General features: G+C 43.0%; 1 protein-coding gene across 2 annotated transcripts; it reads left to right on the forward strand.

Annotated features, from left to right (window-relative positions):
- The first annotated feature begins 5188 nt into the window (after positions 1-5188).
- Positions 5189-28960, forward strand: C1QTNF3 (C1q and TNF related 3). Of its 2 annotated transcripts, none has more exons than XM_006116512.5 (6): positions 5189-5788; positions 11927-12038; positions 15493-15647; positions 19473-19602; positions 20905-21004; positions 26584-28960. In XM_006116512.5, exons 1-6 carry the CDS (start codon positions 5498-5500, stop codon positions 26741-26743), a joined length of 948 nt encoding a protein of 315 aa, XP_006116574.1. In that variant the 5' UTR covers positions 5189-5497; the 3' UTR covers positions 26744-28960. The 2 variants fall into 2 exon arrangements, with proteins under 2 accessions (XP_006116574.1, XP_006116575.1); XM_006116513.5 differs by having other exon boundaries at positions 5227-5581.
- The last annotated feature ends 21687 nt before the right edge of the window (positions 28961-50647 follow it).

Here is a 50647-nt window from a genome sequence, read left to right on the forward strand (position 1 = left end):
GGACCGCAAGAGGCGGGCACCCGCCTGGGCTAGTGCGGACATCGTGGACCTCGTCCACGATCTCCGCACTAGGCACAAGAAAGTGGCTGGCTTGGGCAGGATAGCTACCAGCCTGGCCACCCAGGAGCAGGTGTGCAAGAGAATCAAGGGGGTCCACTGAGACCCCCGCCCCTGAGCCCTGAGCTTACAATGGCCATCCTGGGTCAGACCAAAGGTCCATCTAGCCCAGTAGCCTGTCTGCAGACAGCGGCCAACCCTAGGGACCCTGGAAGGGATGGACCGAAGACAGTGACCAAGCCATTTGTCTCGTGCCATCCCTCTCCAGCCTTCCACAAACCTTGGGCAGGGACACCACTCCTACCCCCTGGCTAATACCACTCCATAGAACCAAGCTCCATGACTTGATCTCACTTCCCTTTAAACTCTGTTCCAGTTCTAGCCTTCACAGCCTCCTGCACCAAGGAGTTCCACAGGTTGACTCTTTGCTTTGTGAAGAACAACTTTCTGTTACTAGTTTGAAGCCTGCTACCCATTCCTTTCCTTTGGTGTCCTCTAGTCCTTCTTTATGGGAACTAATGAAGAACTTTTCTGTATGCACCGTCTCCACCCAACTCCTGCTTTTAGAGACCTCTATCCTGTCCCCCCTCCGTCTCCTCTTTTCTAAGCTGAAAAGTCCCAGTCTCTTTTGCCTCTCTTCAAATGGGACCTGTTCCCAAACCCTGATCATTTTAGTTGCCCTCCCCTCTCCCAGCCTCTCTCTTCCCCTCTCCCACCTCCTTTTCCCAGTCTCCCCCAGTTTTGTTCAATAAAGACAGATTCCATTTTGGGAGACACGTTATCTTTATTTTGTACATCAAGAAGAGGGGCTAGGGAAGGGTAAGTGGAAGGAGGTGAGGGAGGAATGGGGCACGAGCCCCCGATGGGGAGGACTGGGCTGGCTCTGCGGGCTTCTGGGGGTGGAAGCTCTCCTGCAGCCCCCCAATTGCCCCCTCTCCCCAGATGGCAGCCTGTGGCAAGTGCAGCCGGGCTGATGGCCGAGTGCTGTGATGTGCCCAGTGTGGGCACTCAGGGCACTCCAAGCCAGGACTGCTTTGCAAGCGGGGCACCCCTGAGAACTGTCTGTCCGGGGTGGGGGTCGGGACCCTTTAAGCACAGCCCTCGACTAGCCCGAGACAGCATCTCCACGCTCTAAGTCCTCCTCTGATGCCCTGCCGGCACTGCTTCCGGCCATCCTTAAGCCTGGTTCAGGGTCCACTTAATGTGGACGCGCTAGTTCGAATTAGCAAAACGCTAATTCGAACTAGTTTTTAGTTCTAGACGCGTTAGTTCGAATTAGCTTAGTTCGAATTAACTAATTCGAACTAAGTTAGTTCGAATTAACGTTGTATTGTAGACGTACCCTAGGAGACTATGGGTCTGTCTCCCAGAGCCTCTTGGTGTTTAGTATCCTGTTCCAGTAACACGGCTACATTTCTATCACTATTCTACATTCTGGGAGAAGGCTGAGAAAGTGAAGCCTGGAGCTGAGGTAGATACAGCCAATTAGGGCACAGCTGAGGCTGTATAAATAAAGGCTTCTGGAGGAGACAAACACTCTTGCTCTAGCTGGGGAGCAGGAGGGACCTGTCTGATAGGGAAGCTAGAGGAGTCCCAAGACAGAGCAATGCTGGAGAGCTGAGGTCTGACCTTGCTCCCAGGCTGCAACTCCTGGGGGTACTAGGGCTGTAGGGAAACAGCCAGTGATAGGCAAAGGCAGTGGGTCCACACCCCTTGTTAATGATGAGTGGCCATTTCAGACTGCAGTTTGCCCCTAAGGTAACTAGATGAAGACTGGCAGTGGGTCACTGAGGCAAGGTGGGTATAGGGGAATTGGGAGTTCCCTGGGAGAGGAGGCCCCCAGAGTGCAAGGGCACTGACCCAGGACAGTGTGAGGAGGAAAGGGCACCATGGCCAGGAAGGGACATGGAGCTGAACCAGCAGAAGACCTGCACCCGAGGCTGAGACACTGATCAGTAGAGGGCACTCTGAGGCAGAAGAGCTGATTCCTTGAGTGACAAGCTGGAGGTGTGTGCGGTTGAGTGCTCGCCCCGTGGCACAGCTCTTAATGAATTTTGAAGATTATCAGGTCTTCCCTTCAGTTTTCTATTTTAGAGACTAAATGTGCTCAGTTTTTCCTCTTAAAGATTGCAAATCATAGTGCAAAAAACCTTAAGCTATTTATATGGTACAAAAACATTTGTACTACCAAACAACTGAAATAATGATGGCGAGGGAGTGGGTGGACTTTATTAGAGGCCAAGGAAGGGCAATTTTCTTCTGTCAAAGTGTTGCCAAGAAATATGCTTGTTTCACCTTTTACTTGAAGCAATAGGTGGAAGCTGTGAAGAATAGATTTTTTTTGTTTTGTTCATCCTCTTTAGGCCATGGGTGCTGTAAATGGTCATTACTCACATTGAAAACATTTTTCTCTCTAATGCCACAGGAAACTCCTGGATTAGAGACTTGCAAGCCCAGAAAACACCCATGACAGCTGAAAACATCAGTGCTGCTCCAGCACTTGCTGAATCAAATTGAGTGCCAAGATGGATTAGTGTTTTTCTATGAGTGATTTGCATGTTTAGAGTGCCAGGGTTCCAAGCACCTTTGCTACGAAGAAAATTCGTTCTCATGGAAAAAGCAACTCTTTAGGTGGCAATAGTTTTCAAAATCTAGAGGGCTGTGTCTAGACTGGCCAGTTTTTCCGGAAAATCAGCCGCTTTTCCGGAAAAACTGGCCAGCTGTCTACAGTGGCCACTTGAATTTCCACAAAAGCACTGACTTTCTATTGTAAGAAATCAGTGCTTCTTGCAGAAATACTATTCTCCTCCCGTTCAGGCAAAAGCCCCTTTTGCGCAAAGCTTTTGCACAAAAGGGCCAGTGTAGACAGCTCAGATTTGTTTTCCGCAAAAAAGCCCTGATCGCAAAAATGGCAATTGGGGCTTTTTTGCGGAAAAGCGCGTCTAGATTGGCACGGATGCTTTTCTGCAAAAAGTGCTTTTGCGGAAAAGCGTCCGTGCCAATCTAGATGTTCTTTTCCGCAAATGCTTTTAACGGAAAACTTTTCTGTTAAAAGCATTTGTGGAAAATCTTGCCAGTCTAGATGTAGCCGAGTTGTATTTCCAGAAGAGTGGCTGGTGCTAGTTGTCTTCCCCTTCAATGAAGTCTCTTCTCCATTTCTCTGCAATGAAATAACAAGAATATTGCAGTTTTCCGAAACAATTTAAATAACTATAAAATACTGCCTAGTGCACCTCTTTATGAGGCCTTTTTGTGGCTAGCAAGGGCTTGTGTATCCCAGGTACAAGAAATGATCTGGGCATCATGTATTCAGTGATTTGGAGAACAATGAAGTGGTGCCTTACTGCGGAAAAGTTCTCTTGAATCTAAGATTTCCCTTTAATTAAACGAAGTTCCCGCTCCTTATGGGTTTGAAGACAACTTAAAGATCCCATGAGCTGACTGCAGATCAGTGCAGTTCCATCTTCCTGAGTCTACAGAGAGCTCGGAACCACAATTCTGAGATGTGCAGTGAGGGATGTCACAAGGAAACATTTTAGTGGGAGACAGGGATGTGAGAAGAAAGAGGTGCCCTCTCTGGGCTGCTGTATTTCCTACTGTGCTGTAATGAGAACAACTCCACAGAAGCCTGTGTTCCTTGAGCTTTGCCTCCTCCGTCTGCTCTATTGAAGTCTATGTGCTTTAGGACTGGGAGGCCCCAATGGCAGCAGGTTTACTGCAGTCTTCAGAGGCTGGAGCGGCTCTGGCCATCCCCACTAGGGTCCAACAATGAAAACAGGTGGCATTGCATCTTGCAGTACATCAGCTGTTCTACGCTGCATCTCCTAGGCAGTTAGTAGTTGTGGTACTATTAGTAGGGCTTAGCCTTATTTGCTTGTAATGACCAGAGTCTGCTGCCCATTCATCCAAATGGGTTGTTAAATCTGAAACCTAAGGATGACAGTGGTGCTAACCATCTCACTGCTGATACTTTTAGAAACATCTGGATCCTGTGTTTGTTACCTTCTCTACCTCCAATGATGATGGATCACTTTCCACTCCTCCCAAGGTACCAAACACCCCGCAGTATTGAAAAAAAAGCATAATAACTTGGGCATGCATTTGAATGAATGAATATATATATATATATATATATATATATATATATATATATATATATATATATATATATATATTATATATATATATATATATATATAGATATATATTACTGTTCTGTTTTCAGGGGAGCCAACAGTTGTTTTTCTTTGTCTTCAGCAGCAATGTGATCGGGTTGATAGCTCCACAGATTTTTTTTTTTTTAAGGCCAGTAAGGACCTTTGTGATCATCTAGCCTGATTTATTTCATAACACTGGTATGTGGCCCCCAACACTGAGAACATTTGTGCAAGTTAGTAACTATATTTGAGCTCAGGGATGTTAGTGTAATTTTTTTATGCATAAATATGTGCAGGACTGTCTCCTGCAATTGTACAGATCTAAAGGCTACAAGTAGATGGTTTTAAAAAATGAAAATTAGGTTATTATGCGTATATAATTGTATGTCTCTCTCTTCTTAATATCAAACAAGCTTTGTGGTAATTCTTATTTACTTGGCAGAGAAAATATAAAATTTGGTTTGGCAATTGCATTTAGCAAAACACAGGAAACTTGAAGGGAAATAAAAATATTGTCTTATGGGGAAGTTCAAACTACATGCTGAAAAATTGGAGTTTGGTGTGAAACTGAATTCAACCTAGCATTGCAGACTTGTTTACCCAGTCACCTTCCCATGTTGGTGAACTGACATTGAAAATGTATTTTTTCTTTTATTAGTAAATGAAAAGCATAGTCAAAAATAGTCATTAAGTCAGACTCATGTGCAAAAGGCTCTCTTGTACTTTTGTTTCCTAATTGCTCTTGGATGGTTTTTTCTGACTGAGCTGACGCAGTCATGTGTGTGAGTTTCCTGGCAAATAAAGAAGATGACTGTGTCCAAAAGATATTTCAGAGTGTGAATTCGCAGCCTGTCCATATCTAATCAAGCAACATAAGCCATTAGCCACATGTGCTTCTTTTCATCACATTTTTTCACACTTAAATGAAAAACATGCCCACCTCTACCCCCAAAAGTGTCACATTTTTAAATGCCCCCAAATGGAAACCACAGGAGTCTATTAAATGTGGTGGCTGTTTCCAGCATACAAATCAATTTTCGTTGTGGTGAATAATGCTTGGTTTGTTTAAAGAGGCATGACTGATTTTTGGATGAAGAATCCTGTCACTTTGGCATTTTCATGGTTTTATTTATTGCTCACAAACGTATAAAACTTGGTGCTGGTCTCAGTGCCAAGCTTAACAGTGGAAATAGCTGCAAGGACCACATAACTACTGATGCAGTCAACGGGCTTCTCCTAAAAGACATTTTCTGGACTCTTGAGAAGCTGTTGTTTTGAGTAACATGGCAGTGAAGGATTTCATCATCTGGCATCTGCTGGCTTTGTTTTTAATTCCATTTTGCCTGTGTCAAGATGAATACATGGAGGTGAGCAGAAGATCTAATAAAGTGGTGGCCAAAGTATTGCAAAGTCACCACCAGACTGGCCATAAAGGTTCCAGCAGCAGGGAAATATTGAAACAGCGGAGTCAACTTATAAAGTCGACTTTTGATGATAATAGCACTTCTACAGACCAAAATGCCCAGAGACCAGAGGTAGATGATGTAGCACAGACTACCTCAGACAGAGTCCAGGTACTCTGAATTAATCTTCTAAGGATACCTTTGAAATCAGAGTTTTTCTAAGATTATAAATGATATATTTGAGAGAAGAGGTTTATTAATACTGCTTATTGGTCTGTATGCTACTGGGTTGCTTCTCAGACTCTTATAATGAACTGGTAGAGCCAGTAGTGGGGTACGGGCAATGAGAATGTAACCAGCAGTTCTGGTGAAATTTTGATCCTATGAGATACAGTTTTTCAATTATTGCAGAATATTTTTCTGGAAGACTAAGGTTTATAATCTATTTATGAAATTGTATGCATGCAAAGAAAAATTATGAAATTGGTTAACAGATGCTATTCTAAAGGATACTGCTCAACGGGGAGAGAAAAATCCCAGGTTACATAAAACATACGTATAGAAATCAATATATCCTTTTGAGCTTGAGAAAATCATTTAATGCACTAGCAAATATTTGTAGTGGTTGGTCTCTCTTAGGTTTTGTTTTTAAATCCTGTCAGTAACACCGTATTTAAGACCTAAGTAGGCACAATGTAACATGCTTTATGTCTATTTGCTACCCTTTTTATTTTAGTTTAACCCCTTCCCCCCCAGAATTAATGCTTCTTAAATTGACTGCTAAATGATTTGCTTTTTGCTAGGCATCTTTTATGTAGCATTGTATATATTCTAGTCACTAGGTCCCAGCAAAGGGAAAATTACCTCACCTTGTCATATGTAAAGTACTGCAATTCACATATTTTTAAAAGGAAAAATGTTGAAGGGGATAAGATGAAGTTTTATTAAGCATTAAACAAAATGGAAAGCTTTTCATCAGCTTGGGGCAGGAAGTTTTGTTGTACACTGTTTTATAGTCAGTAACAACATCTTTACTGAGTGCAAATGATTGAGTCTTTACAGTTTTCAGTTGATAGTAGTATATACTTTTTTTCAGTCTCAGCACTGGATCCTGAATTCCCAAAAGCAGGAGACGGCAGATGTGGGATAGATAATAATTGTTTTGTGACAAGCAGAGATGAGTTTTGATTTTAGGTAACTGTAATGGGCTTAAATGAAGCAGATTGAGATATGGTAACACAAGACAATAAGTTAAAATATAGCAACAACATTTCCTACAGTTTAATAGTTATACTGCATAGAGTATACATTTTCTTTGTTACACAACTTCTGTTCTCACAAAATCGGAAAAGTAGATTTAATTTAATTTACATTAAATTGAACTTATTTACATAAACAGTATGATCAGTGAGGGTATATTGTGAGGAGCCAGCTAGTGTTTTTGTGTTCCTTTTCCTGCTACTGGATGGAATGCTTTGTATTTGCATCTCCACAGACCCTATGTGTTAATAATAAAATAAGACTCTCCTTTAATTCAAGATCTAGTGGACTGTACTTTAAGAACTGTCTTTCAATTTATTTTTAGTAATATATAATTTAATGCAAATTTGTTGTTAACAAAAAAGGCCCAAATTCTGCCTCTGACATTAGTATCATTATAGTCATTGGGGGCTACATGTATATCCAAGGATAGAATTTGGTGCCAAGTATTTACATGATCTTTACACTTACAGTAATGGAACTGCTTATTGAGTGAGAGGGACTCAGCCAATTGGCACACAGCATTTACATCCAACATTCCTGTGTCTGGGAAATGATCTCTCAAGGGAAATGATGCAATCCCAGTTCTTGGCTCACTTAAAATTAGATGAAAAACTATGAAATGTGCAGTAGGTGCAATCCAGCATGGAATGGACTGATATAATGGGTCTTTTGCATCACTAGAGCTTATGCATTCTCAGGTGGAGGGGAACAAACTCCTTGTGGGTCTACCCAATTTGGGGCTTCTCTAAAGATCTGTATGATCCTGAATAGAAAGCAGAACAGCCAGCAGCTGCTTTCCCTTGAACTATTTCTGTGTCCCTAGAAAGCCCCCCATGTCTGCAGCTGTTTTATGTTATGACAGTGCCAGGAGAATTCTTCCCCCAGTTGTCTAAGGAGCTTGTGAGGTGGTAAAGAGGGGCTAGAGCAGGGGTCAGCAACCTTTTCAAACCAAAGAGCCAAACTGCATCAAAATTCGGAACAAGTGGTCAACAAGCAGCCAGTATAAGAATGCCCAGTTGCATGACTGAAAATATATAACTTAATATTATTGATAATTGACATGATTAATAGCATAAATGGAACATTATACTCACAGACTTTATTTAATGGGACTGCTGTTGGGGTGCAGTTTGGGGATGTGGGGGTGCAGGAGTCAGGGTTGAGGTGTATGAAGGGCTCAGAGCAGGGGGCTGGTGTGTGGGGGAGGTGCAGGAGGCAGGGCAGAGTGCTGGGGGTAGAAAGTCGAATATGGGGGGCGGGGGTCCTGGGGCCAGATTACTTTACCTGGCTGGGGCTGGGCTGCTGCTCCTGGGCGGTAGTGTCTGGATGAGAGGGCCAGGCCAGGATTGCCGCAGCTGGATCGTGGCCTCCCTTCCTATCTGTGCCGCAGCAGGAGGCGGGCCACCACCAGCCCTTCTTGAGGCCAGATGGGGGCCGGACCACAAGGCCTGCCCCAGGATTGGGGCCAGCGACAGGACACCATGGCCAGATGCGGGCTGGGCTGCTGGGGCCCTCTCACTATCCCAGCTGGCAGTGTGCACATGTCTTCTACAGCGTGCCCTCAACCAGCCCTTTTAACGAGAAGAGTGCCCCAGCTGGCTCCAGCCAGAGTACAGCCAGTTCTTACTAGGATGCACTTCCTTACTTTCACCTCTGGTTAAAGATGAAATAGACAAAAAGACCATCTTGACGTGAGTAATTAAAATTTTGCATTGTTCATTTTAATTTAAAAAGTTGCATGTATTTTGGGAATGACAAAAGAGCCATATTTGGTTTCGTACTGAGCCATATATTTGGCTTGAGAATCATAAGTTGCAGACCCTCTGGGCTAGAGAGAATAAATAAACCTCTCCCTGTGCTGAATTTTCCATACAGCTGATAACATATGAGCTATGTATCATGATTTCCTCAAGCTCTATAGCTTGTATGGAAGAGATGTAGATACAATCTTCTTTCTTGTCCTGCTTGATATACTTGGAGTGCTTCTAAATGTACTGGCTTTCTTCTTGTGTTTTTGGCAGTTTATTTAATTTATTTTGCCTGATGAGGTGACTAGAGGAGGAGGAAGGAGGCCTTTGTTATGGTGTGTGCTGGCTCTTTAAACCTAAGGGGGGGGGGGGGGGTAAATGAAGGTTAGGGCAGTCTCAGGAACTGACCAAAACTGGAGGAGAGAAGGTGGTCCTGGGGATTTAGCAATGGATTGGAGAGATCTCAAGACACTTCCTTTAAGGGCTTGGCATCAGGAGCCCCAACAGCGCAGAGTGGGGTAGGTCTCCCCTCCCTCCTGGCCAATCAGGAGGAGGTCTCAGAAGGAGAGGCATATATATACCTCCTTCCCTCTCAGAACAGAGTATGTGGTGACAGAGGAACGAAGTCAGCCCCATAAGGCTACGTTTCTGCTGAGAAGAATAAAACCTCCATAACTGGAAGGAGCACTGGATTTTGGTTCAAGCTATAAGGTTGCTATGATGGACATTGTGTTGGGGACACTGAGGACTATTTTCAATTGCTTTGGGCTGCTGACCTATTTTCAGGGGAGAGCTGAGGATTACCTTGAGAGAGACTATAGGCACTCCCAAGGAATCCTGAAAAGAAGGGGCGGAGAGAGGGTGTTGTGGAAATATCTCTGGCCACAAGAGGAAGCCAGAAGAATGTTGTTCCCACCCCACCCATGTACACCAGTTTGCCCCCTTCTTATTCAGAACAGGACCCATTGTGGTGGGCATTTATTTAACTTCTTGTTTTGGATAAAGTAAAATAAAACTTTAAAGAAAGCCAGCAGGAAATGGAAAAATGTCTGTGTCTCCCATTATGGCTGCTCCAAAGGTTCAAATTAGAGAAATTTTATTGACAATAAAGTGCTAAGAGCTTCCTCCTAAACTGCTAAATTACCTAGCTGTTAATCTAAGAAAATCCAATATTCAGAGATGAAATAATTCCACAGATTTGCCATGCAATAAAATGTGTAAGGACTTTGGCAGATGGGATCTAAATGAATTTCAAATCCCATTTCAAAGGTTAGAGAAAGTAGCTTTAACATATTATATTTTAAAAGGGCCAAATTAACATCAGTGGAATATTTTGGCAAATTTTGACCTAAGATTTGTCCTTTTGGACTTAAAAAATCTTTTGACATAGGAATGAAAAAAAATCTGTTCATATTTAATGCTCCAAAACAATGAATTTTTAGGTTAGGTTTTCTTAATCTGAGGGTACACAGAGCTCCACAGAGATGAATATATTTTAAAGTAAAAATGTGGGGATTTGAGACTTAAATGTGCATGATGAATAATGTAGAGCTACTTTCTATAACCTTTTAAATGGGTTTCGAAGATTCATTTAGGTCCCATCTATCAAAGCCCTATGCAAACCAGTTAAATTATTTTCCTAAACAAGAACTGAAATCAGAAGCTTGTGAAAATCATCTGTCTCACACATTTCTTGGAACAGACAGAAGATTAGAATGAAGATATTTTCTAGATCTCTGAATAGTGGATTTTCTTAGATTGTAACTGGCTCTAGCAAGTCTTGTAAAAAAACCTGGAATCTTTAATGACCTCAAGTGTGGTCAGAAGGTCATCAGGTTCATGTATCAAGACAGCATATTGTCTCTTGGCTCAGTGTAAGGGTTTGATCTGAATGGTGTCACAGAGAAGAGTTCTTCCTTTCAAATGATCACTTTATGAATGATCACCCACCTAAATACTAACAAGAATAACCCATCAGCCAGCCCTGTAGGATATACTAAGGATTCTGGTGCCATATGTCAACAGAACCCACTTGTCACCTTAGTAACAAGATAGAATGTATTTGTGTTACCTCATGTCATGCTCATTATTTCCCCAATAAACAATAGGATTGGTCTGTTTGAAGTGATTTTTGAAAAAAATTCTGATAGATGAGCAGAGCATTTGTGGGCTGAAATTACAAAGGAGTTTTGCTCTATTTGGAACACCAATGTCAAATGACATATAACTCCCCAAAGTCACTTATATAAAATCCTGCCATGAATGGGTTGCCAACTCAACCTATCATTAGTGGATTTGGGCTTCTTTTTTCCAGAGAACAACTTGACAGAATATTTTCTGGAGAGAAAAAGGAGTTCAACTTTAACTCGTTACAATCCTTGTAATTTTACTTAATCAATATGACTATAAGAAAATCCTTTGCAGTTATGAAATCTACCAGTCTGAATGTGAAACCACATTGGTATGATTAAATTAATGGGAATCCTTTGGGATGAAAAGCACTATATAAATATATAGTATTATAGGACTTTCTTATACAATAAATATTAATATATATAACTCATACTAAATATATTTTTGCTGATACATAGTTCATCATATGAATAATGTGTTGTGTAAGATTTCCATCATGTTACACTGAGTATAAAAATGTGCTTCAAATGTTATCTTTTCAGATGAGGTTTAGATTTTCATATGTGCCTGAGTACTTTTGCAGATGCCTCGCTTACATATTTGTTCAGCCATGCACATCCATTTTTCATGCATGAATTGGAATTGGCACATGCACTTTTGCATACACTTCTTTGAAAATCCAGCCTCATATTGCTTTAGAGTTAGCAGAGGCTGTGAGGTCCACATTGAATCATAGGCCCTGATCCTGCTATTCTTTGCATATAAGCTAGCATGCCTGCACCAAGGGCCACTGAAGTCAATAAGAATTCCTGCTGGTACTTGTGGTTTACCTGCATACAGCAAAATACATGATTGGAGACCAAGTTAAAAGTTCTACCATTTTTTAGTTCCTTGATCTTATTTATTTAAGAATATTTTTTCAGCTGGGGAAACTAATACGAAATGATGTTGTAAATAAATAACAATTTTAAAAATTTCAAAACCAACCTTATTAGGGAGAGACCAGGAATGGAAGATTTCAGTCTCAAAGGAGAAGTTTTCAGAAAGCTTGCGGGCATGTACAAACAAGGGGCCATAGTAGAGACTCTGCTACCAGGATGCATTAGTATATATAGCAAATACACTCTATGAATGGTTTATTTAAAATCTATGTTTTTGCACTCAGCCCCCTCAAAGTGGACCTCAACATCCAGACTGCAGTAGCTGCTGCCGTGGAGAATTTGGATTTCGAGGCTATCAAGGGCCACCTGGACCTCCAGGGCCTGCTGGGATGCCAGGTAAAAATGTCATTGCAATTGATTTCTGATCAGTCTAACTGTAGCTTGTGATCTGTTAAAAGCAGAGACTGGCCCAAGAAAGGAGCAGAGCTTGGATATGGATTTGGATCCAGATACAAAATTTCCCATAACTTGAGTGAGGGCTTGGAGACAGATTTTAGGTTCTAATCTAATAAAAACCAATTGCTAATAAAATTAATTTATAATGGAACCATCACTAATGAACGTGATGTTTCTCATAGTTCACAGGCCAAATTTTGCTCTCTGTCATATGAGTGAAACTTCCACTGAAATTAATGGAATGTACCCTGGAGTGGATATTGCTTTTGTTTTCTTTGTGTTGTAAATGATGACTTGTAAATTTCCAAAACAGAAGGCATTTCTTCCTCTCATATGGTGCAAACATTTACAGAAGAGACACGCACTATACTCTCTCATTGGGAACATACTTTTGTTTTTCTTTCTTGTCTGTCTTAATGTAAAAAGAAGATCAGTTTGACAGAGTATGATTTCTCTTGTACATAAAAAAGCAGTCTAGTAATGGGAAGAATTTGGTCTGTTTCATGTGTGGGGGTATGAAAAAGAGGGAGATACATGGAAGGGGGAAGGGAGATTAGACAGTGGGTTTAGATTTGATTTAATAATTATCTTCATGATTTTGAAAATGATAATTTATAACACAGTTGTGGCACATCTAGGAGTATGTCTCAGACTGGGTAGCTTTCCTCAACAGCCTTGTGTTTTTCTCTTAATTACTCATTCACTGCTTTCATTCTTTCTGTCTCTTTCTACACATTGCTGACAGTAACTCTGGTTCTGGGATCCCTATTAAATATTTCTTTGAGTTGATTGTTGATATTCTGATGGTAGCAGTTTCCAGTAATGGTGAGGTCTGTTTAAATAAGCAGCTTTGGCTGGCAAAAATGTAAGAAATAACATGTTATTTTGACATTTTTTTTGGCATTAGCCTATTGTAAATAAGATTTATTAGGTGCATCAATGCCATCAACCCTTTGCATAAATCTTATATAACTCTATGGCCATAGGGGAAATGTCTTGGGGAGGCTTGTTATACAGAAACAAAAATTTTTATTAAGGGAAAGTGAAGACATCAGTATTTGGCAGCTTAGGAAATGGTACAATGTTTTGCATTACATCCCTCTCCCTGCTCCTGGTTAGCAGTGCCAGTCAGTATACTATAAATGCACTGGATTGTATTTTGTAATATGGACCTATTTCTGTGCTTGTCCAATGTGAAACTAAAGCTTGGCCAAATTCAGTGCTGGTTTACAGACCACCACAGCAACTACATCAGAGTGCTTGTATGATATTTGCACTGAATTTGACCATTTCTGAAGGGCTAGACTTGTATGACTAAATGAAAACCATATGGGGTCAGACGCAGTGCTGACTTACAGTCCTAACCGGATACTAAATAATGGGAGTCACTAACATACAACAGCAGCACCTCCAGACAGGGTGAGGAGTGGGACCATGGTGCCAGGAGTTCGGGGAAGGGTACCGGGTGGATACAGACAGAGGTAAAGAGATTGCAGCTGAGAATGGGTCTGGGACTTGGAGCAGGGCCGAGGATGGGTGAAGGGGGTGGAGCTATTGTGGAGGGGCAGTGGGATCTGATAACTGAGCCCACAGCCAGGTGCTGCTCTGCTTTTGGCCTCAGCCATGTGGCCTGCAACTGAGGCAGGGGGCTGGTGTAGGGCTGGCAGCAGAATCGCACCAAGGCTGCGGATGAGGTCAGGTATGGAGCTGGGAGCCAGGGATGCAGCTGGGAGCACACAGGACCAATGCAGAGATGGGAGAAGGGAGGGGCTGGGTGGCGTTCTTACTCTTCCCTCCATGGGGGCTGGTGTGGGTCTGCCATCCCTTCTGCCCCGGACATTCCTTCGCTCTACCTTAGGGAGGTGCACCCCACAGTTTGGGGCCCTCTGTGCTATAGCAGTAGGCAAAGCGATTCTGCACGTAGGGCCATTTCCCACACTTTTAGGGACCCATGGTGGCTGCCTCAACTGCCCTATGAATGGAAGGGACCTGTGGGATTATGGGGACTGGTGCGGGGTGGCAGCCAGGGTTGCCCCCCCCCCACACACACACTCACTATGGTGGTGGGATCCAGAGCAGCCCATGAGCTTGCTCTGCCGCATTGCCTTCTCTCAGCCTGCTGCTTTCCGCCCCTGCAGAGAATCAGGGTGTAGAGAACTGGGAGAGCAGTGTGGCGGGGCAGAGCAGAGCAGGCTGCTGGGACACTGCAGCTCCCCATCACCACAGTAAGAGTGTGTGTGGGGGGATGACCCTTGTTTCCACCCTGTGCCAGGCCCCATAATCCCCCTGGGCCACATTGCTCAGAGGAGGGGCGAAGGTGGTGGAGCAGGGATGGGGTGCAGGCAGAGCATAGACAGGGCTTGGCGAAGGAGTGGACTAGGGAGCAGGACTTCTCTGAAGTAACATAAGCAGCTTTTTCCAGTCTAACCAACCACCTATAGACAGAAACATAGACAGAATTGGTTGCATTCGTTGGCCTGTGAAAAACTCCCCAAGACCATTTAATGCTTTGCCCAAATCCATTTGGATTATGCAGTCATAGTTGAAGGCTATTAAGCTGCTTTTCAGGTTACTTTGAGAAAAAAGCACAGCTGTTCATACAGCAAACCTTCATTCAAAGACTTAATCAAAACCAATCCAAACTGTTCAGTGTACTCAACTACCAAACCTCCTTTATTTTCAACAGCCCCGAAACACTTTGTTCCCCAGCAGTCCCAACTAGTCCGCTATCAAAAGCTATCACTAAAATTGAGCAATGGCCTGAGAAGTCTACATTTTATATGCCAGCACTAGATCACATGTTCCTTATTCCTTAAAGGTATTTATGCTTCCTTTTAAAAAGTCTCCCACCAAAATCCTAAACCCTCCTAAATCTACCTGGTTAGCGCTATAGCCAATGTTTATTCCTCAGGCCTTATTATATTGAAGAGGTTTTGTCATAAAGCGGGGGTGGAAATGGAAGCACTAGGGGTATGTCTAGACTACATGGCTCTGTTGACAGAGCCATGCAAACTAGTTTAGCGGACATAGCCAATGAAACAGGGATTGAAATAATCCCTGCTTCATTAAAATAAAAATGGCCACCACGCTGTGCCGACAATCAGCTGATCCGGCACAGCGCGGCAGTCTAGACGTGGATTGGTCAACAAGGGAAGCCTTTGTCAACCGCTCCCTTATACCTCGTGAAGCTGATTGTCAGCACAGTGGCCATTTTTATTTTAATGAAGTGGGGATTATTTAAATCCCCGCTTCATTGACTATGTTGGGTAAACTAGTTTGCATGGCTCCATCGACGGAGCCATGTAGTCTAGACACACCCTAGGTCTCAGTTATGATTAGAGGGGAGTGAACGAGAGAATATTTAAATAGACCAGAAATCTTTGATTATTTAAAGGAAATCATGGAAACAATGGAAATAATGGAGCACCTGGCAATGAAGGAGCAAAAGGTGAAAAAGGAGACAAAGGGGACATTGGACCAAGGGGAGATCGTGGCAATCATGGACCGAAAGGAGAGAAGGGTTACCCAGGGATTCCACCAGAGCTTCAGGTACAAAGTTTTTAGCATGTGTTTTAGTGTAGCTTTCCCGTTTCCTCTCTCAAAGACAGTATCCGATTACCATAATACAGTTACAGATCTAGAAGTATGGTGTGATACACAGCATTGGTAATTTATTAAGGAACATGTCCTGCAAATATTGCCAGAGTGATCCTGTTGCCAGATCATGCTATAGCTTTATTTTAGAAAGCAAACAGATAAATGTTTTTTGGACAGAGGATAAACCCCTCCAACTGGAATATCTGTTTATTGCCAGTTTTCAGGTAATGGGCACATGATAAAAGAACAGTAAATAACACAATCACACTTTTATTAACATTTATCAAATGCATATTGGTGTACTGCCGTGGTCCCCAACCCGGTGCCCGCGGGCGCCATGGCGCCGCCGGGCACTTTACATGCGCCCGCGGAGCAATCTGGGCTGGCAGGTGCCAGCCCCGGGCGCATGGCCGGTCCCGGCCCCGGGGGCGCCGCGCGTGCCCTGGCCCTGGCCCCGGCCTTGGCCCCGCCCCCGGGGGCACCGCGCGTGCCCTGGCCCCGGCCCCAGCCTTGGCCCCGCGGCGCTTACGGGGGGGGGGGAGGGCGCGCCGGCCGTGGGCGCGCGGCGTTTGCCGGGGGGCGCCGGCCCCGGGCGCGTGGCTATGGGGGGGGCCCCGCCCCCAGGCATGTGGCTGGGGGGGGCCGCCCCTGGGCGGGCAAGTGTCCCCGCCCCCTGGCGTCCGGCGGGCGAACGGCCACGCCCTCTGGCGCCCGCCAACCTGAAAAGGTTGGGGACCACTGGTGTACTGTGTGGTTCATCTTAAACACACACACGAGGCATGAGGGCCCAGACTTTCACAGTAATTTAGGTGGCTGCTCCAGAGAGTTTCAGGGCATAAGGGACAGATATTTAAAGGTATTTAAATGCCTAAAGTTTCAGTTATGCTCCTAATAGGATTATCAAAATCATCATGGCAGTTCTAAAAATCCCACTAAGCACCTATTTGCATCTTTAGACATCTAAATAATCCTAAAATTTGGCTCTAAGTGGCTTAGATGACTATGTTCATTTTCAAATATGTGTTAGGAGTCTGAGGGCTTAAATATATGGAGACCTGGCACATGGAAGTTAGAGTGTAACTCTACAGTACACCAGCATGCCATGCACTAATTGTCTGTGTGCACACTGAAGTTCTCTAGTGCACACTGACATGCTCTTGGAGTAGATCAAAGTGCACTAGTACATTTCTAGTATGCAATAGCAGAATCCACACACATAGTTAGCGGATGGCACACAAGTCACTGTAGATTTACACCCCAGCTTGCCTGCACTAACTCACCAACTAGACTAGCTCTAAAGGTCAATGGAACTTGGAAGTCTAAATGCCTGAGTCACTTTTAAAAATTGGACATTGCTTCTCTAGACACTACAAGACCTATGTGATTTAGACAGCTATGTCTAAATTTCTTTAAAAAACTGGGCCTAGGTGCCTTAAGAGCATCCATCAGCTTTATGATCCAGTACCACCAACTCCATTTCCTTCAGCCGTGAGCCCTGTGTACCACTGAAGAGACTAAGTAGAATATACAAAAGGAACCTTAAACCCAAACATACTCTAACTTTTGGAACAAAATGTATGTAGTGGGATGAATTTACAGGCCCACATTTTTGGGCCCATCTTTAATTCAAAGTTGTGGTTCCACAACAACCATAACACAATTACATTTTTGCATATGCATAAAAGACATGAAAATTAACAGCAAAAACACCAGTAAAATTGTTAGATATGTGCAGTGTAGTGGCAGTAACTTTTAATCTCCTGATATTATGGGTAATTAAATTCTTAGTCATAAATGCCGCATGAAGATAGTGTTTTTGTACTGAATAAAACGCAGCTTGAAAATGTTTTCAAATCTAATTGACCTTTGTCTTACAGCAAAGTAACTGGAGAATGTTTATAGAGATCTTCAGTTGGAAGGAATTTTATGGTAGAATGACTTGGAAAACATTCTTGTTACAGTTATTTTCCTTGTTGATCTTTTTCTAACTTTGAAGTTATCTATCAGAACTGTTACCAATGCATATGTTCTGGTGGAACTGAAAATGATGTTCAACAACTGAATATCATGCTATCAACTTTTAAGCAGAATTTCCCCATTGTTTATAACAAGTTGTTTTGCTTAAAAAGTATCAGTCCAATATAATCTATAGTTTCTAAAACTAGATTATGATTTGGAATGTTAGTGGGGTAGTTAGAGAAAGGAAAAAATGTTTCCATGTGTAATGTTTAAAAAAAACAAGTCTATTTTAAGAGACAATGAATCCATTTCTGATCTGCTATGTTAAAATGAGACAAAGTGTAAGGAAGGCATTAATTTTTTATTTTTCTGGGTAGCTCCAGAAGAACAGATTAGAGTTGATTGAAATATCAAATGGCATTTGGACAAAAAATAATCCTTTGACTAAAATCATCACTGTAAACTACTTCACATCAACACATTAACTTAACTGAATTGAATTTTGCCAGCTTTCCAGTCTAACACATACATGAAGAAGAAGAGAAATCAGACCAAACAGAATCTCTTTGAAATTCTGGAAGGGGCCCAGGATTTTTGTCACTGAATCCAAACCTACAGATATGATTTTTTTTTTTTTATTCTGAAGGGGTCTTTTTTCTGGTGGTAGTTCAGCCAAGCATTCCCATGAGACTTACTGCTAAGTACTTATCTCTACATCTCAAAGCACTTAACAGAAACGGAGTCACAGAAATTAAATATCTTTGCCTTCTAGAACCTAGGTCTCCTCATGCTCAGTACTATACCCTGTCTACAATACCAATCTGCCTTGAGATCACAGAAACTAAGAGATGGCTCATTTACCTGCCTAAGGAAAATGGTTTTCTACCGGTCATTTTCCAGTATCTTGTCCAGTATAGTTTGAAATGTCCCAAATGAGGGGACATTCACCACTTCATCTGGAACATTTTTCCATGGCCTAATATATCTCACTGGCAAGAAGTTTCTCCTGATGGTCAATTTAAATTTTCCCTTCACTTAAGTTTTATCTCATTATGTCCATCCAGCAGCTTACGTTGGCACGGCAAAGGAAGTTAGAGCAGGTGGTAGAGGATGAGAATGTTGAATCTCAGGGTGTGTCTAGACTACAGTGTTTTGTCGACAAAAGTGGAGAGTTTAGACTCTCTGTCGAAAAAGCGGCTTGTAGTCTAGATGCTCTTTGTCGACAGAGGCTTTGTTGACACTATCTGTTGACAAAAGCCTGTAGTCTAGATGTACCCTCAGACTTTGCAGCTTGAAAGGCAGAAATCACATGGCCTCAGAATCGCTTAAGCCATTTCTGATTGACAACATGTATGGGGTTTACTAAGCTTTATTTACAATTAACATTGTGTTAAAAGCAGTAACCGAGTTAAATAAATTTGTGGAACTACTCAAGCCAATGTTATCATTTTTATGCTAAAATACTATACGTTACATTATAACGTTTCTATCATATCATTCTAAGCTTTTAAAGTAAAAGCAAAATCTAAAACTAAGGTGCTAAACTGCAAACACTTACTTTTACACCGTGCTTAACTTTATACATACACAATGAATAGTTCCATTGAAGTCAAAGAGCCTGCTCCTCCTGAAGTTTAATTCAATAGGAGTTTTGTTACTGGAGTTTAATGGAAATTGGATCAGACCCTAAAAGAACATGTCATTAATGAAGATAAATATACTGCACATGTCAGAAAAAAACCCGGTATATCGTGTTTTTATATTTGTCCTTTTCCTGCTCATTGACCACTAGTTAAATAAAATATATATATTTTTTAGATTGCGTTCATGGCTTCTATGGCAACTCATTTCAGCAATCAGAACAGTGGAATAATCTTCAGTAGTGTTGAAACCAATGTTGGAAATTTCTTTGATGTTATGACTGGTAGATTTGGTGCCCCAGTGAATGGTGAGTATTTATAAAGCAATGTAGTGTAAGTTTCTGTCTGAAAATGTCAATCAGATGTTGGTTAAAGGAAAAATCTGGCCTCATTAAAATTAAAGGAAGCGTAGCTATTGACTACACTAGGACTAGACTCTAGGTCCAAGAACTCCTAGCTTCACATCAGTTTGGAGAAGCTAGGGGGCTTAAGCAGAGGGATAGCTGTGTTAGTGTCTTAAAAAAATGAGGAATCCTTTGGCACTTTAAAGACTAAGAGTGTGTCTACACTGCAGGGCTTAACTTGAAATAAGCTATTCAAATCTTATTTTGAAATAGGGAGCATCTACATAGCAGTTATTTTGAAATAGTGCACTCTTCTTTCGACTTCCCTTATTCCTTATTCAATGAGGGTTACAGGAGTCAGAGTAAGAAGTCTTCCAGCTTGACAGTATTTTGACACTATTTTGAAATAACTGCCTACTATGTAGATGCGGACTAAGTTATTTTGGAGTAGCGCTAGTTATTTTGAAATAGGGTATGTCTATACTGCAACATTAACTGATTTATTTGGGCATAAGCTTTCATGGGTCAAAACTACTTTGTGAATTCTACTCCATTCATCTGACTGTGTGTGTATGTGTATGGATAGATATCAAAGAAGGGAGTTACTTATCAGGTGTAGGACCAGTGTTAAAGAGACCAATTCATTCAGGGTGACTATGGCTTAATCCCAGCAGTTGATGGGGAGGTGTGAATACCAAGAGAGATAAAATTGCTTTTCTAGTGAGAGAACCATTCTAAATCCATATTTAATCCTAATTTGGATTTTAAATGTACAAATGAATTGCGGCTCCGCTTTTCTCTCTGTAATGATTATTAACAGGTTGTACTGATTCAGGAATAATTTCTGTTGAAAATATGGTGAGGAATTTGAAGTTACATTGGGTCATTTTGTCACTTCCTTTAAATTTCTGAGGGTAAGCAAAGAGTTGATAGGAGCAAGTAGGAAAGGGAAGAAGATGGGGAAGGTCATTGGGTTGCATGTTTTAATAATTTCCTTCTCAGACTGGGAGGGAAAGCGCTGTCATTTGCAAGTAGATTTATTTATTTGGAACTTGACTTCAGTGACCCCCTGAGCTCAGTGGACAATCAGATGATGGAATCAAATCTAGGTCTGGATGAAGTCAAAGGGAAAACTCCCAAAGACTTCACCAAGGCCTAGATCTTGCAAAATCTCTTCTCTTTTTAACCAAAAAACACAACTGTGGAATGTATCCATCTACTTATCATTATAAAACACACATAGATATGGTTTGATATCTCTTTCAGGGGTGTATTTCTTCACCTTCAGCATGATGAAACATGAGGATGTGGAGGAAGTGTATGTATACCTCATGCACAATGGCAATACAGTTTTCAGCTTATATAGGTAAGTTGAGTGATCTTCACCATGGTAGACAGATTTGCAAAGACATTGGTTCTTGCTACACATTTGTAGGGAAGGTGATATAGGTAGTATGAAACTAGGGTGACCAGGTGTCCCAACATTATACAATACAGGCAGTCCCTGGATTACGTACAAGATAGGGACTATAGGTTTGTTCTTAAGTTGAATTTGTATGTAAGTTGGAACTGGTACATATTGTAGGGGAAACTCTAGCCAAACATTTCTCCAGAGCTCAGTTTTATTCTCCCACACCTCACTTCCCTCAGTCCTTTATTCTCAAGCTGAGGTGTCTGCTGAGAAAAGCCGCTCCGCATCTCCCTGGTCTGCTGGGGGGGGGGGGCACTAGCTTCGCGTCTCCCTGGTCTGCTGGGGGGAAGCAGCTAGTGCGGGGTTGCCTCACCCCGTTTGTAAGTAGGGATCCGATGTAAGTCGGAGCCATGTAACCCGGGGACTGCCTGTACTTGGGGCTTTTTTTATCTAGGTGCTATTACTCTTCAGGGGCACACACATAGTGAAAGCAAAAACACACACAGACAGACTTCACACAGGATTCTAAACACCAGAGCTCTTTACTTAGCAGTATGGGTAAAACCAATCACATCTATACTCATTTCCTTGCCCTCGGGGTCCTCACCAATTGTGGAAATTCTTTGCCATCCTTCTTCAGAAGCTCATGATTATCTTTTTCCTCTATGGGTCAGCTAGTTTTTTCTAACTTTGGCTGGACCCTTATTTAAAAAGTACATCCCTGCTACAAAAGCATGCCCCTCACTCCTACCCTGGGTTCGCATGGCCAGGCTGGCAGCTATCCTGCCATAGATGGCCACATTCCTCCATCTAGTGTGGAGATCATGGACATTGGGGGCATCCCCCCCCAAACCTGAATAAGGTCCAAGATCTCCATCCTGGACCAGGAAGTTGCCTGCCTTCTCCAGCCCCTGTCAGGCTCCTGGGAGCTTACAGACTGATCCTGGGGAGTGGTGGAGCTGCCAGTGGCTTGCTGGCTCATGTTTTGGGGCCACTGGGTCAAGGGCCCTGGTGGCCACTGCTGGCTCTGGGCTGGCAGTCTTGGAGCTGGCACAGGCACTGTGGCCAGGGTCTACCCCTTTAATGGCTCTGGGGTTGGGGGAGAGGAGAGTAAGTTTTCCTGGTTGTGCCCAGAGGGGCCACCGGGGCTCCCTGGGAAGGGCTGGAGGCCCCCTATTTCAAATTAAGTGTGTACACAGCACTTAATTCAAAATAGCTATTTTGAATTTGGTGTTACTCCTTATAGAATGAAGTTTACCAAATTCGAAGTAAGCGCTCCACTATTTCGAATTAATTTCGAAATAGTGGTTTGCATGTATAGACACTATTAAAGTTAATTCGAAATAACAGCTGTTATTTTGAATTAACTTTGCAGTGTAGACATACCTGTATGTTTGAGTCCTCATGCTTATATGTCACTCTTCAAACACTTGGTTTCTTTATTTCACTGATGGGTTTTTTCCTGCTTCAGCCAAGTCCTTTGTCACAAGGCATTTCCTCCACTCGCTAAGATTTAATGTCTGACAGTTGTTCCTGGAGTCCTTATCTGTAAATGCTGATTTCCACATCCACTCTAAGGTATTCCATGATGCAACAATTTTATAATAAAAACTGCCATGACATCAGCCACAATCTATACATTGTACATAGATTCTGCAAATGGTCACAGTATGGATTTTGGGTTGGGCTCTAATGGTCACATACTGTGATAGCTTAAAACAACAATATTCAGCCCGCGGTTGATTCTGAGGCACATACAATACATACCATTGAAATCAGGGGTGGGGAACAGTTATTTGGATCAGGGCCCACTGAACCACAGAAAAATCAGTCGGGAGCACACATAAGTGGAAAGCAAACCCCTTCCCAAACCCTCACACTGATGTGGCCCCTGACTGAGTAGGAGAAAGACATGCCTCATATTCCCCTCACACACCAGAGCCTAAGGGGGGGCCAAGGCTAGTAGATTTTTGTGTGTTTCAGTCCCACAGGGGAGGTCAGCAGGGGAACTGGACTACCAGTGTGGGCTCCACATGCTTGGGATGGGGGTGGAGGGAATTCCTGAATCTCAGGGGCCAGATCCAGGCATGCCTAGGGCCACATCCGGCCCCCAGGCCTTAGGTTCCCCACCTCTTATTTAAATGACAGCCTTACTGACTGTTCCAATAAAGCAAGTTATACTAAAGAGAGGTGACATTTCCGCTACAGTGCTATGGATCAGTAAGAAGGCTAAGTGCTGTACTTCATGTCATTGTGTTACAGAGTGTCTCAGTCACAACTGGGTGTGCCACACTACTTGACGTCTTTCTTGGCCTTTTAAATAGAATCCCACAGTGGCTTGTTGTTCTTTCAGCACCTGTGTATTTATTTTTCCCTGGTAAAGTATAAAGGAGCCTATCATGGGCTTTAGCAGGGGGAGACTTCCATGTGGCCTTCTCCCTTTAGCCCATGCTCACCCTCTGAGCATCCCTCTTCTGCTTATTCCTTCCCCCACATATCCTCCCAATTACTGAGACAATTGCCTCAATAGCCCAGCAGTTGCCTTCCAAGAGTCAGGGATCCTCAACAGAAACTGAGTAATTGGCTTCAATTAAGCCTGCACTTTGCCCAGCGCTGTAGCCACCTCAGTGTCTAGGGTGCCATTAATCATGACCTCTCACACTCTGCGGTGAATTTATCTCAGCTAAAAATATTTTGAAGTCTTTATTATACTCATGTGATAAGGAATCGGAAGCCATTGGCTGTATCCAAAAGGACAGACTTCGAGCCCAGTCACTTATTCATCATAAGAATTTGCAGTTAGCTGTTTATGGGGGGGGGTCCTTATGTAATGCCTCCCAGGGGTATCCAGGGTTGAGGGTCAACTTATTACCTCCTCTCTCCAGCAAGAGGAAGGTTCCTTGTGCAGAACCAAATGTCAGCTCCCAGACACTGCCAGATAGTTAACCACCTAAACATTCTCCTCGGAGCTCTGCCAGCTGTTACCTTGCCTCGCAGGTTAATAATAAATGCACCCCAATCCCGGAGTCCTCTTTCCTTTGTAATGTCCAGCCCTTAGCCACAGGACAAGCACAGAAATTACCAAGTGAGCTGTCTCCAAAGGAACAGTTCACCCACCAGTTTTTTTGAGGATCAGCTCCAATATAACACAACACTGAAATATACGTATTGTGAAAGCAATACATTGTTTTATTGTCATATGTTATTATCAAAGAGTGAGTAATGATCATACAAACAGAGGTGGTTACAAAAACATAAAATGCAAACCAGGCTCTACCCTTACCGTTGGTTAACTTTCCTAGTTAATGATGTGAATTTCCCACACAGGATTCTGTCTTAGTTTTCAGCCAAACCAGGATCCAAGCACTCATGATTCTCCCCTTCTTTTCCAAGGCTTTCCTTAGTGAACAGGTACCAAAATGTCACCCAAGAATGCATTCTGTTTGGGTATGTCTACACGGCATGCTTATTTCGAAGTAAGCTATTCTGGAAGAAATACTCCGAAATAGCTTATTTCGAAATAGCACATCTACACTACAGTGAAGTCTCAAAATTAGTCAGAGGCAGGCTTCCCTAATGTGCATGTGCTACCTCAAGTTGGAGCCCCAGGAGGCACTGGGGAGTAATTACTTTGAATGACCCTGAGGCAGAGCTATTTTGAAATAGCAGTGGAGTGTCCACACTACTGCTATATGAAATAACTATTTTGGAATAGGTGTTATTCCTCATGGAATGAGGTTTACAGAAGTCGGAATAAGTTGTCCGTTATTTTGAATTTATTTCGAAATAACGGAATTACTATGGAGATGCTCACATTGTTATTTCAGAATAACAACCATTATTCCAAAATAATACTGCTGTGAAGACGTACCCTTTATGTTCTTCAAGGTTAATTTCCCTCCCTCCCTCCCTCCGAGACAAGACTATTCCCAATACCTTCCCATTCTCCTGTTTATTCCATGCACAGGTTTGGCTTTCATGGTGTTGACTTGCAATGCTTAATTACATATCCAACTGCAGGACAATGGAATAAACTTGTTCTGTCCGACTCAGACTTGCCAATGGAGAAAGGGTGGGGAGCACAGGGGACAACTGCACTGGGTCCCAACAATTCAGAGGGACTTGAAGCTACCGTCAGTCGCTACTACTATGATATAAACTGTGACCAGAGTGCCAGGTCCTTTAAATCACCACCAGAACCTCACACGGTGCACAGCAGAGCCCTGAGCAGCGAGTCTCGGTGGCACTGAGGACTGGCTGCCCTGCCCCTTCCATCTGAGGCCTCATCCCTTCCAGGAGTGCAGCGCCAGCTCCACCTATCTAATGTAGGAGCCCGGGCACTCCCTCGGCTTGCCTGGTCTGATTCAACAGCTGTTTTGAATCCTGCCTTGATTTAGAATTTAAAACATGCACAACTCCTTAAATATCATCCATACATATGCCTCTTAATGAGCATGAAGATCAGTGTGATCCTCGCTTTCATTTAAAGTCTCACATGGCATTCCTTGTAGATACATACAGGATGAACCTCTGTAGTCCGGCACCCTCAGGACCTATTCGGTGCTGAACCAGAGAATTTGCCAAACCCCAAGAGATCAATATTGTCTAGCAGCATTCCCAACACTTCCACTGTTTTCGGGGCTCTTAGAAGACATTTAGGGCTACATTAGAACTAAATGAACACTGAGAGTCAGGACTGGTGGCTGTAAACAAATTTTATGGGACCACAGGAAACTTGGTCACACCCATGATAAGTGGACTTCCAGCTAACTAAAATCATGCGGACCATGGATGTTGCTGAACCACAGAGTGCTGGATTAGAGAGGTTCAACCTGTATTACAAAAGGAGTATGCTAAATGCAGAGAGTTTTTCAGGTCTGGAAGGAATGGCTGTTACAAAGCAGTGAATGTTTTGCTAGCTGGTGCCAAAGAGCCTTTTTGTCCCACCTGTTTAATACCAGTGAAAGAGTTGGTCTTATGAAATACACAAAGTTCCTCTCCCAAGAGACTGGTGGCTTAAAAAACACATAGAAACAGGGCATGAGAAGCAGTCCACTGGGAATGAAAAATTATTTTAAATGGTAAACTCCCTTGTCATAGGTGCCAGGGTTTAAAAAAATCAGTCAGGAAAATTTTCAGAATGTAAAATAAATTATGCAGTTAAACGTCTTCTAAAATTTGACTAGTAAATCAAATATATTTTTTTTTAAAGTTTACTATGCTTTTCAAATGAAAGGACACCAATACTGAGGCAAGTATCAGAGGGGTAGCCGTGTTAGTCTGAATCTGCAAAAGCGACAGATTCTGCATCTGACAAAGTGGGTCTTTGCCCACGAAAGCGTATGCTCCTACACTTCAGTTAGTCTATAAGATGCCACAGGACTCCTCGCCGCTAATACTGAGGCAGCAATCTGTTAGGTAATGTAAGATGGAGCAAAGCAGTGTGTTTTTTAGGCTTGGCACCTTTCTTTCAGGTAACATAGTTGATCATTGTAGACAAAAGAAGAGGGTAACTGTACAATATTCATTCTCAGCTATGAATCGAAAGGAAAAGCTGACACATCAGGAAACAGTGCAGTGCTGAAGCTTGCCAAGGGAGATGAAGTTTGGCTGCGAATGGGGAATGGAGCACTCCATGGAGATCATCAGCGCTTCTCCACCTTTGCTGGATTTCTTCTTTTTGAAACAAAGTAAAAAAAAAAAGTGTTCACTTTTAGGCAGCTTTTCTTAGCTGATTTTTTTTCCCTGTTGATGGGATAAGAAAACAACATGGTAGGATTAGGAAGGCTTGTCCACACTGGGTAAAAGATCTTATTTTTTTGAAGATACCTTGTCAGCTAGGTTTCACCTAGTGGTCAACTATCATATTTCTATTGGGGTAGAAAAAAAGAAAGAAAACAAATCAACAAAACAGATGAGGAAAAAAGGGGGAGAAGGTGGGTTTTTTTAAGAACTTATTTAGAAAGGGGTTTGGTCAGTCTGACCCAAATTTAGTGTAGATAGATTTTGTTCCATACAGCAGAAGCTGCACAATCCTTGATTCATAATTGTTTATTCATTCATTTATCCAATCCTCTATGGAAAATGGCTGTGAGTAAGTAAGTCTGCTCAACTCTAGGTGAGAGAGGACTTAGAGGAACAGGCTTATACTGGACTAGAAAAACTTTTACAAATAGAAAATATGTGAAAAATAAAGCTAGTAGAGATTCAGGTGATGGCACCATCCCGTTGAACACTTTTAAGATGAGCTTGGTGACTGTAGCACAGTTCTCTAGTTTGCATTTATCCACTTAAAAACATGCAATGGTAGTATTTCTTAGCTTTAGAGCAGCTCAAGGCAGAGGTTCTTTGGCTTGTTTTATTCAGGATGTCAGATTAGTTCTCAACCAGGAGTCCACATGAGTAGGCCCAGGGGTCTGTCAAACAGAGCCAGGATTGGACTCATTGGGGTTCAGGGCTGAAAGCGAAAGCCCTACTGTGCAAAGCTGAAGTCTGGGGCCCCAAGCCTGATCAGTCAGGGCAGAAGCCAAAGCTTGAACAACTTAGCTTTGCAGAGCCTGTTGTGGTGTGGAGCCCCAGGCAAGTGTCCTGCTTGGTACCCTCTAGCCCCAGCCCTGGTTTTTATATGGAGAAAACCAGTCGTCATGGCACAGGTTGGCTGTTGAGTTTTAATAGTATGTTGTGTGTGTGGGAGGGGGGTCTCAAAGTAAAAGGTTGAGAACCCCTGGACTAGATGATCATAAAGGCCCTTACTGGCCTTCCAATCTGTGAAACCTGGTACAGCAGGATATTAGATTGCAGGATACTAGATTTCAGGTTAGGAGCATATTGCCAGATGCTTAGAATGCTCACACAGCACCTCCAACTGGAGAAGGAGGAATCTCTTGGAACACTTAGAAAGGTTTAATACCTTCATGTTTACTTACCAGAAGAGGTGTGCCATTTACCTCAGTCTGTTCTGGAAGTTATGTTTCAAGGAGCCAGTATTTCAGGAAAGGCATCACAGTATGGCAAACCATGGCTACATCAGTACACTAGTTAGCTGATAAACTGAAACTTTATCTGGTTCAGAATACCTGGCCATGCTAAGCATGGCTCTGGTTTTTGTTATTCCACAGTCTTCATGAACATTAACATTTGCCCTCTGTTTTTTAAGTTATATTACTTGAAATCCTGTGTTGCCATTAACTTAGCATTGGCAGTACCAAATAGGCTAGCCTAATACTGATGTCTGAACTCATGGGTCTTCTGTATGTTCCAGCTCTTCCCCCCACATGGATGAATCGGTAAGCATTTTAACTGATGATTTGTAACAGATGTAAGGTACCACTAATATATAGCAAGAAGGTGGGATTAGCATTAGTGTGAATTCTGAATTCTAGCAATTTTTTTACATAGGATAGTGATTATCATTATCAGTGCAATAGATTAATGAATTTAAAATCTGACCTCTGTGTTTAAATATCCTTGTACTAATTCCTAGTCTATGTAAACAACTTCTTTTAATGGGAAAATACGTTGATACTTGACCAATAAGATCTTCATTACTTTTATATTTGTGCATCAAACACTGACAAAATATGGATTTTAATGAATAACTTTAGGTTTTGTCTGAATTTAGTGTGGTGGTAAGCCAAGGATAATTTTCATAATCTAAACCCATCTTATTTTAATGTAATATTCTGGCAATATTTTGACACGCCTTAAAATTTTTAAAAAAAATCATACCAGGAAATCATATTAATCTTATTCTTAGAATAAGTATATTAGGCACATATAAGATATGGCAACGGCCAATAAGTCTCATGGTACAAAAATCTTTTGTTGAAAATTTCATTACTTCTTGTGTTAAGAATGTTTGCTTACCTTTTTATACATACATTGTACCTAATAAAGACTGTCACAAAATTATACTGGGTTATTTATATTTATTACATTACACAAAAACAGCCAAAGTACATTAACATGTGGGAGACAAGCATATATTCTTGGTACATTCTCCTAAGAATTCATTTAGTTTATTGACTGTAGAAATCCAGTGTTAAGGGTCAAAACACAATTAAATACTCATTGTCTGATTTTCCATTGCCCTGAATCTTGTATGGTTTTACACACCCATGGAAAATAGATTTAAAACTACGCATCTGGTTCTCAGTTACATCAAGGTTCTCAGTTACATCAAGGCCTCTGATGCTGCACCGGCAGTGTACAAAGGTCTTAAAATGGGCATAAATTATATTTACACTCATTTTAAGTTCCATTTACTTTGCCAAATGAACGTAAAGCAGCATTTGTGTAAACGAGAATCAAGCTGTACCATTCTCATAGACTCATAGACTTTAAGGTCAGAAGGGACCATTATGATCATCTAGTCTGACCCCCTGCACAATGCAGGCCACAAAATCTCACCCACCCCTCCTAGAATAATCCTCTCACCTATATCTCAGATATTGAAGCCTTCAAATACTTTGAAGACCCCAAGATGCAGAGAATCCTTCAGCTGTGATCTGTACCCCATGCTACAGAGGAAGGCGAAAAACCTCTAGGGCCTCTGCCAATCTTCCCTGGAGGAAAATTCCTTCCCGACCCCAAATATGGCGATCAGCTAAACCCTGAGCATGTGGGCAAGACTCATCAGCCAGATACGCAGAAATTTCTCTATAGTAACTCCTATCGTCCCTCATTGACCTATTTCCCACTGATAATGAATGGTCAATTAGGGTATGTCTACACTACCCTCCTAGTTCGAACTAGGAGGGTAATGTAGGCATACCGCACTTGCAAATGAAGCCCGGGATTTGAATTTCCCGGGCTTCATTTGCATAAGCGGGGAGCCGCCATTTTTAAAACCCCACTGGTTCGAACCCCGTGCAGCACAGCTACACGGGGCTCGAACTAGGTAGTTCGGACTAGGATTCCTCGTTCCACGAGGTGTACCGGTAGTTCGGAATAGGAATTCTAGTCCGAACTACCTAGTTCGAGCCCCGTGTAGCCGCGCTGCACGGGGTTCGAACCAGCGGGGTTTTAAAAATGGCGGCTCCCCGCTTATGCAAATGAAGCCTGGGAAATTCAAATCCCGGGCTTCATTTGCAAGTGCGGTATGCCTACATTACCCCGCTAGTTCGAACTAGCGGGGTAGTGTAGACATACCCTTAGTTACCAAGATCATGTTATCTCATCAAACCATCCCCTTCATAAACCCATCTGCTACGTCTACACTGGCCCCTTCTTCGGAAGGGGCATGCTAATTTTGAAAGTGGGAATAGGGAAATCCGCGGGGGATTTAAATATCCCCCGTGGGATTTAAATAAACATGGTCACCGCTTTTTTTCCGGCTTTGGGAAAAGCCGGAAAAAAGCGTCTAGACTGGCCCGATCCTCCGGAATAAAGCCCTATTCCGGAGGATCTCTTATTCCTACTTCAAAGGAATTATTCAAAGTAGGAATAAGAGATCCTCCGGATCTGTTTTGTCCACATCTTTCTTAAAATGTGGTGCCCAAGGCTGGATACAGTTTTCCAGTTGATTTCTCATCAGTGCCAAGTACAGCAGAACAATTACCTCTGATGTCATACATATGACACTCCTGTTAATACTCCCAGAATGGTATTAGCCTTTTCCACAACTGCATCACATTGTTGGTTCATATTCAATGTGTAATCCAGTATAACCCCATACCCTTTTCTGCAATGCTACCATTCAGTCAGTTATTCCGGTGATATCCGGAGCTTACAACTACTTTCAGCATGGCATCATTTGCAAATTTTATAAACATATTCTCCACTTCAGTAGCCACGCCATTAAGGAAAGAATAATGTCCTTCGTGGTATCCTCAAAATTATAGCATATATTTCTTGAATGTTGAGTGGATTTTTGATAATTTATAAGTAAATTGTTAATGTATAAATTAAAACCAATTTTAAAACAAATCCTTTAAAAATTTAGCAAGTAGTGTAAATACCCTGCCCTCCTCCAACATGATCTTAGCTCAGGCATTATCTATTCACTCAAAAATTGGCAGAGTTGATCCTTGAGTAAACCTAATGCAATGAGTCGATTTTTTTACCTAAAAATTTTAGCATGGAAGGTAATTTTCCTCGTTGTTGTTCATACATAAAATTCTTCTTCAGCAGAGGCTGAAGAATAATATGGTCCTTCTGATAATTTAATGAAGAACTGCTCTCTCTTTCGAAGTGTCTGGCAGCTACCATTGTTCTCAATGGAACTTGGACCACAGGTAGGGTTGACAGGTGTCTGGTTTTCAGCTTTCTGTTCGGGAAACAAATTGAGAAAATATAAATGTCCGGTATTTTCTAAAGATGTAATGTAGAGTGTGGGTATATCTACACTGCATTCCTCTTTTGAGAGAGAATGCAAATGCAGCTGAGCAAAATTGCAAATGAAGTGCGAACTTGAATTTCCCATGCTTCATTTGCATAATTGCGTCCACGCACTACAGGCAGTCCCTGAGTTACGCGGATCCGACTAATGTCAGATCCGAAGTTACGAACGGGGTTTGCTCCTCATCTCCCTGGTCTGCTGGAGACCAGCAGACCAGGGAGACGTGGAGCAAAGCCGCAGAGCACGCAGGCAGCGGGACAGCCCAGATGCGCCGCGGCTGTCCCGCTGCCGGCGTCCTCAGAGGCTTTGCTCCCCGTCTCCCTAGTCTGCTGGGGGGTGGGAGGGCGCAGCTAGTATGCCCCTCCCCAGCAGACCAGGCTTTTCTCCGGACGCCTGTGGTAGAGTAGCTGGGGGCTGCCAGTTGGTCCCACAGCGCCGCTCTGGGTGCTCCTGGACCAACCCGACAGCACCCCAGCTGCTCTGCCCCAGGCGTCCTGATTCAACTGCTGCTGGTCAGTTTCAGCAGCAGCTGAATCTGGACGCCAGTTCCGACTTACATACAGATTCATCTTAAGAACAAACCTACAGTCCCTATCTTGTACGTAACCCGGGGACTGCCTGTATTTCGAAATACCCTATTTAGAAAAAAGAAACACAGTCTAGACGTGGTTATTTTGAAAGAAAACCCTTCTTTCGAAATTACCCTTACTCCTTATTTGCAATTTTATTCAGCTGCACTTGCATTCTTCTCTCCAAAGAGGAATGCAGTGTAGACATACACAGTGATGTAATGTCAAGTGTGTCCGGTACTTTTGTTGAAACCATCTGGCAACCTTAAGTCCACAGGCTGCCCTTTCAAAAAATGGCCACCATCTCCCTTAATTTGTTCCTCACAGTGATCTTTTTTGCTTCTAGTCAGCACGGAGGGGAGAAAGGAGGGCAGTTACCTGCTTGTGGGTGATCTCAGCAGAGAGCTGTCCACATACCCCCGGGTGGAGCAACCTCTGTCTGTGGCCAGCTCAGACCGCCACAAACAGGGGCTGCTGGGCCCGGCACGAGTCAGGACCAACCAGTCCCGGCTTGTGTCAGTCCAGGACTGCTGCGGCTCTGCCTTGTAAATGTAGTAAGAGCCCCCGGGTTCTTACTAAATGTGAAAGGCAGAGCCGCAGAGCTCCCGGAGCCACAGATCTGGCTCATGCCGGCTCTGAGAGCTGCCCCCACTGTGGCTGTGTAGAGCACCTCCCCTTATTGACTAATCATGTAGACGATACAAATTGTAGTGACTACATGATTAACCAGATACCCGCTCCTTAACATCCTTAGTCTCATTCAATGTGCTTCATCCAGCCTGCACAGTGAATGAGGCAAAGGTCCTACAGAAGAAATGTGTTATGATGGAATTAAAGACTATAGCGTAATGCTTATTCACAAAATAGCAGAGTTAAGGTTCCCATAGCAAACTTAACTTTAACATTCTAGACTTCTGAGGACTTCATTTTGAACCTGCATAGTCTTTGGAATGGAATCTATCCCAAATCCTCACCTATAATGTATTGCATGCAATCAATCTGCACGGAAGTCCAGGAGAAGGATCTGCACTTTGCAGGATTGGGTCTTCAGTCCAGGAGGTGAAAATTCAGAGTTAGTAGCATTCTGCCATGTGAAAAGCATTGATTTGCACTTTTAACTACTGGATGAACAATAAAATTGATGAGGGGGGAGTTTATTGCTCATTTTCAAGCTACTGTACCATGCACTGAAGACTAGAAATGTCACAGTTTTGAATCGTCTTTCAGCAAAGGTCCCAGTTCAGATCAATGTTTTCTTCCTCAGATTAGACACCACTTCTCTGAAAGGGCAGTGTTTGAGCTGAAATTCATCAGTGATCCACAAAGTCAACAATAATATGAATTAGTTATGAATTAAATATGTCATAGCTAAATCTGAGTTTCTGGTGGATAGCTGACTTGCTACGTGACTGAAATGTGCTGTGAAGCAAAGTTGTATTGTCCCGTTGCACTAGTAATACTGGAATAATGGCCTAAGCTAAATTGCAAAGGCAACAATTCTAATGAAAGCTAGTTGCTAGTGATAGTCTAGTATTACAGAACTAGCAGTAGTGATTGTTGAAAAAACACAGGAAAATATTAATCATTTTCTGAGTGGCCACAGGAGGTCACTGGCCAGAGGCAAACTCCCCAGTTGTTTTCACTATTCGAAGGAGCCAGAATAAAGATCTCACCCAGGACAATGCACTCAGGAAAAAAAGCAAAATTGATCCAAAGAATAATCTCAGCTCAACTCCTAGAGGCAACTTTCTACAGCACAAAAGAATCATCACAACTAGAAGTAATTTGCATATTTTTTCTTTCCTTCTTAAAATCCTGGGGTCAATCTGATTGGCAGTGGCTCAAGAGTATTCATAGCAACCTCAGAGCAGACTCAGAAGAACCATGGCATAATTAGTTGTGAGTTCTATACTTAAATTTCACCGACCAAATACCAAATGTAAACTCCTCAGACAGGATAACATCCTTAATGTGGTGTCACACACATTCCCCAGAGATACTCTGATTTGTTTTGCCACCTAAGTGAGTTTGCCTTTGTGAGAGAGTGTCTTTTATACCATGAATCACAGCCATAAGGTGCTGGAACTGGCAGTACTGCCGCACCCTCTGGCTTGAAGTGGTTTCCATAATATATAGGGTTTACAGTTTGGTTCAATGGCTCTCTATATCCCCACTAAGAATGTTAAATATTGATTCATTTACTAGTCAAGTAGTCGATGGAACATTTGGACATTTCAAAGCTGGCACGTCATGTGCAGCCTGGGACCAGCGGGAAGTCATGCTGACTCTGGGCTCCATGCTGACGCTTCTGCTTTGAAATGTGCAAGAGCCGGCTCTTGTGTATTTCAAAATGGAAGCGCCCCTGTGGAGCCTGGAGTCAGCATGACTTCCCTCTGGCCCCAGGCTGCACATGGTGTGCCAGCTTTGAAATGTTCAAGAGTCCCCAGCAGGGGTTCTTGTGCATTTCAAAGCAGAAGTGCCCGCATGGAGCCTAGAGTCAGTGGGGGACTCCCCAGCTAACCCTGGGCTCCGTGTGCTTTGAAATGCTGTGCAGAGCCTGGGGTCAGCTGACGACTCCTCAGCTGATCCCAGGCTCCGCGTGGCATTTCAAAGCAGCAGCTCCGCACGGAGCCCGGGATCAGCTGGGAACTACCCAGCTGACTCCGGGTTCTGTGGAAATGCAGCTAGGCAGTCCCCAGCTGACTCCAGACTCCACGTCACGATGCCACTTTGAAACACCATAGCAACATTTCAAAGGAGCAGTGCCGCACAGCGGACCTGGGCTCCGTGTGGCGGTTTTGAAACACCACTGTGGTGTTTCAAAGCAACAGCGCTGCACTGAGTCAAGGATCAGCTGTGCATCACTGCCCCTTTGTAATGCCGCCACAGCATTTAAAAATGGCAGCGATGCACGGAGCCTGTACCCGGGCTCCATGCGGCGCCGCCGCTTTGAAGTACCTCCTCTTCTCCCCTCCCTTCGGTGCCTCAGAGGGTATGACTACACTACCACCCTAGTTCAAACTAGGGTGGTAATGTAGGCAACCGGAGTTGCAAATGAAGCCTGGGATTTGAATTTCCTGGGCTTCATTTGCATAAAGCCGGGTGCCGCCATTTTTAAATGTCCGCTAGTGCGGACTCCGTGCCCGCGGCTACACGTGCCCATGGCTGGCCCAGGTCAGTGGCCAGAGCTTACAGGGCTGTAAAACTGAAATGTTGACATTCAGGCTCAGATTGGCGTTTGGTTTCTGACCCCAGGAGAGGTGGAGGGTCCCAGAACCAAGGGTCCAGCATTTTAAACTGTTTCACAGGCCTGCCATCCGTACCCCATTAGGGCAGGTTAGTTGACACAGCCCAGCCATATGTGTTTAATTGCCATGTAGACATACCCTTAGACAAGGGTTACTCAACCCATGGCCCATGGGCTGCACGCGGCCTGTCTATTTGCAGCCTATGATGCAGTTTGGGTTTATGCGGGGCTCAACACGCAGCCCACGGGTGGGAGCCAAAACAAAAAAGTAGTCAATATAATGATCTTCTGTAGATATGCGTTTTAGCAGTTAAATTTCTGGACTGTCATTGCTTATTAAGAGTGCTGTCATATTAATATCAGCAAAACTGACTTAAATGGGGCCTGCGTGTTGTGTAGTCTTGCCTTAATCTTTGTATTCACGCCCATCAGTGTGAAATAAACTATTTGCATATATATTTGCATGTATATGCAACCACTCTTAAGTTGCAGCCATCAGCATGTGCTGTGAGTATCATTGTGGTTCCCGGAGCTTCCAAAGTTGAGTAGCCCTGTCTTAGACTTTCTTCTGCTTTTCGTCCTCCTTTGCCCCAAATGTTCTTTCTTAGGCTGTGATGTTTGTCTTTCAAATGGAGCTTCTTTTGAAGAGGATTCAGTGTTCATAAAAGATGCCAGTCTTCCATCTCTGGAAACTGATATTCGCTAATTATGCACTGGTCCAGTCCATGTCTGCCAGAAAGAGTGCAAGTCGTGATGCTAAATGGGCTTTCTAATGAGGTCGCCTACCCATTGGGAGCTAGATAGAAACCATTAGCTGTGGGCTGCTGAGATTAGACTACAGCAAGTTCTAGGAACAGTATATTATTAAGGCAGTATCTGAAATTTGACAAAGCAAGCCTACTCAAATGAAATTTTAGAAGGCATTAGAAGAAAAATTGCTGCCGTGTCATTTTCCTGCTCCTATCCAATACAAACTTCAAGAGCCTCAGCATGAGAAGAGGTAGATGAAACTGAAAATCAGACACTGAAACAGTTAAAGTACAAATGTCTCAGATGTGCTGGGTAACTATGGAAACAAACATTCAAAGAATACATCTCTCAGGGAGATGGACAACAAAGAAAACAAACCAGCTCTGTTTGAATTTAAAAACAAAACAAAAAACATATTGTCTTCTCCATCATACCTTGCCATTGACTACCTAGCACAATAGATACAGCTAGGGCACAGGCAATTGAGAGAATAATGCATTTACTTGATAAAGAGTGTTTCTTGAAAACAAGATTTTATTTTAGGTACTTCACTATTAGCTTAAAGTCAGTGTTCAGCTCTGCTACCCCATTTGTAATTGATTAATTTAATGAAATAAAAAAAAAGAACAGCTGGGAATATATAAACTAGGTCAGTGGCTCTCTACCTTTTTTGGGCTCAGGACTCATTTGTAAATGTTTATGGCCTGTTGCAGCTTAGTAAATAGGCAGGGCTGTAGTCCCTGGGGTGGTTATGGTTGGGCTCTGCCTTACAGAGAGGGCTGGGTTCTGCCCAGCACTTACCCAACAGTGGAGGATCCTGCAGCTCCTATGCTGTGAGTCTAGATGGACTTGGCTGTCTGCTCTAGACATTGCAGTACCACTTACCTTTGGCCCTGTCCCTCTGACTGGCCCAAAGCTGTATGAGTGAATTTGTCACCTGGGCTAGGCAGTTGCAGTGCCACTCACTCAGATTTGGCCCACCTGGACTCCAACCATCATGGAAGTTGGGTCAAACCTGAGTAGCATTGAGACATCCCCCTCCCACCACACCATACCACACCACACCACGCCACGCCCTGCCCTGCTCTGCCCCTGCCCCTGCCCTAGAGCCCAGCCAGCCCCGTGGATGGGAGCTTGAGGAGATGTCACATGAATCTCTGAAAATTCTGGTGACCCAGTTTTGGGTCCCAACCCCCTGGTTGAGAAACCCTGAACTAGAATTCAATTCAGAATGGTGTGCTCAGAAACTTACTTCTTGCTTAAGATACCAAAGAGGAGGAGTCCAGTGACTGATAGCACTGAAAACCATATTGAATAAAAGAATTGGAGCTATGATCAGAGGCCGAAAGGCGGCCTTTAACTAGGGCAGTCATAGAATTGCAAAATAATTATTAGTATTGCATAACATTTTAATCTTCTGTCAAGAATGAGGCTCCATTGTGCTGGGTACACTTAGTAAGAGACAGTCTTTGTGTCCAGAAACTCTAACTAAACAAGACACACAAAGGGTAGAGGCCAGATAGATTTGCTATTGTGATGGGGTCAGGCCAGATGGCTACCAAAATAAACCCAACCCCCACCAGAAAGCAGGAACCGTATATTAGATTCATGTTAAACAAATCCTGTTTCCCTGGCGAGCAAACAAGTTCTACCCTAGGTTAATTAAGAGACCTGGAGGTAATCTAAGATCTCCTAGAATCAGCTGAGATATTTAGGTTTGATTGGGACAGCTAGAGGCATTAAAGGACTGACTGGAAGTGGTTAAAAGACTCCCCTTTAGCCAGTTTAGTGTTGTGCTAGGAATTGTAGAAGTGCTCTCAGCTATCAGGAGAGATCACTGCAGGTACAGAGGTAAGGGGCAGAGACAGCCCTGCCCAGGGAATAGTCCCTTGGGGCCCTTGGGCTATGTTTGCACTTCTTGTGCTGGAAATATGCAAATGAGGCTAAGCGTGGAATATTGTTGAGCTTCATTTGCATGCCTAGTGAGCCACCATTTTTACAAAAGAGGCTCTTGTGCCAGAAGGAGCTGTCTACACTGCCCCTTCTTATGCAAGAAAAAACATCTTGAGCAATGCCATTCTTCCTGAAAAGTAACTGGCGTAAGAAATTTAGTCTGTTGCCTCCACAACTGGAGAGGCCACTAGAGACTGAGCCTGAGTAGGCCCATATGCAAGAATTTCTGTGTGTGGGGGGGTTGGGATGTAAATGTGAGCAATAATTTTTTTAAATATAAAGAAGTTCAAAATAGTCATACAATGAGTGTGCATAAGAGGTTAATGAAAAAGTTTAGTAGAAACAGTGACTGGTAAAATGATTTTGTTATAACATACTAAAAAATTACACAGTAATAAAGGTTTTATAGACATTATCATTGGGGATCATAGCGTGTAGCGCAGCCGCCACGGCCCCCTGCTTCTGTCTGCTGCTGCTCTACCTGCTCAGTGAGGCAAGTGCCGGATGAGTGTGGGCGAGGCTTTCGGCCAGCAGGGTTGGGCCCAGGCTGCTCCTCTTGGATGGGGGCACCATTTCCTTGGCACTGTTGCTCTGCCACCAGACCCGCCTGCCCTTCTCCTCCTCTCTCTCTGCCCCTGCCTGCAACCTAGAGCTCTCCCATCCCCCTCACACAGTGGTTTTCAAACTTTTTGGCTTGTGGCCCACCAAGCTCAATGCAAACCTTTCTGTGGACCTCCAGTTGCTAATGGAAACTTGCTGTTAATTACACAATTATGCCTGAGTCATTTTGCTAGTGCTACATCTAGGGAAATGGTTTAATTTAACCAGTAAGAAAGGAAATATTAATTTAAATTACTAAACAGACTAATCTCTTTAACTTTCTTATGTTTATCAAACTTCATTTAAAATAAAGTAAAATATTAATTTATGTCCAATACAAAAGGTTTTGGGGGCAAAGGCTACCCACAAAAAAATCAGTTGGGGACCATACAAGTAAGAAACAAACCCCCATTGATATGGCCCCCAAATGAGACACTTCACCCCCTTGGTGCTCCAGACCCACCAATGGAGGTATAGGGACAGGGAGGACTGAAGTTCAGGGCTTCCCATAGAATCATAGGGTTGGAAGAGAACTCAGGAGGTCATTGAGTCTAACCCCATATTTACTCTTCTGGGGTTCCAGGCTTAGTGGATTTTTGTGGACCTCCCCTAGGCAACAGGGTATTAGTGTGGTATGTCCTGTGGTTGTTGGTAAGAATCATCCTGAGGTTAGGTGATTGTCTGTAGGAGACTATGGGTCTGTCTCCCAGAGCCTCTCGGAGTGTAGTATCCTATTCTAGTATAGGTTGTAGTTTATTGATAATGTGTTGGATGGGTTTAAGTTGGGGGCTATAGGTGATGACAAGTGCTGTTCTATTGTTGGTTTTCTTGGGTCTGTCTTGAAGTAGATGGTTTCTGGGTATTCGTCTGGCTCTTTTGATTTGTTTTTTTTTTATTTCTCCAGGTGGGTAATTGAGGTTTATAAATGCTTGGTAGAGATCCTGAAGTTTCTGGTCTCTGTCAGTGGGGGTATGTCTACACTACCACCCTAGTTCGAACTAGGGTGGTTAATGTAGGCAACCGGAGTTGCAAATGAAGCCCGGGATTTGAATTTCCCGGGCTTCATTTGCATATTGCCGGGTGCCGCCATTTTTAAATGTCCGCTAGTTCGGACTCCGTGCCTGCGGCTACACGCGGCACAAACTAGGTAGTTCGGATTAGGCTTCCTATGAATTAGGCTCCTCGTGGAACAGGGTGTACCGGTAGTTCAGAATAGGAAGCCTAATCCGAACTACCTAGTTTGTGCCGCGTGTAGCCGCGGGCACGGAGTCCGAACTAGCGGACATTTAAAAATGGCGGCACCCGGCAATATGCAAATGAAGCCCGGGAAATTCAAATCCCGGGCTTCATTTGCAACTCCGGTTGCCTACATTAACCACCCTAGTTCGAACTAGACATAACCTGGGATTAGAGCAGATGCGGTTGTATTGAAGGGTTTGGCTATAGACGATGGATCGTATGGTGTGTTCTGGATGGGAGCTGGAGGCATGAAGGTAACTGTATGAGTCAGTGGGTTTTCTGTAGAGAGTGGTGTCTAATTTACCATTGGTGATTTGTACTGTAGTATACAGGAAATGGATCTCTCGTGTAGAATAGTCCAGGCTGAGATTGATGGTGGGGTGTAGGTTGTTAAAATCTCTGTGGAATGTCTCCAGTGTTTCTTGGCCGTGGGTCCAGATCATAAAGATGTCATCGATGTAGCATAAGTAGAGAAGGGGAAAAGGGGATGGGATCTGAGGAAACGTTGTTCTAAGTCAGCCATAAAGATGTTAGCGTACTGTGGGGCCATGCGGGTACCCCTGGCTGTGCCACTGATCTGGAGGTGTAAATTGTCCTCAAATTGGAAATAATTGTGGGTGAGAACACTTCAATCTCCCTGGACATACAATTGCAGATCTAAAGGTAGCCATCCTGCAGCAAAAAAACTTCAGGACCAGACTTCAAAGAGAAACTGCTGAGCTACAGTTCATCTTCAAGTTTGACACAATTGACTCAGGGTTAAACAAAGACTGTGAATGGCTCATTAACTACAAAAGCAGCTTCTCTTCTCTTGGAATTCACACCTCCAGATCAGCTACTAGAAGTGGACCTCATCCTCCCTGATTGGATCCACCTTGTCATCTCCAGCTTGATTCTGGCCTGCATATTTATATCTGCCTCTGGAAATTTCCTCTACATGCATCTGATGAAGTGGGTCTTTGCCCACGAAAGCTTATGCTTCAACACTTTGGTTAGTCTATAAGGTGCCACAGGACTCCTTGCTGCTTGTGGGAAGAACTTTCTTTTATTAGTTTTAAACCTGCTACCCATTAATTTCATCTGGTGTCCTCCAGTTCTTATATTATGAGAAGAAGTAAATAACTTTTCTTTATTCATCCTCTCCACACCACTCATGATTTGATATACCTCTATCATATCCCCCCTCAGTCTCCTCTTTTCTAAATTGAAAAGTCCCAGTCACTTTAACCTCTCTTCAAATGGAACCCGTTCCAAACCTCTAATCATTTTAGTGCGCTTTTCTGAACCTTTTCTAATGCCAAAATATCTTTTTTGAGGAGAGGAGAGGAGACCACATCTGTACACAGTATTCAAGATGTGGGCATACCATAGTTTTATATAGGGGCAGTAAGATATTCTTCATCTTATTTTCTATCCCTTTTTAAATAATTCCTAACATCCTATTTGCTTTTTTGACTGCTGCTACACACTGCATGGATGTTTTCAGATAGTTATCCATGATAACTCCAAGATCTCTTTTCCTGATTAGCTATAGCCAAATTAGCCCCCATTATATTATATGTATAATTGGGGTTATTTTTTCCAATGTGCATTACTTTACACTTATCCACATTAAATTTAATTTGCCATTTTTGTTGCCCAATCACTGAGTTTGAGATCTTTTTGAAATTCTTCAGTTTGCTTTCGTCTTTACTATCTTGAACAGTTTAGTAGTTTCCACAAACTTTGCCACCTCACTGCTTACCCCTTTCTCTACATCATTTATGAATAAGTTGAATAGGACTGGTTCTAGGACTGACCCTTGGAGAACACCACTAGTTACCCCATTCTGAAAATTTACCATTTATTCCTACCCTTTGTTTCCTGTCTTTTAACCAGTTCTCAGTCCATGAAAGGATCTTCCCGGTTTTCCCATGACAACCTAATTTACACAAGAGCCTTTGGTGAGGGACCTTGTCAAAGGCTTTCTGGAAATCTAAGTAAACTATACCTACTGGATCCCCCTTGTCCACAAGTTTGTTAGCCCCTTTAAAGAACTCTAATAGATTAGTAAAACCCGATTTCCCTTTACAGAAACCATGTTGACTTTTGTCCAACAAATTATGTTCTTCTACGTTTTTGACAATTTTATTCTTTACTATTGTTTCAACTAATTTGCCCAGTACTGACGTTAGACTTACCGGTCTGTAATTGCCAGGGTCGCCTCTAGAGCCCTTTTTAAATATTGGCATTGTGTTAGCTATATTCCAGTCCTTGGGTACAGAAGCTGATTTAAAGGATAGGTTACAAACCACAATTAATAGTTCCGCAATTTCACATTTGAGTTTTTTCAGAACCCTTGGGTGAATGCCATCCGGTCCTGGTGATTTGTTACTGTTAAGTTTCTCAATTTGTTCCAAAACCTCCTCTAATGACACTTCAATCTGGGACAGTTCCTCAGATTCATCACCCACAAAGGACGGTGCAGGTTTCAGAATCTCCCTAACATCCTCAGCTGTGAACACTGAAGCAAAGAAATCATGTAGTCTCTCCGCAATGGCTTTATTGTCCTTGATTGCTCCTTTTGTATCTCGATTGTCCAGGGGTCCCACTGGCTTTTTAGCAGGCTTCCTGTTTCTAATGTACTTAAAACATTTTTGCTATTACTTTTTGAGTTTTTGGCTAGCTGTTCCTCAATCTTTTTTTGGCTTTTCTTATTACATTTTTACACTACATTTGGCAGTGTTTATGTTCCTTTCTATTTACCTCACTATGGGTGTGTCTAGACTACATGCCTCCTTCGACGGAGGCATGTAGATTAGCCAGATCGGAAGAGGGAAATGAAGCCGCGATTAAAATAATCGCGGCTTCATTTAAATTTAAATGGCTGCCCCGATCTGCCGATCAGCTGTTTGTCGGCAGATCGGGGGAGTCTGGACGCGATGCGCCGACAAAGAAGCCTTTCTTCATCGGCACAGGTAAGCCTCGTGAAACCAGGTTTACCTGTGCCGATGAAGAAAGGCTTCTTTGTCGGCGCATCGCGTCCAGACTCCCCCGATCTGCCGACAAACAGCTGATCGGCAGATCGGGGCAGCCATTTAAATTTAAATGAAGCCGCGATTATTTTAATCGCGGCTTCATTTCCCTCTTCCGATCTGGCTAATCTACATGCCTCCGTCGAAGGAGGCATGTAGTCTAGACACACCCTATGATTGGACTGCCACTTTTTAAAAGATGCCTTTTTATCTCTCACTGCTCCTTTTACATGGTTGTTAAGCCATGGTGGCTCTTTTTTAGGTCTCTTACTATGTTTTTTAATTTGGGGTATACATTTAAGTTGGGCCTCTATTATTGTGTCTTTGAAAAGTTTCTATGCAGCTTGCAGGGATTTTCCTCTAGTCACTGTACCTTCCTCATTTTTGCGTAATTCCCCTTTTTGAAATTAAATGCCAGTGTGCTGGACTGCTGAGGTGTTCTTCCCACCACAGGAATGTAAAATGTTATTATATTATGGTCACTATTCCCAAGCAGTCCTGCAATAGTTATCTCCTGGACCAGATCCTGTTCTCCACTCAGTACTAAATCAAGAATTGCCTCTCCCTTTGTGGGTTCCTATACCAGCTGCTCCAAGAAGCAGTCATTTAAGGCATCGAGAAATTTTGTCTCTGCATCTCATCCTGACATGACATGTACCCAGTCAATATGTGGATAATTGAAATCCACTATTATTATTGAGTTTTTAATTTTGATAGCCTCTCTAATCTCCCTTAGCATTTCAATGTCACTATCACTGTCTCTCTATATATCTATATCTGTATAGATATAATATACAATTGTGCTGTAAAGAATGTGAATTCTTGACAGATCTTTTGTTTTTTTGAAGAATGTTTGTCATTAAGATGTGATTCATCTGAGCTCTTTTGTATAGTGAAGACTATGAATTATGACCAGAAGCTATAGTGTGCATAATGCAACAAGCTGCAAAGATATTTCATGCTGTACTACAAGTACAGGGTGTTCTGTTTGTCCTTCTTCCCTACCCAGAGTACACGGGAGAAATGGGTTGTGACCTGAAGTTTAATAAAAGTTTTCAGATTCACCAAGTCTTGTGCTTTTCTTCATGCATGTGAGAAATAAACTTTGTCTGTCTACCGTCTAACACTTTGTTATCCCGTATCTTGTAAAATGAAAGCTATTTGCCTTGGTCTGTGATTTTTTTTTTAAATCAAATCTTGCAAGTTATATAGGCTGGGTTGGATGAGTATTTAGATGGCAGATCTCCAAAGAACACTGATAAGACATGTATAGAGCCCTAGGTGTGCCAGACACACAGGGTGTGTCTATACTGCATTAAAACACCAGTAGCTGGCCCACATCAGCTGCCTTGGAGGTGAGGGGTTTGGAATGAAGGGATATAAAATTGCAGTGTAGACACTCAGGCTCTGGCTGGACAGCTGCGGGACACTTCTTTCTTACTGGCTCCCAGAGCCCAGGCTCCACCCTAAGCCTGAGCTGCTACATTGCAGTTTTATAGCCCTGCCAACCTGAGGCCCATGATACGGGCCAAATGTGGGTGCGTAATTGCTGTGTAGACACTCATCTCAAGGGTTAACAGGAAAATTAGTTGCTCCTCATCTGGAGCTCATTGGTGGCTTTGCAGTTAGTGGGGTGATAAAAAGCCAGGGGGAAGGAAGGAGAAGGGGCAGCTGCAGAGAGATTGCAGAGTCATTGAGAGCACGGACCTTCAGCAATGGATTGATGGGGAGTCACTCAGATTGCCAGCTCTCCAGAGGAAAACAGCCCATTAGGGAGGCAGCAAAGAATTGGGAGAAACTATTTTCAGCTGCTTTGGACAAAATTCTGGGATCAGACTGAAGGAGGAGTGCAGACTGGTTGGAAGCTGGAGGAACAGGCTATCAAAGTCTGTGGACCCTTTGCTAGACTTGCTGGACTGATGGCTCTCTAGACTCCTTATTCCCCTGAGAAAGAGAAGACTATTAGAAGGCTGGAGTCAAAGCAAGGAACTACCAGATGAGACTAAATAGTGACTGGCTGAACAAAAAGGGGAAACTGAGGTAGATTTTTCCATAATTCCTGCTCAGTTGTGTAAGGAAGGGCACCAGTGGAGGTTGAAAGCATCCCTGGACAAATACTAGTAATGGTGTAGCATGAAATGGAGCTGATAATTTACTAGGTGTTCCTTGTCCTTCTGAGTCGTTACTGCACTGAGGCCCTCAGCATGATGTTGTCTTAGGATGAGTTGTACAATGAAGGTGCAGATCACTTTCTCAAGATCCCAATGCTACATTTCATGAGTAGCATCAGCAGCCTCGTGTCCTGGCCAAATAGTACGTCATTTTTCCTGGAGAAAATGACATGCTATTAAACAAGCCCAATACCGGAATGCTTGCCAGAAGAGAATGTATGGCATTCTGATTAACTTCAAAAGCACTCAGCTCAGTCTGATCTGGCTCAGACTTCTGAAAGTATCCAGTTTTTGCTGGATATGTTGAGATGCTTAACGCAGCATTGGAATAGAAATCACCCTTACACTTTTTTTTATCACTTACTAAAGTTTACACCATCCTCAGTGTGGTTGTCCCTGCTTTAGAGGCTTTGTGACACTGAGGCTTTGGGGAGGAAAGCAGTCATAACTTAAACATAGATGTCATCCCTTCAAGGGACAGCAGTAACTCCTGTTGGAGAGTCACAGGCTCTGAAAGACATTCTTCAATAACTGGGCAGGGGAGGGGGAAGAATCATATTCTGTGTAACAAGACCCCTGTGGCCAAATCTCTCAGGAGGATTGTTCTTGAAAACCAGTACAAAGTTCCTCTGAGCCATGTTGGCTTCTGGCATAGTATCAGCAAGAAACTGACAATGAACGAGCTTCTTTTTTTTTTTTTTTTTTATCAATTGTACCACGTTTGATATAGAAACAATACAAACAAGAATACCTGCCATACATATAGTGAGAAGTATATTTCTGCAGGAGCTTTGATAGAAGCAAGATCTGTCCCCAAATCTCTACATTTTGAATTCTGATTGTCCATCATTCACAGATTCCTGTATGTAGCTTGCTCAAGTCTTGTGCTGAAGCACTATATGAAAACACATTTTCTCTACATCCTGCCCTGCACCTAGTGTTTGGCTTTGAAAGGAATTAGTGCTTCAATGTTTTCTTCTTTAACATACAGTGGAAGGAACAAATCTCCATTTTGCTTGTGTTCTTTGGCTTAAACCTGGGACAAACAAAAACTTGGATGTTTATAGAATGTTATGGCCATAAGAGACCATTGTCAGACTAGACGAGGGTAGAGAACCCTGTTTTCTCTCAGGGGCCAATGACAAATCACTTGGGAGCCACATATAAGAAAATAACCATACCAAAATCACCTAACTTAACTCAGCAGCAGTCAGGGCTGGGTTAAGTCTTCTAGGGGACCATTACTATTAGATTTTGTGCTCTCTCCCTGCCCCCATGCTCTATGGTGGGGACAAAACTCAAGGGGTTCAGAGCAATGTTCTCTCTAATTTTTCCATCTATGTGCAAAATTTATTTTATGTGCATCAAGGCATTTGTGGATGTGCACAACCAATAGAAACACAGGTTGCTGGCTAATCAGCTGGGCAGCATTTGAGTCTCTCCTGGGTGGCAACCCAAGTGCACAGCTTACAGGGAACACTGATTTAGAGTGTGGGAGAAGGCTGCGGGATGAGGCAGGAGTAGGGTTGTCAGATGGTCTCCCAAAAAATACCAAACACAGGCAGGCTAAAAATTTGTTGAACAAAAAACAAACAGAAAAAACCATGAACACACATGCTATGTTTAATACTTAACTTTACTATAAACAGTCTTCATCCTACACCATATCTTCTTTTGCATTGAATTGTGCAGCTTTTATCAATTTTTTATTTTTCAAAAATTCTTTGACTTGCATACAAGAAAAAGGTATATTAAAAACCCACAAACTTCACTTCTTACTGAATCAGCACTCAAACTATTCTGTTCATCAGTCCATAGATTACTCATGACACTAAAAATCCTTTCCACACCGGCATTTGACACAAGAATTGAAACATAATATTGAACCAGTTTTAACAAATTTGGAGCATCAGGTTCTTTGCTGAAAAAACATTTCCACTTATCAAGAGATGTTGTGCCCTTAAGAGAAGTGAACATCATGTCCAATGCACCAAGTTCCTCATAAGGAGAATTTGGAGGGAGCTCTTTTTAATCCAGAATTGAATTACTTAATCAAAAGAAGGAGTTTTCTCATGATTAGCTAAACTCAAAGAACTCAGAGCATGATATAGTGAATTTTCAAACAGAAACCACTTCTCCAGATATTTTAGGGCTCTTGTGTATGCATTCAGTACTTCAGAGGTAAATGTATTGACATTTCATCTTCCTGATCAGAAATAATATTCTATATTGCAACAGGGCAGTCATCAGAGCCAAGTGACAGAAAATAAGCTTTCAGTGGTCGCTAATTCAACAGCAATCACTCAACTGCATTAAACAAACTAAACCATCGAGTTGGAACATGCCTCAAGACTTCGTGGAACTCAACCTTGCAACATTTAAAAAATTCTTTCAACTCTTCTAGTTTTTTAGCCAAGTTTGAAAATTCTGCAAACTTTTAAAACTAAGTTTTCAATGTCAAAAGATAGAACTTTTAAAACATATTTGGCACAGTTATGCAAAATGTGATTAATACAGTGAGCTGCAATAATATTTTCATTCTCTTCTTTAGCTAACTTTTGAAAAACTGAATTGTTTAGGCCATAATTCACTGAAGCGTTGTCTGCTCTATATGCTGAAACATTTCTCCACAATAGTCCTTTTTCATTCAGCACACGACACAATTGATCTTTTATGGACTGCGAATCTTCAAATGCACTTTCATAAAAATCTAAGATTTTGAAGCATAGTCCTTCTTGAGGTGTGAAATACTGTATAGCTACAGGAAAGAATTTGCGGTTTCCTTTTTTAGATGCATCGGTGGCAACTGAAAATGGCATGCGATTCTTTAAATCATTTAAAAGCAGCTCTATTGAGAAAGGATATAAAACGTTGTTTACAATAACAGAAGCTTTTGTGCATCCAGCCGTCATTTTCTTAACAATTTCAGAATCTTGAAGTACTTGTTTCATAACTTTGACGCTACAGTCTTGAGCAAGAAAAGAAATGTGATGCTTCACTCCATGGTAAATGTGAGAACTCAGCAACAGTTACTTGGTCACTTTGTGAACTGTCTTTGACAAAGAAAGAGCTCATTCTCTGGGAAGCAGCAGCAGCTTGCACAGTTTTCACATGTTTAGGAGTGTCAGCATGTTGTGTTAATGCCTTAATGCCATCTTATGCTACATTAGACGATGTATTGCACATTTTAGATCTGGCTTTACATTTGTCATTATGATCCATGGCAACCCAAGAAAAGTGGTTTTCCCAGTTTGAATTGTACCGGCATATTCTTCTTTTCTTAGGAGGTGTTTCACTTGAGTTTGAAGGTGTTGGTGTTTCTTGTTTATTTTCCTGTTGGTAAGTTTTATCTTCATCTTCTTCATTGCTCATTATGGATATCAAGATCCTTAATTAAATTTTAAAATTCTTGATTTAGGTGGCCAGCCTTTTGGATAAAGCTGCCAAATATTCCTTACCTTAAGAGCACTGTGAGATATGAGAAAGATGAAAGCTAGACAAAGGACAACACTTTCCACAACATTTTCCACAAATAATAGTGATTTCAGTTGATGTCTCACTCTTGAAGACAGGAGAGGCTGAGAGGGAACCACTCCTGCAGGGATCTACCTGTAAATTGGGTCTGTGTGCTGAAAGCCTAAGTGCTGCAGTGATGCCCACTGAAAAAATAAGGCAGCCGTTTGTGAGAGGCTTGTCGACTCTCTCGAGGAAATCTTCTTTGAGTTCTCTGTGATGACTTCGTGGGCCCTCCTGGTGCACATCAACAATCTGTTCTGCAGAACCCCTTCTGCCTAACTATTGGCAAGCAGACAGCAATTTTACTATTGGTTATTTCACTACCTGTGATAGCATGAGTATGTGTGTATGTAGATATAAAGAGTAAGTGAGCAGCTGCATCCCTGAACTATCAAAGCAAGCTTAATACTTCTGGGTATGTCTACACTACCACCCTAGTTCGAACTAGGGTGGTTAATGTAGTCAATCGAAGTTGCAAATGAAGCCCGGGATTTAAATATCCCGGGCTTCATTTGCATCTTGCCGGGCGCCGCCATTTTTAAATCCCCGGTAGTTTGGACTCCGTGCCCGCGGCTACACGCGGCACGGAGTAGGTAGTTCGAATTAGGCTTTCTAATTCGAACTACCGGTACACCTCGTTCCACTAGGGTGGTAGTGTAGAACTAGGGTGGTAGTGTAGACATACCGTCTCAGAGGTTCCTTCCCCTGCATCAGGCTTACCTCATCCTCTTTCATAACTCCCCCTCAAGAAACAGGGCTCAGTAGGGTGAGCTGGTTTCCTAGAGGGCCCTTAGAGGTGGGAAGAGAGTCACCACTAAGGATCCCTATATACTGACACTGGTATATTGTTTAGTCCTGCTAAGCACCAATCATGAGATCACTGATTACCTTCTGAATGACCTTGAGCAAGTCACTATATCTTGGTTTCCCTATCTGTAAAATGAGAATAGAAAAAGATACTTTCTGCCCTTTGTAAAATACTTTTTAAATCGGTGTGTGTGTGTGTGTGTGTGTGTGTATGTGAATAATTTATGATTTATTGCAAACTACCACCCACAAACAACTTTTCCCCCTCCCATTCCCTTTCTTTGCCCCTATGAGTTAAATTTACACGGTACATATGTGTTCCGCAGGCTTGTGAAAAATCCACATCACTTAGCCCGCACAGTGATACTGACTAGGTATAGACTAAAGATGTTAAAACGTGATTACTTAGGTGTGTAACTGCTAATGCCGAGGCAGCGGTTGGGTGGGGGTTGGGGTAGTATAGACATTGTTAAGTCAACAGCAGAATTTCTCCCATAAACTGAGATACCTCCTGGTAGCACCCAAGCACCTTTGCTAAAGAGCTGCTGGTGCAACACTAGTGTAACACAAAACCGAGCCCTGACCTGAAGAAGAGCTCTGCAAATAGCTTGGCTCTTATCAGTGCTCTCTGCCCATAGAAGGGAACTTGGGTCACAAAGCGCCTGAGTCCAGCCCAGCTCCACTCCCCACAGCTGGATTACACAACTCAGAGTGGACGGGGGTCAGGCCATGTGTGGCTACTACCAAGAGCCACCAAGCTGGGAATGAAGGGGGACGCAGCAGAGCCTGCTCTGCAAAGCAGCCACCTGCTACCCAAAGCAGAGGCAGATCCCAGGGCAACACAATGGCAGGGTGGAGGGTGGGGCAACCATGGGTAGGAAGGTGACTTCCCCATAACCAGGTCTTTGGGTGTCCCAGTGGAAAGAAGCGGGAATTCCACCCCACTCAGTTATGGTTGAGAGCCCATGGAAAGTGCCTAAACAACCACAAAGCACCTGTAGGCTTCTGTCCTGGACTACAGCTCCACACCGTGCTTCAACAGCACTCAGGGACAGGGCTTCTACTCCTCCTCCTCCTCCTCCTCCTCCCCAAGGCGTCACTCTTAGACCAGAAGCAACCAGCTGAAGGCTGCCAGCCCCCTATCGCGCCCACCTCCCAGCTACTCCACCTGCCCCTACCGGGCTTCTGTTCAGTCACAGGCTGCCAGCCCCCTATCGTGCCCACCTCCTAGCTACTCCACCCGCCCCCACCAGGCTTCTGCTCAGTCACAGGCTGCCAGCCCCCTATCGCGCCCACCTCCCAGCTACTCCACCTGCCCCCACCAGGCTTCTGCTCAGTCACAGGCTGCCAGCCCCCTATCGCGCCCACCTCCCAGCTACTCCACCTGCCCCCA

Source organism: Pelodiscus sinensis, chromosome 6 (assembly GCF_052426305.1).
Source record: "Pelodiscus sinensis isolate ZL-2025 chromosome 6, ASM5242630v1, whole genome shotgun sequence".
NCBI lineage: Eukaryota > Metazoa > Chordata > Testudines > Trionychidae > Pelodiscus > Pelodiscus sinensis.

Excerpts from the sequence above, each read along its gene's own strand:
- C1QTNF3 (XM_006116512.5), top strand. The coding sequence starts at position 5,498 with ATGGCAGTGAAGGATTTCATCATCTGGCATCTGCTGGCTTTGTTTTTA. Across the intron at positions 5,789-11,926 it reads CTACCTCAGACAGAGTCCAG|CCCCCTCAAAGTGGACCTCA; the intron begins GTACTCTGAATT and ends TTTTGCACTCAG. Across the intron at positions 19,603-20,904 it reads ATTTGGTGCCCCAGTGAATG|GGGTGTATTTCTTCACCTTC; the intron begins GTGAGTATTTAT and ends TATCTCTTTCAG.